We start from the raw sequence: 72,089 nt of genomic DNA on the forward strand, positions 1-72,089 counted from the left end.
ACTTTCTCCACACCAGACAAGATGTTATAGACCACTATCATATCCCTCTTAGTCATCTCTTTTCCAAGCTGAAAAGTCCCCGTCTTTTTAATTTCTCCTCATATGGAAGCTGTTTCATACCCCTAATAATTTTTGTTGCCCTTCTCTATATCCTTTCCAATTCTTTTTGAGATGGGGTGACCAGATCTGCATGCAGTATTCAAGATGTAAGCATACTGTGGATGTATATAGAGGCATGATACTATTTTCTGTCATACTATCTATCCCTTTCCTAATAATTCCTAACATTGTTAGTTTTTTTGACTGCTGCTGCATACTGAACAGATGTCTTGAGAGAACTATCCACAATGACTCCAAGATCTCTTTCTTTAGTGATAACAGCTAATTTAGACCCCATCATTTCATATGTATATTTGGGATTATGTTTTCCGATGTGCATAATTTTGCATTCATCAACATTGAATTTCATCTGACATTTTATTGCCCAGTCACCCAACTTTGTGAGATCCCTTTGTAAGTCTTCGCAGGCTGCTTTGGACTTAATTGTCTTGAATTATTTTGTATAATTTGCAAATTTTGCCACTTCACTGTTTACCCCTTTTTCCAGATCATTTATTAATATGTTGAATAACATTGGTCCAGTACAAACCCCTGGGGGACACCACTATTTGTATAAATGATAACTGACCATTTATTCCTGCCCTTTATTTCCTATCTTTTAAGCAGTTACTGAACCATGAGAGAACCTTCCCTCGTAACCCATGACTGCTTACTTTGCTTAAGAGCCTTCAGTGAGGGACTTTGTAATTAGATTTTCAGGAACCCTTTGACGCTATAGCACCTGGATCTCCTTTGTCCACATTTGTTGACCCGCTCCCTGCTCAAAGAATTTAATAGATTGGTGAGGCATGATTTCCCTTTCCAAAAGCTCTGCGGACTCTTCCAACAAATCATGGTCACCTATGTGTCTGATAATTCTGTTCTTTACTACAGTTTCAACCAATTTGCCTGCTACTGAAGTTAGGTTTACCAGACTGTAATTGCTTGGATCATCTCTGGAGCCTTTTTTAAAATTTGGGGTCATATTAGCTATCCTCTGGTCACCTGACACAGAAACTGATTTAAATGATAGGTTATATACCACAGTTAGTGGTTCTGCAATTTTATATTTGAGTTCCTTCAGAACTCTGGAGTGAATATCATCTGGTCCTGGTGACTTATTACTCTGATTTATCAGGTTTATTATTTATCAGTTTGTTCAAAAACCTCCTCTAATGACATCTCAATCTGGGACAGTTCCTCAGATGTGTTACCTAAAAAAGAATAGGAGTACTTGTGGCACCTTAGAGACTAACAAATTTATTTGAGCATAAGCTTCCGTGAGCTACAGCTCACTTCATCACTCATGAAAGCTTATGCTCAAATAAATTTGTTAGTCTCTAAGGTGCCACAAGTACTCCTTTTCTTTTTGCGAATACAGACTAACACGGCTGCTACTCTGAAACCTAAAAAAGAATGGCTCAGGAGTGGGAAATCTCCCTCACATCCTCTGCAGTAAAGACTGATGGAAATAATTCATTTACCTTCTCCACAATGGCCTTATTTTATCTTCCTTGAGTGCTCCTTTAGCATCTCGATCATCCAGTGGCTCCACGTTACTTAGCAGGCTTCTTGCTTCTGATGTACTTGAAGTTTTTGCTGTTAGTTTTTGAATCTTTTGCAAGTTGCTCTTCAAATTCTTTCTTGGCCTGCCTAAATATACTTTTACACTTGACTTGCCAGAATTTATGCTCCTTTCTATTTTCCTTAGTAGGATTTGCCTTCCAGTTTTTAAAGGATGCCTTTTTGCCTCCAACCACTTATTTTACTTTGTTGTTTAGCCATGGTGGTACTTTTTTGGCCCTCTTACTATGTTTTTTTAATTTGGGGGTATACATTTAATTTGAGTCTCTATTCTGGTTTTTTAAAAGTTTCCATGCAGCTTTCACTTTTGGGACTGTACCTTTTAATTTCCATTTAACTAGCTTCGTCATTTTTGTATAGTTCCACTTTCTGAAGTTAAATGCTACTGTGGTAGGCTTCTTTGATGTCTCTCTCCTCCCCCCAGGGATGTTAAGTTTAGCTATATTCACCTATTGGACCAAATCCTATGCTCTATTTAGGACTAAATCAAGAATCATCTCTCCTCTTGTAGGTTCCAGGACTAGCTGCTCCAAAAAGTAGTCATTTATGCTGTCAAGAAATTTGCTCCATCAGGTGGAGAACAACTAAATGGAAGTACCAAGACAGACTTAAAGGAAAAGTGAGGGTGAATAGCTGAAGTTGAGCTGATGGAGAAAAAAAGTTAGGAAAAAACAAATGACAGTATGATGAATGAATAAAAGGAAATCAGAGCCCTACAAAAAGAGAACAGAACAACTATAAGTTAGAATTAAAATACAGGACATTAAAAACCTGGTCATTTAGGAACAAGCCATGAGATAAACTGAAACGACTAGAAAACAGTAAAGGGGATACAGAGGTAAATACTGTTCTCCAGCCTGCCCTTCTTTGATTTCTTAAAAGGGAAGGAAAAAACTCTCCTCTCCTTTCTAAATACCTCCCTGATCTGCCCAATAAAACCACTCCTGCAGCCTCTTCCCCAATCCCTACCATGACAATCTTGTCAAACTACATGAAGGTAGAAGGGCAGCAGGTAGAGGGATGTCTCGAACAATTGCACCCCCACCATTTTTGGGTCACCAGTCACCACTGGTCTAACAGGACTTTAAACAAGTCAACATATTTGAAGAAAAGCTACCCACACAAGAGGCCTAAGAGGAACAGGTTGGAAACTATGGATGAAGGCTTCTGCTCATATTGAGTCTCAAAACTGTGGCAATTTGTGCTGACTGGTTTGAATTGAGCATTTACTTTAGTGCAGAATGAGGACAGTGTTTGTATTTTCAGGTTTCAGAGTGGTAGCTGTGTTAGTCTGTATCAGGAAAAAGAACGAGGAGTCCTTGTGGCACCGTAGAGACTTTCAACAAATTTATTTGGGCATAAGCTTTTGTGGGCTAAAACCCATCTGATGAAGTGGGTTTTAGCCCACAAAAGCTTATGCCCAAATAAATTTGTTAGTCTCTACGGTGCCACAAGGACTCCTAGGGGTTTTTTTTTGTATTTTCTGTTTCCCTTCTAAAGAAAGAGGTTGCTCTACATTGGAAGGAAGCTATGCTGCTTTCTTGTTCAGCTCATAATTTGGTTAAAATGCTGCCTTTTAAGCAGCAATAAGCATGAATAAATTCATGACTTGTAGCATATTTGAGAGAGAGAGCAGCATCTGTAGTTGTGTGTTATCCATGACAAAACGCATTCAATATTAGATAAAGTTTATTATGTTATCAAAGTCTGACAAAATATGCAGAAATCTATAACTCAGTCATACAAGAGGAAAATATATAAAATGCTGGGTCTCACCAGATGATATTTCATACAAAATACTGTTACGTTTAGAGCAGCAAAGTAACTGCCAAACATTCCCTGAATTTAAGAGGGCCTTGAATACACCTTGCTTCAAGAAATATCTTAATGCCAAACATTCCTTCCTTTGGCTTACAATTCTTTTGCATTTATTGCTTGATATTAAAATCTTCTGTTCTGAGCAGAATCACATAGTGCCGTTGCAGCAGCACTACACTAACAGCTGAAGTCCCTCCAGAATTCTCTTTACATTTTGTTAGAAATAAGAAATACATTTTGGTCCTCTACTACTTTTGGTTTCTGAAAATATCCTGAAAATGAAGATTAGGAGAAAAATAGACATTCACAAATGGTAAGTAATTAGCATAACTCAGAAGGAATTTCAGCAAATTACACATTTCAAACCAGTGAAGCAAAGCACCTGAGGTACTTCACTTTATTTTCCTCTTTCCCCAGCAATAATTATTTCCTCAGACTAGTTTCTCCACAAGAATGTAGAATACTTATGACTGCATACTTTAGCAGTCTTACCACCAACCTGAAGAAGAGCTCTGTGTAAGCTTGAAAGCTTGTCTTTCACTAACGGAAGTTGGTCCAATAAGAGATATTACACGTCACTCATCTTGTCTAATATCCTGGGACCAATATAGCTATAAAAACACTGCAAACAACCCTACTAAAATGATTCTAAATAGACTTGGGTTTGCCCCCTAAAGCAGAGGGTCACGCAATAAAGAAAACAGATTTCTAGTAGAAAAGGGAAATGCACAATTTAACTACTTCCACCTTTTGGGATGTTTAGCCGTGTATTTTAGGTACTCCATTTATTTCATACTGAGGACATCTCTATCCTGGGATTGCACGGTAGACAAAAGAGCAGGGCTCAGGAGGATTTGATGGAAAATGAGAAATCAGACTTGTGATCTGTCTTACAAAGCACCCCAACCAAAGGTAATCATCAGATGTGTGGATACTTTAACTACTGAGTCCTCAGCATTCACACTTTAACACAAGATGTGCAATTCTGCGCAGGAAAGAAACAAGGATTTATGCTGACAAATCACAGCAAGCCTACAAAGTTTAGAGGGCTGTCAACCTCTCTTTACCAGTGTAAGGAAAAGCAGCAGAGCAGACTTATTCAGCACAAGAAGCGACTGTAGGGTCCATCTGTTAATGGAAAGCTAAGTGAGTGTGGACTAAAGGGTCATTGGCACGAAGGTAAAAGTATGAGATGGAATCAGCTGGAAACATACCAGTGCATTTCCCAAAGGGAGAAAATACAGTAAATGTCAAATGCTAAATCAGAACAGAGTAATCTAGTGCAGCTCTTTTGGAAGCATTAATTTTTCTGCTTCTTCAAGTGCACAGAGTAGCAAAGCCAAAAAAACCCTTTTGCTGTAGATTTTTAAGCATTTTCCAGATTAAGCACACAGAGCTGGAAAGCTTCCAATGTAAACCAGTTCTAAAAAAATCCTCCAGACCAGGTAGAGCTTGAGTCCCTTCTACAGCCCTACCAATATTCTTCAGTCTTTGCTTGGAGCCAATACAGATTCCAGTTCCTCCCATCCTGGTGCTAGTTAGCAAGCATGCATTCTACCTGGGTAAGTATAATAGACTTGAAAAAGCTGGACTTTTGAATCGTTACTTTGCATAGTTGTATCTACTGCAGACCAGTCTTACAGTAGTTTGTTCACAATGGAGTTAGACCATATGAAGAGCCTTAGAGTAGAACTGTGGTTCTTGGTACACCAATCTACAGAAGCCTACCAAAAAAAACCAATCTGACTAAAAAGGATTTCATCCTTCTGTTCTCTAAGATTTAAGCAATCAACAATGTGTTACAGATAGCCAGTGGGCAACTCAGATCTGGCAGTGGACTAGCACACACAGATGAGGCAGGAAAGTCTGTTTGGGCCATATAGTTGCAGAGCACTAGATCTTAGGTAACTGATTCCAAGTGACAGACCTTCCATTCTACTGGGGAATACTTGTCCTCCCTCAGAGACAGGGAGTTAGTCTTATTCTCTCTTCTGTACAGAGACACATTTAACCTACCAATGATCCCAGTCAGGATTTCTAGAAATGATTAGCTAATACAAAATATATTAGAATCTTGAGAACTCTAGATCTACCCTGTGCCAGAGTGTTTACATTCTGCAGTGGCAAACACTCATGAGAGAGCGCTGTCAGATCAGCACATCCTAATCTAATATTTCAATGGCAGCAAACAACCCCTATGCACTACAGGATTGATTAAACTTTGCGGTTGTGTAAAAAGTAATCTCCTAACATTAGAAATCAATAGATTCTTAATCCTGTAGGATTTCTGATGAGCATAACTCTTAAGGTAACTTTTTCTGAAGAACCCTGCACCCTGGAAGTGTTCATAGCAGTTTTCTGAAAAATGCAATGACAAGTGGTCTAACATGGTTAAGCTACTGTAGTATAGTTTCATGGAGAGTTGCGTGCTATGCAATTTTCTGGGGCCTAATACACAGTGCCCCTTTTAAATGTTTGTTTCTCAACCCAAATTAAGAGCTCAGTACCCCTACAAGAAAGGTATTTTACTCTATAAATACTCTCTAATTCTAAGCTTTTTCCACTAAACATAATTTTGATCCAATAGGAAAGATGGTCAGTTAGCTGGAAACTGGATCACAGCAGAAGTGTACTTAGCTGAAAGCAAGATACATACAAAGGGTTTTTTCCCCATTGTGGGAACTTTAATTTTTATTTGTTTTGGGTAGGAGGGGTTTGGGTTTTTTGAGATCTACCTACCTACCATTTGAACTAATGGAGATAACTTGTCACTTTGACATGTGAAGGCAGCACCTCACACAAAATTTGCTGATACCAAATTCCTGTGGATTTCAATGTACACACCATGTAGCCATAGCCATTGTACGAGGAGTGACAGCTAGTAACCTTTTTTTTTTTAAATTAGGAGGAAAAAAATCTAAAGCATGAAGCCAGCAGCCTTAGACTCTTGATGCTAAGTCCTCAAGTTACTAAAGGACAACTGGATTCTCTTCAATTTTTCCAAGACATCAAAAAGGAACTTCAAGTAATTAATGCACTTTCCCTCTTCTCCAGCAGTACAAAGGAAGAAAGAGGTAAGTTGGATATGACCAAAGTCCTGCAATATCTTAACTCCATGTCTATTTAGACCACCTGCTTGGACCTTCATATTTACTAGCTTATTTAAGGACAATGATTCAGAACTTTTGTGACCCTTTGGGAAAGTTACTGTACTCAAAAAAATTTTGACAACCTCTCCCTTGCTTTAGTACAGAACGGAGAGTAACCAGCAAGCAATTCTTTCTCTCCCCGCAACTCTCCAAAGCTCACAAGAAACAGCATAGGCTGCACATATTGCACAAAAGGTGTGAAAAATGTTCAAGTGAACTTCTGTATGCACACTGGACATTCGTCTAGCAGCACCAGAATGCACATGACCACGCCTTTAGAACGTGAAACACTATGATGCATTACGAACACTAATCCAAGAGACAAGTGATCATTAAGGACACCAAACAGCTTTCCGAACACGGCCTGAAAAGAGACCAAATAAATAACCCAAGTGTTTTAAAACCAAAGGATCAAAAGGCATTTTCCCCTCACTTAAGGGAAGGCATCACAGGTGATGGAGGAAAAAAAAACCAGTCCACATAGGGTGTCACAAACCAAAAAGTAGTTTTTTCACATAGGAAATAGTTGTAGCATTAGACAGCATCTCAATATGCTCATTTCCTGACAGCTCAAACAATATCACCTCCTGCTTTTGCATGTCCACCCACTTTTGACATTGTAAGGCACTCTCCAAGTTCACTGTACCATCGCCATCGCTGTAATAGATCTTGGGCTCTTTATCAGGAAAGGCCTCATAGTAGAATGAGTCAGGTGTTTCTACACCAGTGCCAAAAAGACAGTGCAAACGCACACCAGGTGGTATCATGTGGTAGACCAAGGGCTCAGTGTCTTGTCTCATGAGCCAGCCATCCTCAAAGTTGATGTCCCTGTAGAACTTTTGGTAATCCCGGAGAGTGTAGTTAACTGTGGGTGTGCTTACAAAGATCTTCTCTGGAGGCCATGTGTAATTGTAGGGTAGCATCCAATTGGTTGAAACTGCAGATCTCTGCTGGTCTCGGATCTTAAGTGAACTGATGACAGGTATCCTGTTGTTGTCACCTACAAAATAGATTTCTGTTACTGATCAGAAGTTTTATTTATTGTACACTGAAATATCAAGAAACATTGCTAAAGACAACCCAGAATGGCATTTTCCTGAGGCTACCCTTCTCAGATATTCCTTTAAGAAGAAAATATTTTCTACTTGGGTTCATTTGGGAGCTTTGGGCCCAAAAGTTCTTCACATCAATCATTAGGCAATCATCCTGGCCATCTGTAAAGCTGTCTTAAAATTTTTTCTCTAAAGGAATTCCAGATGCAGATTTTGCAGTGAGTCACAGAGACACTCTTCCCTTAATGGTTTTGTTGGGAGAACAGGCTGGTGTTACCCTCTGTACATTTGTGCATTCAAGAGATTTCATGAGACTGCAGAACAAGGTGAACACCCAGGTTTTCACAGTTCAGTAACAAGCAATTTTATAGTTGTCATATCGAAGCTGTCTCGGGCAATTTCATTTATGATAGCTACAGTTGCCACACAGGTTGCCACATGGCTTTTGTGAGGGTGGAGAAGGAGGCAGGATCCGCAGTAGTTACTGGTTCATGTGTTATCTTTGTAAAACAAAACAGAACAATCCTACAAATAACCCATACTACCCTCCTTTCATCTGTACCACACTAATGTTCCTCAACGGAGGCACAAGGAAACCACATAATCAATGTGAAAGTAGTGTTTTCTTTGCTCAGGACACAAAGCATAGATCCTAACTTTAATGTCCACCGGCTGGATTGGAATATACTACTTTGGCTTGAATCCTGTCAAATTAAACAGGATCAGGCCAGCTCATTATTTAGTGGTAGACCAAGGAAAATGCACTGATGGTACAGCAAGTGACACTCTCTCCTACAATCAGTCCAGAACCAGCACTCCTGCACAATACTAGCAACTAATCTGCTGCTTGAGTGCAGTCTTTTGCACACAACACATTTTAGATCACCTGTTACTAAAGACCCCATGACTCTTCACAAGCCTGTCTGTGATTATAAAAATTCCCCTGTATTTTCAGCTGGAGAAGTTACTTTTCCCTTACAGTCATCTCCAAGAAGTGAAGTTTTGCTGGCACAGAAAAGGCCACAGATTGATAGAGTTTAAGGCCAGAAGGGACCTTTAGATCATCAAATCTGACCTCATGAATATTATTATAGGCCATTACATTTCACCCAGATACGCCTGTATTAAGCCCAAAAATTTGTGTTTGACTGAAGCATAACTGTCAGAAAGGCATCAAGTCTTGAAGATGCCAAGAGATGAAGAATCCACTACTTTCCTTGGTAGTTTGTTCCAATAGTTAATCATCCTCACTATTAAAAAGGTGCACCTAATTTGCACTTGTCTGGCTTCAGCTTCTTGGCCATTGGTTCCTGTTATGCCTTCTCAACTAGATTAAAGAGCCATTTAGGACCTTGTATTTTCTGTCTGTGAACATACTTATACACTAATCAAGTCACCTCAGTCCTCTTTTTTTTTTTTTGCTAAACTAACAGATTGAGCTCCAAATTTCTCACTGTAAGACATTTTCTCCAGTCCTCAATCACTTATGGCTTTTTTCAACATCCACTTTAAAATGTGGATACCAGAACTGTATGCAGCATTAGAATACCAGTCTCAACAGTGCTGTATTCAGAGGCAATAGCTCCTCCCTACTCCGCTCTTTACTCTGCTCTTTAGATACTCAAGGAGCATATTAGCCCTTTTTTGCCGCTGCATTGCTCTAGGACCACATGCTGTGTTGCTCGTCCACTACAACTCCTAAATTCTTTTTGGAGTCACTGTGCTTTTGTGGTTACGGTCCTCCATTCTGGAGGTACAGACTGTTCTTTTTTCCTAGATGTATAACTTGAATTTGGCTGTATTAATACATGTTTTGTTTGAATGGGCCCAGGTTACAAAGTGATTCTGATTGCTCTGACTGCCCTGTTTTCATTATTATTTACTATTCTACCAATCTATGAGTCATCCACAACTGAAAATGTTTAGTAACATTAGACTTCGTACCTATCCCTGTGGAACGCCACTAGAAACAACCCCATCCAATCACGATTCTCACTGACAGCTACTTTTTGAGATGTCATTCTTAATCCATTTAACATGTGTTTTACTGCTATTTGTATAGAGCCAAGTTTTTAATCAGAAGGTTGTGCAGTATTAAGTTAAACATCATAAAAGTTTAAGTATATTACATCTATGCAGGTTTCAGAGTGGTAGCCATATTAGTCTGTATCAGCAAAAACAAGGCGTCCTTGTGGCACTTTAGAGACTAACAGATTTATTTGGGCATAAGCTTTCGTGGGCTAGAACCCACTTGCAACTGATGAAGTGGGTTCTAGCCCACAAAAGTTTATGCCCAAATAAATCTGTTAGTCTCTAAGGTGCCACAAGGACTCCTCATTGTTTTTACATCTATGCAGTTACTTTTATCAGCCAAATTTGTAATCTTAAAGAATGAAATCTGGTTTGACAAGTCCTATATTCTGTAAAACCATATTGACTGGCATTCATTATATTCCTGTCCTTTAATTCTTTAAAAATTGAATCCCATATCAGCGTTTCCTTTATTTTGCCTAGGATTAATGTCAGGCTAACCATCCTATAGTTACTCAGGACATCCAAGTATCAGAGGGGTAGCTGTGTTAGTCTGGATCTGTAAAAGCGGCAAAGAGTCCTGTGGCACCTTATAGACTAAGATGTATTGGAGCATAAGCTTTTGTGGGTGAATACCCACTTCTTCAGATGCACTTCTTCAGGACATCCAGTTTGCCCTTTTTGAATACTTCCAGAACATTAACACTCTTCCAGTCTTCTGGAATTTCCCCAGTATTGCCTCACGATTCCATGCTGTTAAAATGTAACATCAACTGCCGGAGTCTCCTCAGCTAACTCTCACTTGTCCCAGTTACCTGGACCTACCAATTTAAAAATGTTTCTCTCTAACAGATGTTGTTTATTTACTCATTACTGGCTAATGAGGTGTTAAAGTACTTCCAGTCCATATCTAATGAGGAAGATGATTTTGCTTCCTCCCCTCAATACAGAACAAAATGTCTAATAACACTCCTGCCTTTTTTTGCATCACTACCAGTTTTACCATCTTCACCTATAAACACACCTACACCATTACTAGGATTCCTTTTGTTTCTAGTATACTTTATTATCCTTAGTACTGCCAGCCATGAATTCTCTGCTGATGTCTTTAGCTTCTGCACTTCTTCGGTTGTTTGTTCCAATGGTTAGTCAATCTCACTGTTAAAAATTTCAATTTTCTGCACCTTATAAGTTCTGATTTATTATTTGCACTACCATAGCACCTAGAAGCCCTAGTCCTAGACCAGGACCTCCCAGTGCTATATGCTGTACAAACAGATCAGAAAGATACAAGACAAGAGATAACATATGGGTGAGGGGAGTAACAAGGAAACAGTACTGGTCAGCACGATAAGCAGCTATCTCAGCATACCAGCAGGCTAGCCATTGTATTTATACTGATTGCTATTTATTTTCTGCCTCTCCTCCCCTGTTATATATTTGTTATTTATTTATAATTGCTCCCTTCACTTTGCTGCTGAACCAGGCTGGGCCTTTAGCCAAAGTTATCTTCTTCATGGATTGTGGAATTGTGGCTTTTTAGCCATTTAATAAACTCTTCTTAAAGCGCTCAAAACTTTCATTCACATTTTTCTGTCTAAAATTTTCCTCCTAATTCCTCCTGTTCATAATTTTCCTCAACTTTGGGAAGCACCAAAACACCTGTCCTCTGTTTGTGCATATTGAATGTAATCAAATCACAATCACTGGTCCTTGGGCAACCACAATCTTCCAGGCCAATGATTAATTCATCTTTGTCCATCAATATGAGGTCCAAAATAGAGTTATTTCATCTTGAGTGTACTATGTTGTCTTAGAAAATCTATAATTTTTAGAAACTCTAATGATGTTTTACTATTGGCTAGCTGCGATCCAGGCAAGTTTTGGCTGTATTTTAATGGCATACTAGCAATCCTCACATAATTATTTGAAATTCTTCTGGATGGAAGTTGTTAACTATGAAATATTATTATAGACTCTATATTGTTCCTTATTTGCTGAGAAGAGTTATTCCTGGGAGAATTCTGTGCCACTGTGCATACAAAATTAATGAGATGCGCATATTTTTAATTGTTTTCCACAGAAAAAAGCTTCTGCCGGAAAGTTGCTGCAATTCCACCTTTTGCCAAAGGGTGCTGTGGCAACAGAACAGAGCAGCAGCTCCTGGCCAGTGAGGGAAGAGAAAGACCCTGACTTCTTCACAGCAACTGTTGGGCCAAGTCAGGAGACCGGTGCTATGGGGAGACAGACAGCGTGGGGCTGCTCTGGGGTCAGACAGGGGCTCACAAGGACTAGTGGTGGAGGACAGACTGGGGCAGGGGCTGAACGGGAGTGGAGGCGCAGGGCCACAGACGGGGGAGGGACGTGCAGGGCCAAATTGGGATGGGGGTGGCTGAGTGGAAGCACAGAGACACATGGGAGGCGGGGGGGTGCAGTGCAGGGCCATGTGGGCAGTGGGTTCAGGGACACATGGGGACAGGGGCAGATGTGCCTGACAGTGGGGGCTAGGGCTCAGTCAGGGTCTGCATGGGGGAAGCTCCCTAACAATCCCTCCTCCTCCCGCTCCCCAAAACCTGTTCCATAGTTTTCCCACCCACACCCAACAACCCTCCAAGTTCACAAGCAGGCTCCTTCCCAGCAACTACTTCCCTCTCCCTCAGCTCCTCTGTTATCCCTGACTCCCCACAAGCCTTTGCACTGCTTCTGAGGGGTGCAGGAAATACAGTTCTGTATTGTAGTCTAAATAAATTACTCAGAGCTCTGTATTAATATGCCTAGTAAGGAATCTATTTGTCAAAAAACATTTCCTGAATCTTTTTTGTTGCCTGTATTGTTAGGGGCATGCTTACTGACAGGTATTTTGAAATAAATGATCAAAAATAATTGAAACTGGTATGATTATATTGTGTTATTTTGAAAAATAAAATTTGCAGAATTTGAAAATAGTGTGCCCAGAATTTTTAATTCTTCGTTGCAGAATTCCCCCAGGAGTAAAGAGTATAAGTAAACCAGAAGAAAGTAAACACGATGCTCCTATACATGAACAAGTGCACTTTCTGAACACCTACATAAAAAAATACCACCCCTGCTGTACAAAAAAATTATTAAAAATACACTATCCTGCAAAATGCAGTACATATACCAAGTCAACACCTATACAATGCCTTGAAATACCACCCGAAGTGTGCAGGAAGAATGTGAATCAACTAAAAGGAAAAAAAATAGATATTTTAAGTGTTTTTAAGTTGCAAAAAATATGCTGTATTTTTAAACTCACTAGATGGCACTATTGATTCTCTGGTCCAGTAAGGAAGGCTGTAGCACAATACCTCTGGTGCCCTAATTAAGCATGCCAGCATTTCCATATAATTGTACCTAACAGTCAACATAACCACCACCTGAATCTGATTAAGAAAGGAAACTGGAAGAGAGTAGAGTGGACACCACAAGGTCCTGAAGATACTCCTGTCACTTTGCTGAAGAAAATGTTTTCTATCTTGACTTTAACACTGAAACTGTTCCTTGTAGCTCGTATGAAAGCAATTAATAGACTTGTGCTTAAACACTTTTCCCTTGCTTTATCTTTTCATATGACATAAAAAGTTCAATTGTGCCTCAAATGGCACACCTGCCGCTAAAGCCTCACACACAGATTAATTCCAACATTGCCAGTTACACTCTGCCCACCTAACTTTCCCCTTCACTTCCTGTTGATACTGTTTCCTGCTGCTGTACGCTGTTACAGTGACTACATTCTGTCCCAGTGGTGGCTGTATTTCAGTAGAAATTGAAGTGATTCTTCTGTATGCATATGTACAAACAGCCACTTTGTGAGGAGAGATGCTACATACAATAAATATTGCTCACACAGTAACAGGTAAGAAGCAAAACGCTGTAGGTATGGGGAGATCCTACGTAGTGGTGTTTAATTCTGCTCACATCCTGTGTCACCTGATACACCATGCAAAATTAGTTATCCAGTAACACCTCCTGCTCTGGATATTTAGAGTACACCATATGAAAGTCAGTAGTTTCTGCAGAAGCCTGCAAGCCACAGGATGCCACCTGGGGAAGAGGAATCAATTTTGCAATGCTATGTTGACAAAAACAAACAACTGTAAGCACCCAATAAGGATATATGCATTTTCAGCTTTCTAATTAGTGGCTTTGAGTTGTACATTCCCATCTCAAAACCAAGTACCTTAATTTAAGCACATGAAATGTTTTTCTGAAGCACCCACGCCTGGTAAGCACTTTGGTATATGTCCTGTATTTGGATGCATCCTAATTTTCAGGTAAAAGTGTTTCAGGAACAAAAACTGCAAACAAACCTGTAAGTTAGCAGTGAGCTAAAGAGGAAGCCAAACGTCTTAATAGTTAAGCAGCACTATGCAAAAATTAATTCACCCCTCTGCTACAGGTGATGTTTAGGCATGACCATATGATACTGAAATTACGAAAAGGTACACTGTGTACTGTATGTTCTTTTTAATTGGGAGCAATTACTTGAAGGCTAGTGAAAGAACAGTGTCTGTATTAAACAAAATGAAGATAAATAAATTTAAGTCTTCTTTGATATTCACTTCAGCTACCAAATATAACCTCTCATTACTACCAATATATAATGCCAAACATTTTGAGAGATTCATTTTCTTAAAAACCACTTTAAAATGTTAAGGTGTGTGCGCCTTGCTCACACTTTTGCAGGTGGTCATGCTTCTGCCATCACTCAGGATTCCACATACCTCAAGAACTGCCAAGTCTGCGGTTATCCCTTAGAGTTCATGCGCAAGCCAACTGACATGATACTTATAAAAGAACATTCAGAAGCTTCCAAGTCAGTTTTGCTATATAAAATTGAGAGTAATGGGAGTTTGGAAGGATAACAGCAAGGAACGGAATGTGCTGGACACTCTACCATGCTGGGTTAGGCAGCCATACAGCTGCCCAGGGGGATAGACAAAATAAGCAAGAAGCAGCAGAGGACAGAGGGAGGAAAAAGTACTGAGATTGAGGGGGGCATCTCCAGGCCAGTAAGAACATAGGAACATAAGAACAGCCCTTCTGGGTCAGACCAAAGGTCCATCTAGTCCAGTATCCTGTCTACTGACAGCGGCCAGTACCAGGTGCCCCAGAGGGAATGAACAGAACAGGTAATCATCAAGTGATCCATGCCCTATTGCTCATTCCCAGCTTCTGGCAAACAGAGGCTAGGTACACCATTACTGCCCATCCTGGCTAACAGCCATTGATGGAGCTATCCTCCATGAATTTATCTAGTTCTTTTTTGAACCCTATTATGGTCTTGGCCTTCACATCATCCTCTGGCAAGGAATTCCACAGGTTGACTGTGTGTTGTGTGAAGAAATACTTCCTTTTATTTGTTTTAAACCTGCTGCCTATTAATTTCATTTGGTGACCCCTAGTTCTTGTGTTATGAGAAGCATGAAACAACAATTCCTTATGTACTTTCTCAACACCAGTCATGATTTTATAGACCTCAATCCTATCTCCCCTTAGCTGTCTCTTTTCCAAGCTGAAAAGTCCCAGTCTTATTAATCTCTCCTCATTAAGGTCCCAGCCATTCCTCCTAGACCCATTCCAGCCCCTCTCGGTCCCAGTGTCTGCTCTACCCCTCCCAAGGCATGCAAGAGTTTACACATGGGCAGAGCCTGCACAATATTCCCACTGTGGGGCCAACAGACCCTTCTGCCCCCCTGATTCCATCATCCCAAAAAGGAGGAAATAGGACATCTCGATGCAGGGATATGAAAACTCAACCATACTCTATATAGGAGGGGAATGGAATTTCGAAATCGTGCCTGAAACTGGTGCAGTTATAGCTTATGGGCTGAAAGCTGTTTTTTAATTGAACGTTTATAGCATCTCAAACTCTGACCACTAATGCTATGGTTATCAGTAACCCTTAAACATCCTGTGGTAGCTTCCATTTAAATTCAAGTATTTAAGCAGGTTACCTACCTGAAGCCAGCACATGAAAGGTTTTAGCCACTCCTCCCCATGGAGCACCCAGTGACACATAGTCCTTTATGTACTTGTCTTTCCAATCCTGAGTCTGATGGTTGAGGAAATAGAGAGTGTACATATTACCCATACTGTGGGCAATTAAGACCACAGGACCTCCATTTTGTTCATACATCAACTCAATCATCTTCCGAAGGGCCACAAAATAGTCTCCATTCTCATCTAGAAACATCAAGACAGTTCAGTTAAGTAAAGAGGTTGCTTGCAAATGCCACCTTTCAATATACAGTGTTTTAAAAGCTTAGTTTTTGATGCTGGAAGTAAAGACAGCAGGTTCATACCATTAATTCAAACAGGACATTGCTGGAAGCCAAATTTTCCTCACTTTTCATGTGTTTAGAATAGTTTCTAAAAATGTAGAAGTGAACTCTTTCAAGCTCAGACGACTATTTATACCACTTCTCTCTCAGTAGTATGTATTTATCAAAGGGCAGGATTTTCAAAAAAGTGCTCTACATTGGTCTAACTTCTCCCACTGAAGTCAATGGTAAAACTCACACTGACTTTAATGGGAGTAGAATTACGCCAGCAGTGAGCACTTCTGAAAATCCCACCTGAAGCTGCTTGGAAGATCACTTTTATTCTTATCTTAAAAGACAGTAAGGTAGAAGCCTTAGGAAAATTCCTATTTTTCCTCACTAAGTAAAAACCATGGCTTTTCAGTCCAGCTGTATTTTTGACCTTTTCAAAATTCTATATGCAGCAGTTGCCAACTTGTTTTATTTTGTCAATGGACTTAATAAGATTTAACAAGACTAGTCACTGCTAATTTAGAGATCCTGTTAGTGCCTTCTGAGACAATACCATTCCTGTCTAACATGTAACTAAATATTCATCAAACTGAAGAAAACCTAATAAAATGCATCTCTCTATCATCGTAATCCTTTTAGGCCAGCTGCAGACCAGTCTGTTACCAAACAATCAGGGTCGCTGATTTTCATGAAGTACCACCCTGGATTTCAAAATAAGACCATGTCTCAGTTCTAGATCTTTTAGGATTAAACTCTTCAGGGCAGGGCAACAGCCTGGGATTCTAAAATGTTACATGCATGAATGTGCTGCTTTCTCATTATGTCTTCACATGTAATATGAAGAGTGTATTTTTTATCCCAAACTATAGACAGGAGATAGTAAAGAAAGACTACAGTGTGATAAAGAGTACAGGGTGTCTGACCTTCTTACACAGCTAAAGGAATGTGTAAATGCAGAATACAGGTTTGAACATTATCCCTTAGCCTTGAATTTTAATGACACTACACATGGAGGAGCTGATTTCTCCAGACAAAGCAATTAAGTAACAGAGTTAGACTTTGAAGCAACATTGTGGTTCCCGGGATTATGCCTTCCTAATAGATGACCAAGTTAATTTCAGTGAGGTGCTTTAGAACTTTCCAATATTATTACTTTTGGGGCTTTGTTCCAAGTCCTGGGTAGTTTTATCAAAATTCCTGTGGAGTTTTCCCAGAGTTAGGACCCTAACAGTCACTCTAATCAGGATTAGGGTTGTAAAAGGGATCTCATGAAGAAAAGGGTAATAAATTCAGCCAAATTTGCTGCCTAGGAAGTCAATAAAATGACTAATTCACGTAATGAAGTTTCATTTACTTGGTGCCTTCCGCCAGTCATAGGGAGCTCCTCTTATATCTTTATCCCGCTGGTAGCCCCAGTCTACCAGACTTTGCACCAGTGTGTAAAAGTAAGTGCCTGTGAACAGAAAAAGAAGAACGAAGAGATCAGCATCACAACAGCCTTCTTGGGCGTCCATCAACAGTGAAACTGAAGTTAAACTCCAGTTAGATTACTCTGCCTCCATACAAATAAGGTTATTACTGTAGTCCAAGACACAGTTTAAACAGCTGGCTGCGTTAGGAAAAGTGAAGGATGTTAGATATGTACCAAAGATACAAAGGGGTTTTATTCTTCTGAAAAATTCTCTGAACTGTTGTGAGACAAACCCTACAACAACTTTTTTTCATTTACCTTCCTTTTGTACATGCTGAACTTAATCATCAATATGGTGGCTTACCAATGTGCAGATGATAAACTATTCTCAATTCTAAGAGCTCATGTACACTAGAGTTTTTACAATGAGATTACCACCAATGAACTGTAGGAAGATAACATTTGTACAGACTAGTGTGGGCCCTCCAAATACATTTTTTCCTAGATACAGACGCTTGTGATTTGCTCTAGGATAGGAACTACTGTGAAACTAGTTTTATTTCCATCAAAAGATTAGGAATTTTAATCCACTTGAATTGGCTGAACACAATTGCTTTGATAGCAAACAATGGACAGAGTATTTGCAGACTAGTTATCACAAGTGATAAGATAAACTGCATTTTATTTAACCTGAGGAGTCTCTAGTAAAGGGGATAAGTACAGTTATATCCTAAACAAACACTGCAACAAAAGATGAAACCTGGAGACATAGGGCTGCATATCAGAGCAGAATCTTTCAAAGCCCATTTAACTGGAGGCCTAAAACATCCTAAGGCCATCAGAATTGGGTTTTTTCACTTTTGGATTAGTACCTTCTGTACCAGAAGTCCTATCAGCAGTTTGGGCTGATTTAAATACTGATTTCTAAAGTAACCGGGACTGCAGTTTAAGTGTGTCCTACACTAAAAAGGTCAGAGGGAGATTGTAAATGCACTATTATCCCTTCACGGACTGTTTAAGAATACAAAGCTAATTAAAAAAAATATATAGCCTTTCAGCAGAGAAATGACAATCTCACACAGCAAAATCAATTAGCAGCCAATTGTGTTTTTAAGTACAAGCTGCTCCCATATGCTCTTCTCACCAAGACCTGCATGACAAAGTGCACTATGAATTCTGGTCAAGCAGTAAACCCCATTTGGAAAGAAGGCTACTGGATGTTTAGGTATCATCCTAACACCAAGTGCACACATTACATTTATTTTCCATCACATTCTGTGAAAGAGTTGCTGTATTTTCTAAGAAATCTTTGTATCACAAGTGGCAGTAACAGGCTAATACATCAAATCTAACCCTCCATTACTTCAACTTTTGGGTCAGAGACTTAGGCATCTCCCAATGAGATTGTACTATGAAAATTGTCAGTATGTCAGATGTATTTTTCTCAGGAATTCATAGTCATGAGATGCAGCAGTTGGGGCTAAATTACCCCTCTATTTAGAGTCCATTACTGTATGAATTCTTTGAGGGAAAAGGGAAGAAAAGGAGGCGTGCCAGATCTCCCAAATTCATATAATGGCTATGGAAATCCATTCCCCTGAGGGCTACCTGGCCTGGGGCTGCTGCAGCAAAGAGAAGGTTTTTTTATTATTAAAAGTTTCCTGATTGTCACATGGTTTGTCAAGCCCCTGTTGCAGAGAGTTTTTTTCTATGCACTCTCATTTCCTACAGAAGCCTTTAGGATGACTGATGGAGTTTCATTCTGAGAATTTTAAATTCTGAATAAATTTGAACAGATTGACAAGCACTCAGTTCTGCATCATTTGTTCATCAAACAAAGTTCTCAGGTTAGCCACATGACATGTAACATACACAAGATTTTTTTTTTTTTGTTATTTCTCTGACAGGACAATACACAATACTAATGTTTATAAGCAAAATGAACCCATGTACTATCCTACTTCATACAAATGCTACATAGCTTTCCTCAGACTTCTGTAGGGAACTGTGAATTGAAATTGCAGTCCTCTAAAGTGCTGTATACCAGATGTAATGGAAAAGGTATTAAACATGTGACAATGAACAAAACTAGTACATACCAAGACTTCTTTTACTAGGGTCAAGGAATTCCAAGGAAAATGTTTGTCCAAACCCTGGGACTTTGACATCCACTCCATCTGGAGGCTCTGTGATCTTACTTGTTCGATTGTATATTAACCTGGGGGGAAAGAAAAAACATAATATGAAACGTACCATCTTACTACTTAGCAGTGCTCTTCAGTATTTTTAAAGTGGGGGCCACTTTGGCAAAAAAACCTTCAATGTGAGAGCCACATGGGGTGGGGCTGAGGGGTTCGGAGTGTGGGAGGTGGCCCAGGGTAGGGCAGAGGGTGCAGTTTGGGAGTGAGGTCTCTGGCTGGGGGTGAGGGCTCTAGGGTGGAGCTAGGGATGACGGTTTGGGAAGGGCTCAGGCAGAGGGTTGGGATGCAGGGGTGAGGGCTGCAGGGTGCGGCCAGGGATGAGGGATTTAGGGTGCAGGAGGGAGCTCAGGGCTGGGGGTGCAGGCTCTGGGGTCGGGCCAGAGATGAGGCGTTTGGGGTGCAGGCAGGCTGCCCCAGGGCTGGGGCCAGAGGACTCCCCACTAGGTCTCTCCCTGCCGGCAGGCAGCACGGGAGCTCCAGGGCTGAGGGAGAGGCCCACGGCAGCCCTGCAAGCCCCAACTTGATCCCCTCACCGGTTCCCGCCCACCCCTACCTCTCTCCTCTCCAGGTCCCTGCTGCGTGGCCCTTTAGAGCTGTTTCATGGCTATTTATAGCCTGCTGTGCGGCACAGCTTAGAGGGGACTTCGGGAGCAGCACTCTCAGCCGGGGGCCTTGCAGCCAAGAACACTGACTTAGTAGCTCTCACCTAAGACGGGACTTATGTTTGCTGAATACAATAAAAAGGATTAAGAAGTACTACCTACACGGAGCAGCACAAAGCCAGACACTACTACAAGGGCACTTCAATTCACAAGTGGTAACACACAGTGCAAACAAAGTTTTTTGTACTCTTCTACTTCGTTTCTGAAAATAAGAGTATAGAGCTCTATCTTCAGTCTGTAGAAACTGGGTGTATGGTAAAGCGAGCAGACTTCAGTCCCAGGGAGACAGTATGAAATGCCTTGTATAGTTTGGGGATGTGTCAGTCTGCGTCTGGCAAGAAGCTAGAGAAACTTGTTATGAATGTAAGAAGGTAATGCAATAGTAGACAATAGAGCACTAAAAGGAAACTTCAGCACAGGTCCCCTTAATAGAAGTAAGCTAATCAGGTCTAACTAGGAATAGCTGTCCAGCTGGAAGGAGTATTTGAAAAGCCATAACCAGCAGTAAAGCAAAGGCCTCTTGGGAAACAAAAATTACAAGGACGGACAGACATTAAGTATTTTGTAGCTCCTGTTCAGGTTCCATTTTTTTTACCCCCACAACAACCAGTCTAACTGTTTTACTTGATACTTCAAGTTTGTAAGCCAAACATTTGTTTGTCTCTACAATAAGTGAAATAATTAAGCTATTTTGAGTAATCTGGCAGAGAACAAATGCTCAGAACAATTAACTGTAAAACTGATCTTAGGTAATGCAAACCTAGATTTCAGTTAGATTTCTGTCGGCCCAGGGCACCCAGAAAAGGGAATTGTTGAGAGTATCTGTGCTTCTCTATTAGGCTGTTCTATTTGCTAGATTTCTCTCTGGTCATTCATCAAATAGTAATTAAATAGCTTCCAATAAGCCACTTAAGAGTACACTTACACTACAAATATAACCTTGTTGGATGACCTGGTTATAATATTTGTCCTTTGACATAGTATAAGTGCAGTGCAGATGAGTCCTTAACTGTGTTGGAGAACCAGTCTAAAGTCTGAGACCAAGGAAGCCATTAACATAGTTAGGCGCCCTGTTTACTTTACAAAATAGAACTGGACTTTACCCAAGCTGTCATCAGATCTGCTTCAAAATATTTATTTACAGCATGCGGTGCCTTCTAGGCAACAGCATTAAAAAAAGCCATCTCTAAGGACATGTCTATGCAGGGACACTCAAGAAAGTCAGAGACTATCAGCTCTGGAGTGATTTTAGTCTGCATCCTGCAAGATGGGCAGGTTACCAGACCGAGTTCTAGCCTGTACCTCAAGTCAGGTCAGCTAATCTAGATTAAAAGCACCAAACTTGGTTAGAGCAGTGGCTTTCAAACTGCGGGTCGCAACCTCATACTGGGTTGTGGAATGTAAGGCACTGGGTCACGGCAGCTCTAGTCAGCAACGCCAACCAGGCCATTAAAAGTCCCGTCGGCAGTGCTGCCCAGCTAAGGCAGGCTAGTCCCTACCTGTTCTGGCACCGTGCTGTGCCCCTGAAGCAGTCAGCAGCAGATCCGGCTCCTAGACGGAGGGGGTGGGGGGAAGTGCTGGCCATGGGGCTCCACACGCTGCCCTCGGCCTGAGCCCTGGCTGTGCACTCCCATTAGACGGGAACTGGCCAGTGGGAGCTGGGGGGTGTTTGCCTGTGAACAAGAGCCGCACGAAGCTGCTTGTGCGCCTCAGCCTAGGAGCCAGTCCTGCTGGCCACTTCCAGGGCACAGTGTGGTCCGTGGTGCCAGCACAGGCAGGAAGCTTGCCATAGCACCCCTGCTGCGCTGCTGACGGGGAGCCACCCGAGGTAAGCCCATTTCCCAATCCCCTACCCCAGCCCTGAGCTCCCCCCCAAACCGCTCGTCGCTAGCCCTACCCCAGAGCCTGTACCCCCAGCCCAAAGCTCTGACCACCTCCATGCACCCCAATCCCCTGCCCCAGCCCTGAGCCCCCCCCAAACAGAGAGCCCCCTCCTGCACCCCAAACCCCTCATCATCCCCAGCCCCACCCAACAGCCCTTATCCCTGCACCCTCTGCCCAGCCCTGAGCCCCTCCCACACCTCAAACCTCTCATCCCCAGCTCCATTGGGTAGTGGGCATCAACAATTTTCTTCAACTAGGTCACCAGAAAAAAAGTTTGAAAACCACTGGGTTAGAGGATTGTAATGGGGAGGGAAGGGGGTTAAACACTCATGTAAGAGCTCAGTGAACTCTGTAGTGAAAAGACACCCTCAGATTGTGTACATTAGACTATTTTTTTACCTCCAAGGTACTTAACACATTTGTAAAGACTGCTGTGCACACTCCTCACCTGCAGGAATCATCCTTTGAAGGTAAAAAAAAAAAAAAAAAAAAAGAGTCCAGTGTGGATAAGCCCTAAGGGGGACCATTTTTGTGTCCAAAAGGTGTTTATGTATCCACTACAAGGGAATAGGGCCGTCAAAACATACATTTTACATTCAAAAGGAAAGTATTTAGTGTTGGGCTATTTTTAACTAAAAGGGATATTGTAAAATATTGGATCCTGCCTCCCCCAGTGGGCAGGAAGGGGCAAGATTAGTTTGTTGGAGATACTTTCAGATCCTCATTTAGGGGCTCCAAGTGACTATGGCCAAAAACATCTTTTTCATCTGGCCAATTTCTCCAGTGTAGATGTTAGCCTTTATGACTTCCATACTGGAGTACTGCAATGTACTCTACCTAGGACTATCAAGTGAATATAAATGCCTACCTACTTCATAGCATTAGCCACAGAGAGGAAAACAATTTTCAAATGAATAATAGCTTTCTGTCTATCAATTTCCACATGCAATAGAAGGTGCTGACATCAATCCAGAAATTCCAATATGGTTTGGGTTGTGACTGGCCTATCCCTACATTGCTGCTAAGGCAGTTGCGGTGCTCTAAGATCTCCTAGATTTGAACATTTGGACCTGGAGACTGGACACTCCCTGAAAACCCTTCAGCTCTAGAATTTGCTTCCCCTAGACACAATGTAGACATTCAGGATATGGTGTAAGATGTCTTGTTTTCAGAGGCTTCTGCCTGAAGTGGAGAAGAGGAGTGAGAAAAATTATGCCGAGCTGCTTTAAAGTTCCATTTAAAATATCATAGTAGATTCATTTCATTAGCATAGGAACATTTTTGAAAGTCAAGTGGCAAAAACGTGAGCTTGTAACAATGTTAAAATGCCGTCCCCGACTTCAGCAATCTATCTGCCAACCCAGGGAACCACATTATGGATTTTTGCCAAATCCAGCACCTTTTGAGTTCAGCACATAGACAACAGCTAGAAATGTACTAGCACAGTATTTTTATAGTACTGCACTATACAAGAAATTAACATCTGCCAGCTGGGGATTTTGATTTGCTAAATAGTTTTGTACACCTAGTAGCAATCAGAAGTTTAATGAGGGAAGACACTAATGCCACATACAGATTTTTAAAACTAAAAATATTCTAATGAAGCAGATTTGGTATTTTAATTACTAGTTGTAGGTTTCTTTTTCAAGAACCTTCATTGAAAATTCACGTTGAATTCCTGAGAGCCTATGGGGCAGTAGAGTTATGCCACTTTTTAGAACAAAGGCACTTAAAGAAGACTTTTCTTGATATGCAACCTGAAGATCCCTCAGTTTTATCTCATTATCCTACCTATGGCTTCCCTCCCCTCACATACCACCCAAACAGCTAGTGAAAAATCTTCTTGCTACTCATGAATTTGAAGAAAGATTTTTAGATTGCATATATTTATGTAAGGTGTTTGCACCTGATAGGAAGGGTGCAGGAAAAATCTGAAGAACTCCATACTTCTCTTGATAGGGCTGTGGTCCTACCTGATATTGTCTATCCAGCAGTCAATGATGACAGGCAGAAGCAATTCTAAGTTCAGCCAGAGCGTAAAGTAACTGTCTGTCTTCTTGGAGCAAAGGTAGTGCACCACTGTGGGTTTGTCCAATTTGGCTTCCAACTGGTTACCCAAATCCCCTGGGACTGCAAGAAACATAAAAAAGCAGAAATATACTAATACCAAACTACAAGTCAAAACCTGTTACTGAATTAGTGATTACATATGCTGTTTTCCATGCTACTCTACCACTGTATGACTGCAGTTATATTACTGCATCAGCAAAGATACTTGCTAGATTTTGTAAATGTATGAAAGGCGTTATTATAGGAAGACAAGGCTGGTGCGGAGAAGCTAAATGAATTCTTTGCATCAATTTTGACTGCAGAGGATGTGAGGGAGATTCCCAAACCTGAGCCATTCTTTTTAAGTGACAAATCTGAAGAACTGTCCCAGACTGAGGTGTAAGTAGAGGTTTTCGAATAAATTGATAAATTAAACAGTAAGAAGCCACCAGGACCAGATGGTATTCACCCACGAGTTCTGAAGAAACTCGAATATGAAATTGCAGAACTACTAACTGTGATGTGTAAATCAGACTCCGTACCAGATGACTGGAGGATAGCTAATGCGAGAGTGATTTTTTAAAAAGGCTCCAGAGGCAATCCAGGGAATTACAGGCCAGTAAACCTAACTTCTGTATCAGTCAAATTGGTTGAAACAATAGGAAAGAACAGAATTCTCACACACACAGATGAACACACAACGTTGGGGCTTTTGTAAAGGCAAAGCATGCCTCACCAACCTATTAGAATTCTTGGGGCGGGGGGAGGGGAGCTATCTTAAAACATGAGTATCACATGTTAATTAAAAATTAAATTAAAATTAATCAGATTGTATCAAAGACTTATCAAAAACCTCTGTGTCCCGTACAGAGTAATCCAACAGCTTTTGGAAGACAGAATTTTTTCCTTCAGAATATTACAACACTGACTGGTTGCATAATTCCTTATTTAACATTTTCACCACTACCCACAGAAAAATGAATTTGGATCTATTTTTCTTTTACTTCATTATTGGAGCTTTATTTTCATTACTTTGTATCTGTTGGCATAACAGCCTCATTTCACATAACTTAGTTGGGTTGTAGTTTACTAATGTGCACATATATTCTTGTGTCCTTTGCATCCAGGTTTTAGAACTGATGTTATAGTCTTGACACTGTTATTGTATCTATCCCTAGTCAGCATGCAAATGGTCTGATATTTTTACCTTTTCTGCAATTTATTATTCTCTCCAACACAAAAAACTGACAAATGCAAACGAACGCTGACAGCCATTAGTGCCAAGACTTGCACAGAGAAGACTAAAAACATGTAAGATATCGAGCAACTCAAACAAAAATGCTCTGACAGACTCTCAACTCAGGCAGCATTACACTGTTACTTTCCCACATGTCTTACGCTGCAAGAGAGGTTATTTGCTCTCTTGGAGAATCCAGGCCACCTACCCAGCGATATTTTAAATGTATTGAATTTGCCTTTTTTTGTTTGAGACGTAACAGTACATGTGCTGCACCAATGCAAGTTCCTACTAGACTCAATTCATTCCATTTTACGACACTTGTCAGATTCACCGCTATTCTAATTCTGACTGGCCATATGGCTGTCTAAAGCACTTCAGGTAAAAGAAAAAAATTAATCAGATTTTGGTCTGGAATAGATTACGTCAGACAAATCAAGAACCAATATGGATTAACTTCCACATATACAACAATTTAAAAGACTTCTATAGAGAAAGTTGTGGCAAAGACAATCAAATAATATTCTGACTCCAAAGGCAGTAGTAGGTTTGCTCAACAGTTATCATTAAGCTTTTTGACTCAAAAAACAAACATTCTGGAATTTCCCTTCTACGGTCTTCCCAATCCACTTTCTATTCCCCCTCCTACCATCATTTCACTATTGCATGAGAAAGCCAGGGCCACATGTAAAAATGCATGTGCATTTACTGTGACTGAAACTGAGTGTTCGCAAGTGTAAGTGGGTTTTGCAGATTACCAGCTAGTGGTCTAACAGTCCATTCAGCATGTGTGCAGCTGTACACTTTTCAGCATGTACACCTGGCATCTTGAGGCTTTTAAATGCAGGTCTGCAGAGTTTACAGTTTGATTTTTTCACCACACAAAACTAACTCTAATCAATCAAAACATAGGGCACTACAAATAGTAAAATCCTATTATTCAAAAAACAGTAATTGTGTGCTGCCAATTTTCCTCCAAAGGCTAACAGGTGGTACAACAAACAAACACAATTTTTACACAATATTCTTCCCAAGAAGTCACACCTCTAAAATAATAAAACTGTACAAGATTTTGCACGTATACACATACTTTTTCCTACTTTTGGAAAACACTTGGAAATAATGATTTCCCAATCACTGCAGACGAACAGGGAACCATGTATAGCCAAGTGAAGACAGCCATATTGTCTGTTTAAAACAAACTTATAATAAAAGCAAGGTCATGCACAGCTCCTCTGCAATAAATTGGCATAACTTGCCTGAAGGCTTCTGAAATCAGCCTCTGAACATAAGTTTCCACAAACAGCAGCAAAAATTAGACTGAACAGGATACATCGCTTCCAATCAACAAGGCAGACCCAGAACTTCAATTATAAGAGCAAATAAAAGTTCTGGCACTGTCTCTAGTCAGTAAACAGCTTCATATCTATTTCTTGACTTCTGCATCTTTGGGTTGGACATTTTAAGGAATGAGGCTTTGAAATAGGGAAAACAGCCACGGTTCAGCTATTTGTATTGAACCTTAGGGCATGCTAGTTTATAGCATTACTCTATTTTTCCTTCATCAGTTGAACCTTCTAAGAAGCTCACTCTGCTGAAGTGGTAGACTGGAGCAGCACTCTGAACATGCAAGCCACTTGTTTTACTTGCTTGTAAAGTGCTCAGAGAGACTGATGACCCAGGAGTAACTGCTGAGAGAGAAAAAGAGCTCCTATTTTAAACTGGCCTACTGAGAGCAGACCACCTCAATTGCTGATGCCAGCAATCTCTTACTAGGGTATGGAGAAAGTTAAACTCTCACCTCCTCCTCCTCCCCACCCCGCAGTTCTTTTCTGTGGAAATTTTGGGGTACATATATGGTTTAAAACAGACTCCTAAAGGTCTCTCTTAAAATCACCAGCAATAAAGAACTTCAGTTGGGTATGCAAGAGAGTGAACAATCTATTCCCCTAGCCCAGCGGTTCTCAACCCGTGGCCCGCATGCAGCACAATTAGCACCCAGCTGCAACCCAGCTGTGTGCTGTGTGCTAAAAAAAATTCAAAACTTGCTGCTTTGATCTGAAAGGGGACGGGGCTGGCTGAGGGGGAGACAGGGTCTGGAAACCTGCTGGAGAGCTCCTACCAGCAGGGGGCTGTTGAGTGACGCAGGGGGTCGGGGGCAGTAGAGTGGGTCTCTGGGCAGGTTTGTGGGTAGTTGGACACTGGGAACTAGGGGTTTGTGGGGGTGCTGCAGCACCCTCAGGTTTTAGGCTGCCCGAGTCAGGGTCTGGGTCCTGGCTTTCCAGCTCCACACCCAGGGCTCCGCTCCTTGCCCCACTCTGTGGAGGGGTTCACTTGGCATAGGGGAGGGTGCTGTGGTTCTCAACCTGCAGTCCATGTAACACATTAATAGGTAGAGAACCACTGCCCTAGCCTATTCTGTAAAGAAGGTGTAGGGAGAGGGAAGAAAAGAATTTGGACCTGCTGTCTCAAATGTTTTACTCTGTATTTCTCTATCAACCACCCCATCTCTCATTAGACCTCTGATAAACAACTTCATTTAGCGTGTGTGTGTAAGCACAGTAGCAGGTCAGAATTTATTTTAGGTCATTTAAAAAACTAATGTAGTGAAAAGTGTAGCCATCTTCAGTAGGAGGGCCTTGTAGCACTGCATCACATTCTTGAAAAATTATAAAAGTTCAAAAAGTATTGAAGTTCAAACTCAGAACCCCATAAACTGCTGTTTACGTCTCTGCTTATAGAACTAACTGGCCACAAGTTATTCCAAATAATCTTGTGCCTTTTTTGGCTGCTGCACCAAAGCTCTTAACTAGAAAGAAGCACAAAAACATAACTATATTTAGGTTACAGAGTAGCAGCCGTGTTAGTCTGTATTCGCAAAAAGAAAAGGAGTACTTGTGGCACCTTACTGCTCACGAAAGCTGATGCTCAAATAAATTTGCTAGTCTCTAAGGTGCCACAAGTACTCCTTTTCTTTTTATATTTAGGTTAGTTACTCATGGCTGATCAGTTTCAGTGGCTGGCTTACCAAATGCTTCACAAGATGATACTGTCCTCTTTTCCAGTGTAAAACAAAATAGACAGGTAACTGACACTTATTCTCACCCAGGGAATCATTGTTTCTAAACAATCACACTTCTGCGCAGATTAGGAAGGGTCACAATTCAGAGGATGAAGAAACAAGTTAGACATTTAATTACTAGCTTCATTATGTTAATGTAAGTTTACAGAAGTTTCATTTGTGACTACAAAAGAGAATATACCCCTACTACAAAAACCTAACTAGGGGTGTTAGGAGGAGGTTAGTTCTATTTCCTGAGGATTGTACCAGGCATGTGGCAAGTGAGGTGAGACGCTTGCTGGAAAAAGGGAGCGAAGGAACAGATTAGAATAGAGACATAGTCAAGACAAGTTATTAATTTTTAAAATGCTGGCTGACAACTCATCTGATTATCTCTTCTCTCCCACCTGCCAAATACACGTTCAGCAATTAAATCTATGCTAGATTCTTCTCACAAAAGAAAGAACGAGGAGTACTTGTGGCACCTTAGAGACTAAAATTTATTTGAGCATAAGCTTTCGTGGACTAAAGCCCATTTCATCAGACATCTGATGAAGTGGGCTTTAGCCCACGAAAGCTTAAGCTCAAATAAATTTGTTAGTCTAAGGTGCCACAAGTACTCCTCGTTCTTTCTGCTGATGTATACTAACATGGCTACTACTCTGAAACCTGTCACAAAAGAAACAAGATCTTATAAATTAAGGAAAATTCCTTTACCGAGCTTGAGGAATTCGTATACCCATAACTGTTTCATAAGTAACAGCATTACAGTCCCATGGACAACATCTGTTTATCACATGCTTGTTACCCAATCTCATTTACTTCCTTTGTGGCTGGAGTCTGATTTGGATCAGTGGTTATTACACTGTCAGCTTTACCCTGAAGAAGCTTGGACTGGAATGTAAGTAAATCTTATTACCAAGATTCAGTGTTATAAAGGGAACAAGGAAGAAGTGGGGTAGATGAGGAAAAAAGCTTCATCCTAATCTTCACAAACATGGCTCACAGCAAATTGCTTTGCTTGCACTTAATTTCATGAGTTTAGAAAATTACAGCAAACTGATGCTAAACTTTTCCCACTACCACACATTTATACCATCCTAGCCAAGTGTCCAGACATCTACTTAAAAGCTGTAACAGTATCTGCATAGCAATACAATGCATTGGGCGGCAGCTAAGTTACTATCTAAACTAATGTACAACATACATTTTTTCGGAATGTCTGTGCAGCAAGGGAATATTAATAATTCTGAACAGCAGCATTTTAAACACATCAACTAATCTGTGTAAATCAAAACAGGCCTTGACATCTATGGCAAGCCAATAAAAACCTCTTCCCGGCTTTTTTCTCTGGAAATCATTTTTTGTTAATAGCATCATCATCATTTGCATACTGAAAATGCAGAATGTATTGCTTACAGGGGCATGCATCAGTATCAAGAACAAATACACCCCTATTTAATACATTAGGTATGTTTTACCATTTCTATTCCAATTGACAGCAATGTGTGCATATGCACTGGGAAGTTTCAGGAGCAAACAAGCCTGACAACTGTTTTAAATGGAGTGAAACAATATTCAAACAATTACACTTACTGCAAGCTTTTTTTTAAAAAAAAAAAAACACCCTAATATTTACCCAAGAAACTTCTGCCTCTCGGTTTTTATTGCTTATTAACAGAGATGCAAGGACTTGTAACCCCTTTGCTGCTGCAAAAAGCAGCAATGATTTTTCTGGGCTGTGTGATGAAGTAGAATTCTTAATGTTACTTTCTAACAACTGTGAAACCCACTCCCTTCTTTCAGGAACAAGTTTCAACTTGAATAAAAGTTTTGGGAAAGGGAGTTTTCCCTTGTTAACATGACTTGAATTGATTCAAGGTTTGAAAAAAATCTAACTGCCCATACGCCATTGACAAGTGGAAAGCTTGCTCTGGTAAACGAAGGGGTTTAGAAATCAACTTCAGCAGCATATACATTTTCATTTTAAGAAAAATTTCCAACCCATATGATTAAGACAGTCTAAGTGTGAACTGAGTGTGTCACCCCCATGCATCCTCTGCATTGGCCCCTAGCTAGTGGTTTAACCTTTTGGTTAGTAGGTCTGGTAAATTTTCAGTCACTGTTTTGAAATGCATAAAGGGAGGAGAAAAATGAAGGAGGGGGAAAATGTGCTTTACAGATGACCAGAATCACAGTCTCCTATTTAATTCTCCACTACTTAAGAAGAATCATTAAGCCCTAGAAAATATCACTACATATTAGGAAACATACAAAAGGACACCCCAGTTTTGGCATGTTCACAATACTGTAAACCAAAAGTGGGGAAGGTCAGATACAAAGTTAGGAGCAAATTTAAACTGCTAGTTATCTCACTATAATTCTCTGTGTAGACACTCTTTTCTGCTATGAAATTGCTTTTTGCCAGTTTACTTTATGCCACTTCAGAAGCAGCTTAAAATACACCAGGGGAATAAGAGGGCCTTTCCAGTGTAACTCCCCTATGGGGACACTCTTATTCCAGAATTAGAGTGTCCACCCAGGGAAGTATAACACCAGCAGTTTAACTGGAAAAATGTTCAATGTAGTCCAGTCCTATGTACAGTGAATTACACATGATAGTTGGTAGTTTTTACTTCTGAGATCATTCAACTATACTGCAAGTCTGCACATATGCATCTGAATACGTTCAGTTAAGCACAGTAAAGCCTGGTCTAGGGCAGGATTTAAAGATGTGACATTAACAAGCATTAGCCCAAAAAAAAAGTTTCAAAAGCCTAATATAGACAAGGCACACTGCCTTTAATACATACTAAACTAGTGAAGTTAAAGGCTAGGCTACCCAAAGGCAGTGTGCCTTGTCTGAGGTACATTTAAAGTGTGTTAAGTTTACATTTAAGAACATCACTCCTTAAGCCCTGGTCTACACAAGGCCTAACTCAGAGCAGCCCTGCAAACCAAGTGTTTATAATGACAGGTTTCAGAGTAACAGCCGTGTTAGTCTGTATTCGCAAAAAGAAAAGGAGTACTTGTGGCACCTTAGAGACTAACAATTTATTTGAGCATAAGCTTTCGTGAGCTACAGCTCACGAAAGCTTATGCTCAAATAAATTGTTAGTCTCTAAGGTGCCACAAGTACTCCTTTTCTTTTTGCGAGTGTTTATAGTAATACAGGTGACTTGCATGCAAGGCCATCCTACAAGTAGCCCAGTGCCCAAGCAGTGCTTGCTGCCTGACCAAAGTAGTAAAGAACAAGACACAACGGGAATTCACCAATACACTATTAATTAACCCTGGACCTTCTGAACTAACCCGACACCCAGACAACCTTCCACCCCCCTCCGTACTGACCCCAGGCTTCATCTGCTGCCCTCCACCCCACTGTTCCACTCCGACTGCCCCCCAGCCTCCCACCCCACCCTTCCTCCTCAGCCCCCAGGCTCCTGTACCCAATCCTGTCCCCAAGCTTCCACCCTCCAGCCCCCCCAGCCTCCCACCCCCACTCCCCCCCAGCCTCCTGTACCCAATCCTGTCCCCAAGCTTCCACCCTCCCGCCCCCCCAGCCTCCCACCCCCACTCCCCCCCCAGCCTCCTGTACCCAATCCTGTCCCCAAGCTTCCACCCTCCCGCCCCCCCAGCCTCCCACCCCCACTCCCCCCCCAGCCTCCTGTACCCAATCCTGTCCCCAACTTCCACCCTCCCGCCCCCCCAGCCTCCCACCCCCACTCCCCCCCCCCAGCCTCCTGTACCCAATCCTGTCCCCAACCTTCCACCCTCCCGCCCCCCCAGCCTCCCACACCCAATCCTGTCCCCAGCCTTCCACCCTCCCGCCCCCCACCCTTCCTCCTCAGCCCCCAGCCTCCCTCCCCACGGCCCCCCCAGCCCCCCACCCTTCCTCCTCAGCCCCCAGCCTCCCTCCCCACGACCCCCCCAGCCTCTGTACCCAATCCTGTCCCCAAGCTTCCACCCTCCCGCCGCCCCCACCCCCCCCCCTCCCCGCCCTTACTCAGCACGACGGGCGGCCCCGGGGATCTGGGGGAGGCGCTGCCCCGGCCCTGCTGGCGCGCCCGGGAGCCCGGGAGGCAGCTGCCGTCGGGGGAGAGCAGCAGCAGCAGCAGGAGGGGGAGGAGGAGGAAGGGGGGGGCCCGAGCGCCGGCCCCATCTCCCCAGCTCATGCCGCGAGCCGCAGCCGCCGAGAGCCAGCAGCAGCGACGGGAGGGCAGCTCGAGGACGGGCCCCTCCGCGCAGCCGGTGCCAGAGCCTACTGAGGCGGCGCGCGCCCGACGCGGCCAAGAAAAACCGAACCGCCCAGCCAATCAACGCCCCGAGCCCACCCAGCCAATCAGGCGCCTCTATCCCTTTGCCAGGCGCTACCCACCGACCGCAGAGAGGGTGATTCACGCAGCTCCCCGCAAGAGAGGTCCAATCGCAGGCCGAGCCAAGCGCCAGCCAGCGCCGGGCTGCGAGCGCTGGGCGGGGCCCCAGACCATGGTCCTTTGGCTCCATAGACGGCTCCCTGTATGGGCCTGGTGTTTTATAGACACGTAACAAGAAATGGCCCTTCCCTGAGCTATTTACACTCCAGGGCAGATGACACCCGCAATAAAGATGACCAACAGGGTGGGGAATATTTGGGAGTAGAGGAACCACCCCCACCCTCCTCCCCTGCACTCCCACAGCCACTGCAGTCATGACAGGGCCATTTACATTGTAAACTGCAAAACTCATCCGGTTATTCATTGCTATAGCCACCTCACAAGATCTGTCGAGGTTCAGCAGATGTTGGGGTTCACACAGTGAGACTACAGTGGATATTGAACATGGAAGAACAACAGTTAGGTTCGGAATAGCTCTGAAGGAGGTTCACAAAAAAAAAAAAAAAACCACCACACATGGAAGGAGACTTCATTGGCAAATCCTACCAGGAGGCTTGGTCTGACCTCAAAAACTATTTTCCAGGGTATCTCCCCACCCATAGAAAGAAGAGAGGGTGACAACATCTAACAAATTTAATGGAGGCTGATCCCAAAGGTTCATGGACATAGCCTGCTGAAACCATCACCTCAGTCTTCAGAGTTAACAAACACCAGTAAGACTGACTGTGACATCAGTGTATGTCCTGCAGAACAAGGATGTCAACTCTCTTCAGAGGTATTAATTCACAAACACACACCCATCAGTCTTCTCTAAGGGATAATAGATCAACAGGCCTTTGAGTCTAAAGAACACCGAGTACACAGTGTCTCACCCTTTGTGCTGTGGACAGAGGTCTTCTCAGCCCAGGGAGTGGGTAGTGTGTGTACTTTTCTGGAACCAAAGGACTCATCTGCAGCCCAAATACAATTAAAGGTTTGCGTCCCTAATAAGGCCCAGCTATTTGCCCTTCTCTCACACAGGAAAGGGAAGATATTTTTCCTCCACAACAAGGAAAATCAGTGATTCCTTCCTCCCCTTGCTGGGGTACATATACCTCATCACAATCCCAAATAATATCCATTACTCCGTTTTGTGAGTTCAGGACTATTCAGATTTATGGATCTTCCGTTCCAGTTACACCATGGGATACCAATAGAGTCGGCCCCTTATCTTCCTACTTGTCTCTATATGCAAATCATCCTTTTGGCTTTATATTAACAGGAATGACCACCATATAGTGATTGCAGCTGCCATTACCTCACTAGTAATAGTAAGGAGCTCAGGGTATGTAATGTGACTTTCCTCAGCACCACAGCTGAATCGGTGCTCCATGGCCCTTAGAAGATAAACTCAGGTGTTTTGTAACTGCCCAGTAACAAGTGCTTTTGGTTTCTGTTTTGTTTACATTTAAAGTTGATATTTGATAAAAGGTATCAGAGTAACAGCCGTGTTAGTCTGTATTCGCAAAAAGAAAAGGAGTACTTGTGGCACCTTAGAGACTAACCAATTTATTTGAGCATAAGCTTTCGTGAGCTACAGCTCACTTGGGAAGATGCATTGATGATGCTGACTTCATAAGTTAAAATCATGACTTTATGGTAAAGACTGATCTGCTGTTCAGAATAAAAACAAACATTTTCTTTTTGTTAAAAAAAAAAAAAACACACAAGAGACCAACTCAGTTCTTATTCTCAATTAAGAATGGTTTGACAGCAGGACATCTGCATACTAACTGACCAATACAACATACAACCATGTGACAGACTTAGCTAATCACCCTGCAAGGACAATTTAGGAAATACCAGAACTGACTCCAGCAATTTCAGACACCAGTTAAACACAAAGCAGCACAGTGAACATTATATAAGCCACATGACTCCAGAATAAAGAACGAGGAGTACTTGTGGCATCTTAGAGACTATCAAATTTATTTGAGCATAAGCTTTTGTGGGCTAAAGCCCACTTCATCGGATACATGTAGTGGAAGATATAGATATAGATATACAGAGAACATGAAAAAATCAAAACTAGGTACTCATAAAAAAAACAACCTTCCACATAAACTTCCTCGTGACTGGACTTTACAAAAACTAGACAAGCCATTTACAACACACACTTTGCTTCTCTACAAAGGAAAAAGGACACGAAACTATCTAAACTATTACATGCCACAAGGGGCCACAACAGTGGTTCCCTTAACCCACCCAACAATATTGTTAATCTATCCAGCTATACTCTTAGCCCAGCAGAAGAATCTGTCCTATCTCGGGGCTCTCCTTCTGCCCCGCCACCCCCACGAACATGATACAGTTCTGTGGTGACCTAGAATCCTACTTTTGACATCTCCGACTCAAGGAATATTTCCAACACACCTCTGAACAGCATACTAACACACAGAAACCTTCCTATCAACACTACAAAAAGAAGAAGGGTTCTGCGTGGACTCCTTGTGAAGGTCGAAACAACAGGCTGGACTTCTACATAGAGTGCTTCCGCCGACGTGCACAGGCTGAAATTGTGGAAAAGCAGCATCACGTGCCCCAAAACCTCAGCCGTGCAGAACACAATGCCAACCACAAACATCATAATCAAAATGGCTGACAAAGGAGGTGCTGTCGTCATCATGAATAGGTCGGAAAATGAACGAGAGGCTGCTCAACAGCTCTCCAACATCACATTCTACAGGCCATTACCCTCTGATCCCACTGAGGGGTACCAAAAGAAAATACACCATTTACTCAAGAAACTCCCTGAAAAAGCACAAGAACAAATCTGCACAGACAGACCCCTAGAACCCCGACCAGGGGCATTCTATCTGCTACCCAAGTTCCATAAACCTGGAAATCCTGTACGCCCCATCATCTCAGGCATTGGCACCCTGACAGCAGGATTGTCTGATTATGTAGACTCTCTCCTCAGGTCTTACGCTATCCTATGCTAGACAGCACTCCTAGCTATCTTTGAGACACCACTGACTTCCTGAGGAAACTACAATCCATTGGTGATCTTCCAGAAAACACCATCCTGGCCACTATGGATGTAGAAGCCCTCTACACCAACATTCCACACAAAGATAGACTACAAGCCATCAGGAATAGTATCCCTGATAATGTCACGGCAAACCTGGTGGCTGAACCTTGTGACTTTGTCCTCACCCACAACTATTTCACATTTGGGGACAATGTATACCTTCAAGTCAGCGACACTGCTATGGGTACCTGCATCGTCCCACATTATGCCAACATTTTTATGGCTGACTTAGAACAACACTTCCTCAGCTCTTGTCCCCTAATGCCCCTACTCTACTTGCGCTACATTGATGACATCATCTGGACCCATGGAAAAGAAGCCCGGGAGGAATTCCGCCATGATTTCAACAATTTCCATCACACCATCAGTCTCAGCTTGGACCAGTCCACACAAGAGATCCACTTCCTGGACACTACAGTGCTAATAAGCGATGGTCACATAAACACCATCCTATACGGGAAACCTAATGACTGCTATACTTACCTACATGCCTTCAGCTTTCATCCAGACCACACCACAAGATCCATTGTCTACAGCAAAGCTCTAAGATACAACCGCATTTGCTCCAACCCCTCAGACAGAGACAAACACCTACAAGATCTCTATCAAGCATTCTTACAACTACAATACGCACCTGCTGAAATGAAGAAACAAATTGACAGAGCCAGAAGAGTACCCAGAAGTCACCTACTACAGGACAGGCCCAACAAAGAAAGTAACAGAACTCCACTAGACGTCACCTTCAGCCCCCCAACTAAAACCTCTCCAGAGCATCATCAAGGATCTACAACCTATCCTGAAGGACGATCCCTCACTCTCACAGATCTTGGGAGGCAGGCCAGTCCTCGCTTACAGACAGCCCCCCAACCTGAAGCAAATGCTCACCATCAACCACACACCACACAACAAAAACACTAACCCAAGAACCTACTCTTGCAACAAAGCCCATTGCCAACTCTGTCCACGTATCTATTCAGGGGACACCATCATAGGACCTAATCACATCAGCCATACCATCAGAGGCTCGTTCACCTGCACATCTACCAATGTGATGTATGCCATCATGTGCCAGCAATGCCCCTCTGCCATGTACATTGGCCAAACTGGACAGTCTCTACACAAAAGAATAAATGGACACAAATCAGACATCAAGAATTATAACATTCAAAAACTAGTTGGAGAACACTTCAACCTCCCTGGACACTCAATTACAGACCTAAAAGTCGCAATTATTCAACAACAAAAACTTCAAAAACAGACTCCAACAAGAAAAAGCAGAACTAGAATTAATCTGCAAACTGGACACCATTCAGTTAGGCTTGAATAAAGACTGGGAGTGGATGAGTCATTAATCTAACTAAAAACTATTTCCCCATGCTAATTTTTCCCCTACTGTTACTCATACCTTCTTGTCAGCTGTTTGAAATGGGCCATCCTAATTATCACTGCAAAAGTTTTTTTTTCTCCTGCTGATAATAGCCCACCTTAATCGATTGGTCTCGTTAGAGCTGGTATGGCAACCCCCATTTTTTCCATGTTCTCTGTATGTATATATCTTCCTACTGTATTTTCCCCTACATACATCTTATGAAGTGGGATTTAGCCCATGAAAGCTTATGCTCAAATAAATTTGTTAGACTCTAAGGTGCCACAAGTACTCCTCATTCTTTCTGCTGATACAGACTAACACGGCTACCACTCTGAAACATGACTCCAGAATGTTTCTTTCTGGTTTCTGCATCAAAACCTTATCCTACAGTCTTTGAGGAAATAACTAGAGAAGTGGTGCAGATAGAATCATTGAAGAAGACAACAGATGAATTGTCCCTAATCCTAAACTGACTCTAGAATGTATTTAATAAAATAACACGCATATCTGATCATCCTTCTAATTAAGATATTTCTTTATCCCATTCCAACAAATTAGCACTATAAATATGTTTCTTTAAGCAACTAAAACTAGAATTTCAGAGTTTTCTATTAATTTTCAAGATGAAGGATTTCACTGGAAACTTACAAGGATCCCGGTGGCCACATCTGATGTACTTTGAATTTAAATACTGATCATTTTAAAAATAATCTTACCCACAAAACTAATATTTACTTGAATTTGCATTTTCCTTGATAGGTGAACAGAAATTTTATAGTAGTATCTATATTGTGGAAGCACTTACAGGCCCTGATCAGGGTCCCATTCTGCCAGACACCATACACTCATAATAATATATTTGAAGGTCAAAGTACTGGCTTTGATGATTTTTACTGGACCTGGTCTATTCCTGTAGGCTGTATTCTGAGACTCGGCAGGCATAATTTGACTTTGGGGCTGCATGGAGAACTATGGAAGACTCTCCCATTTTCCCTGTGTTTTTGGTTATAGTAAGATAACGATTTTAAAGCTAATGTGAAACATTACTATCAATTAATGAAAAGATTTAATTAATGGATTTGGTGTGGCCACATAAAGAACATTATTACTTATCATCCATCCTTCCAAAAGAAAGTCTTATTTTACTTAGATCCCAACATAACAAGATTTTAGCAAGCTGCCTTCCAGCAATATTTGATTTTCAGAGAGTAAAATCTATTTGAACTAATATATACTGCCCTGATTGCCAGAACCAATGTTTTACTAATAAAGAGAATGTCAGTGTGTGAAAAATGTCTTAGAAATGTGTTCGATCAAAAGAAAGAAAAAGATCCGTTAAGTGAATACTTTGTCTATCGTTTATTTTTAAAAATCTCCTGTGAGCATTTTGTAGTGACTTGCCTCACTGCATTTCTAGACGCTTGGCTTACAGACAGTAGCTTCTTCAATTGCACTTTAATGATTGCAGGACAAGATGAAATCTCTTTCTGGATCTGATCTCATACATACATACAGTTGTCTAAACTTGATAGCAGCATTTCTCACATGTACCCTTTAGTTTTGGAGAATATTAATCAGAAATCCATGACAACTCTAGTTCCTTAGCACAGTCCACGCCAATATGATAGTTTTTAGTCAATTGAAAAACTAATCTATTGTTGGTTTGTTCTCAGCCCTGACAAACCAGCCCAAAGTCTCATCTCTTAATAAGCTATTTACATACTGTCCATGGTTAGCCTTCCTTCTGCCCCTACCCCAAAAGGTACCACTTTCTAAACCAATCTAATTTTTAGTTTCTGCCATCCTCACAGGGCTATTGCAAAGTTTATTTCACTAGAAGGTGAAACTCAGCCCTATGTAGTGTTACCAGACAGCAAGTGTGAAAAATCAGGATGGAGGTGATGGTGAAAGGGGTGGGAATTTAGGGTCCTATGGCCCCTAATATCAGAATGTCTGGTCACCCTAGACCTGTGCAAAGGGATGGCACAATTTATGCACTGCTTGAGTCTCCCTGTGCACTACCTACATTCTGCTTCTGCCTTCTAGCACATATGGAGATTTAAGCAGTATGTGGACCTTGTGTGGTCTCTCTGCATAGGACAGAGTTTTACCCTCCTTGCAAAGGACTGAGATTCTGGAGTGAAAGGTGCTAGAAAAGTGCAAAATATCATTGTTTTTTTAACAACATTGTCTGAAAGAGCAAGAAATAGGTTATTTGAGAGACCGGATTATAATTTCCACCCTCACTAAGAAGAATTGAAATTAGATTTTTGCAACACTTCTTTCTGAAATCGAAAAAAAAAGTCATAGCTTACATTTACAGTTTTTCTACCAGGGCTCAGAGTCCATGACATTCACATTCGGAGGAGCAAGATTATCTGGCTGACCTTGAGTATCTTTCCAAGAAACAGAGAATATATTTTTCCCTTCAGGGAGCAAAAAATATTTGTGCTTATACATCTCATGTCTACCTCACAAATAAGATACAGGCATCTAGCCCCTCTACTAGAGGAGAGAGATTTTTAGGTCCCTACACTGACCTACTTTAGTAAGAATCCCAGTTAGACAGTCTTTGTAATTTAAATGTTATTCTACACTGAAAAACAACAAAAAGCAAGGTACATTATGTTTCAGTGACTCCAGATCAAATATGTTTATCTAACTACCAACGCTGAAAACTCCACTTTGGATCCGAAAGCCATGCCAGATTATTTTTTTCCTCAACTGTAAACATCAATAAAAAGGCTCTGAAGGCCCAGATAAACCCTCACACACATCTGTGCAACCTGATTGTCATTAGTTGGTTTGCACAGGTGTAAGTAACTGTCTCTAATTAGAAAGCTAAAGTGAATAAGATGACTAACATTTAGTTTTATCACTAAAAAGTCAGCACTTCTGACTGAATATGTGTAGGAAGCAGATTTGTTCTAAGATGAAATTTGCATAAGATGAAATTTTACTATAAAAATATCTAAACATTCTACACATTTCTTTCTTTCCTTGATTCATTGGAGAATCTAATAAAATCCTGCCAGACTTTCAGTGCAAGTCAGTGCCTATATTTGTTGAGTCATGCAGAGAAGCGGAAGCAGATGCTTGTTCTTTAAATCTTCTCATCAAGCTTGATTGAAAAACAAAAACATGTTGAAATCCTCATGGCAAGATCTTTTTGAAGAGGCAATTCTATTATTTGCAGTTAGTAAAGATTTTCAAAAAGCCCCATCTTATAAATTATTACACACACAAACTATGTTAAAAGAACATTGTTAAGGTTGCAAAGTGAAGCACTCAAAAATTAGGAAAGCCAGAATTAAGCTGCCTATGCAACCTCTTTTCCACCCACACTGCCTGCGGTGGATGGGAGCCTGGGGGTACCCTGCCACCCATGGCAGCTTGGAGCTCTGGGGGCTGCCAGAGGTGGCAGGGGTACTTTACAGCTGCCTGCCCTGCGGGCAGCAGGGGACCCTGCAGCTCCCGACAATCACAGGCTGAAGTCACGGAGGTTGCTGGAAGTCACAGATTCCATGACTTCCAGTGACCTCTGTTACTAAATCGTAGCCTTAATTATGATACAGTCGTTACTTACATGATCCATATTTTTCTCATGAACCCTGCCTCATTCAAAGGGCAGGGTGGATTTGCTCTGCAGATGATGATTGAGGGTTGTGAAAGAGGCTGTTCTTTGTAGGACCCCTGCCTCATTTGTTACAGAAGTTGGAAGGTATGTAGTGAATGAGACAAGAAGAGAAAGGATGATCTCATAGTTAAGACAGTTGAATGCTGCACTGGAGAATTGGATTCTATCCTTGCTATTGCCACTGAGTTCCTTTGTGATGCTAAGCAAGTCACTTAAATCAAACTTTTAACATGTGGTCACTAACAGTATGTTCCTGAGGCCTGATTTACAGAAGTGCTGAGCCTTTATGACTACAACTGAAGTCAGTGGATGCTGTTCTTGAATATATAGTACTATATAATGCCAAGTACTCTAGAAAATGAGGTCCTAAGTTCTCAAATTGGAAACACCAACATTAATGAATATTTTTTACTTTAATCTCTCTGTGCCTCAACTTCTCATCTGTAAAATAAGGATAATGCCACACCCTCACAGGGTTTTTGTGAAGATTAATTAATTAATGTTTGTGAAGCACTCATATAGTGTAGCGATGAGCTCTGTAACACAGCCCAATAGGAAATTAATAATTCTGTCTTCAGAACAGAGTTTCAATAGTGTGCAGTAAATAAAGCCCGGAGCTATCCACTGAATGATGGAGAAAACAAAATATTTAATAGTTGCTAATTCAGTGAGCATCATCCATCCTGTACACTGAATGAAGCAGGGTTCATGTGGACAAAACAGTATGTGATCATGTAATTAAAGACTGTATCATAATGCATACACACAAGGGGGTGGAAAGGCAGTTGCACAAGCAACCTTGATTCTGGTTTTCCTAGTTTATGAGGCATGACTGCATTACTTGTTAACCTTAATAATTTTCTTTTAACATAGTTTTGGTGTGTAATTTCCTACATTTTAAAAAGGGGAACCGAAATTTAAAAAAAATTCCAATCACATGGCATCATATTGACACCCACATGTGTTGTCAGCAGGGTTGTAACCTTTAGATCCACCACCCGGATTTCTTCCACTTGGGCTAACAGAGTAATTGATAGCAGTAACAGGATGTCAGCCTCTACGTGGACAAGCACTGCAGGCAGATGAGAACCCCTTTGCCAGTGGGTTTCACAGATATTTGCTGACAATGGAGGAATGGTGAGATTTAGGAATCTTGGGTTCCTTCCTAGGCTCCGGATGGAAATGTGTCTAGTAGGCACAGACTTCTGCCTATTCCTCACATGCTTGACCCCCTTCTGCCCCATCCCTACAAGCTGTTCCAGTTTTGTCTCTACCTCATCCCTGACCCCTTAATCCAATTCCCAAGACCCAATCCCTCCTGACTCCCGGTCTCTCCACATGTCCATACCCCATTCCAAACTCCTTGCCCAGCCAGTCTCAATTCCGCCTCCCAGGTCATCAGCCAAATTATTGCTCCCCTCTTCCTCACTGGCTTCCAGCGCCAGTCTACCTCCTCAGGCTGCTCTTCCAGCTCCGCCTTTTCTTCCATTTCCTCCCTAGCTCCTTGTCCCACTCTCTCTGCCCTGTCGGTCCTAACTCTCCCCCTACACCTCAGCTCCTGGTCAGATCCATCTCTCCTTCCCACTGCCCCCATTCCACCCCCAGTAATTCCTCGTCCAAGTCTCCCCTCAGCCTCATCCAATCTCAGTGTCTTCCTCCCCCATTTTCATCACTGGCTTTAAGTTCTGTTCTCCCCAGCCCCGCTCACAGTCGCAGCCTCCCTGCCACTGTCTGGCTAAGCTCTCCTTGTCCAAGCAGTCCCAGTATCCCTATTTCCAGTCATAGTTTCTCCCCTCCCCACCTCTAATCCCTGTCTCATCAGACTCCTTGTTCCCATCTACTCCTTTCCCTCCCCTGGGCTTTCATTTATTTCCTATGCATTCAAATCAGATGGCTTTCTCCTTCATATGGGCACCACAAAGGGGTAATTGAAAGCAAAGAAGAGAGAGTTCTGCTCTCAGTGATGGTGCCTAGCCCCACCCCAGCCCAGAGCACCTGCAAGCAACCGTTACAAGGGAAGTTGGGCTTTGCACCTGTAGCCCTAGACTGGACCATATTTAGTCATTCTGTGGGGATGGCACACATACACACTCTGGTCAGCACTGGAAGCTACGAGAGGCTGGAGCATGCTCAGCAAGGATGGAATCACCAGAGATTTTAAGCTGTAAAACTCTAGCAAGTCTCCACTAAACATGTGTGAACTGCGATTTTTCAAAGTCTTATAACTTGTCCAGATTTGGATGGCTTTTCATGAGAATGGCAAAAAGTACATCTCTGACCCAAAGGCCACACCCCCACTCCGCCAAATTTCAAAGCAAGGAGGGAGCTAATGCATTTCAAAGAAAAGGTCTCAAGAATTTTTTATCTTGGGCAAAACAATGTATTTTCCCCTAGCCTCTCTCTCAGAAACAGCTGATCCATTTTGGCTGAAATTGTCCAGAAAATACTCAGTCTCAGGAAGCACCCAACATGGAAAATTTCAGCCCAAACTGTTAAACAACTGAAAACAAAGTCTTCTAATGGGAAACCTTAATAAGATAAGTGGTGCTACCAGCCCCATTATAATTCCTGCCTTGCACTCTTTACAATTGTTGCCTGTGAGTGGCCTGATCTGGTCCTAACATAGGGCCTAATGAGGGCAGACTGCTTTAAAGCATGATTCTGTTCTAGAAAAGTGACTATTTAAAAATGGAGCCTTCTGACTCAATAGGCCTGCGCCCTAGGTGTATTAAGAATCATGCAGTGTATGTTTGCTTTGGTGACAAAAATAATTTCTACTGCTTTTGATTCCTGTTAGCACTGTAGATCCATCACAGCTGTAGCATCAGAGAGTAAGCTGGTGTCTGTTGCTTCCTGGGCACCACAATCAACAGAATTCTTTAATAAATTGCAGTTATAAGACCAATCATTTACATCTGATCTAAACCCTGAGCACAGGGTTTACTGAGGGTCTAACTGGACTTCAGAACCTTTATTCTGATGCAGGAAAAAGAAATAAGCCAGCCTGATGCTCAAATCCCAGGCTGACTTTGCAGGGCTATAGGTCACTGAGAGACAGCAATCCTGAAACCACACAAGGCCATTTTTTCAGAGTTACTCTTCAAAGTAGACCCACACTTTAAGTTTGACTTTTTGATCTTTTAAGCCATTAATGCTGTAGGCCCTGGCTATATCTTGAGGTCATCCGCTTGAGCTCAGTTTGACAGGTATTTGTGTACTGACATCATCTACTTTTTACTGATTTCTCCATAAAGAACTGTTTTTAAAATAAATTATTTCTTTTCATCCAGTACAGAAGAATTGTTCACCAAGTGAATTTACTCTATAGTAAGGTTTGACTGAACACTACAATTCTAATCTTTAAAGGCCAAATCCTGAGTTCTTTACTCAGCTTATTTTCATTTCTGACCCTTGCAAAACAGCCAATGAGTCAAGGGCCAAATCCTGCTATCCTGAATTGCAAAACTCTAAGTAAGTCAGTGGAAGTTTTGCCACAGTCAGGAATGAGTAAAATCTGAGTAAGAACTTTGGATTTGGGCCTGTTGGGAGTTTTGCAGGAACAAAGATGGTGAAGTGGGATCCTAAAGAGTTTTTACTGAAATCAGTGTTACAGCCCCTAGCATGATGGGGTTCTGGTATTTGGCTAGGGCTTCTAGATGCTACAGTAATACAAATAACAAATAAAATAATAATAAAATAAAATTAGGAGGAAGCAGAAAAGAAAAAGGAGTAATAGAAAGATGCAAGTGGGAGGGGCAGAGCTGAGTGTAGGGACAATGTGCCAAGTGAGGGCTGCAAGTTTGATCTGTGCTTTTATGTAGAATGAGTGGGGTTGAAGCCCTCAGGGACAGGTTATATCTTGCACAAATTCCCATGACTCTCAGCAGCTCTCTAGAGACACAAAGTGGGTGAGGTAATATATTTTATGGGACCAACTTCTGTTGGTGAGAGAGACATACTTTTGAGTTTACAGAGAGCTCTCCTTCGGGAGATGAGCACATAGCTCTTCTTTAGGTTTGGGAAGGAGGTCATCGTCTTACATTCTCATATATATATTTCACAAGTATCTTGATCCAGGGTGGCACCCCAATTCCGTGTCTCACTTGATTTCAGAATCAAGGAGAATTATTGTGGCATATGGGTTTAACCAGTGTCAAGAATGTCTGGGGAAGTAGGATTTTCAATCCATATATAAAGATAAAATGTATCTATCTAGATAGGTGCAATTGTTTGGTGAAAGAGGAACTGGTATTCTGATAATACAAGTATATCTAGGAGAGCAGAGAATGGTGTCAATGAGTCATTAATGTTTCATCCACTGAACTGTGATGTTTGAGTGTCATTAAGGTTCCATTTCCTCTTTTTTACTGCTAGGTTTTCCAGTGATGAAGCTGAGGGATGGAGAAGGACCGGACCCTGATAATGTTAATTTTGTGAAGACTCTTTTCATTCAGCCTATGGGAAGATAATTTCTGGCCTCCTCTTTAATGGGTAGGAAGGGTGAATGAGAGCAAGAATATTATTAAGGGAGGCGTCTGCTTGATATGGAAAGAATAGTGTTTACCCAAATATGTACTGCAGTATCTCTCATTTTGGAGATGTGTACATCTGTGATAATACTAAGTGGACTAATATATAGTCCATGATATTTTGAAGCCAAACAAACATTAAAATCTGAGTCAGAAAAATGACTATTATTCAAGACTAAATTTAAAGGGCCAGATTTAGAGCTAGCATAAAATGAATTGTCCAGGTCTAAATGTGCACCATCATAATGATGTGCAGCCTGCAAGTGCACATTCATTATATCATGTTCATATATATATATATATATCTTATGTGCAATATCATGCACATTCATTAATATCATGGCTGATATGACTTTACCAGGAATAGTATGTCCTGAATATACATCTAAGTAACTCATCTTTCTGGCTGTGGTTAAAGCATCCTACCATACCATCCTCTTGGGGATGGCAAGACAAGCTGGGTGTTGTCTTCAGACTCAAGAAAGAACCAAGTTTCCTTCCTAGTCAGGGAGACAATTAAGAAATGCTGATGTTATCATGGAAAAATGAGTGCAGTAAACAATCGGAAACCATTAGTTGAGCAACTGCTGGGAGGGAATAACAGCACTTTTGTCAGGTGATGTGTCATGCATATCAGCTAAGAGAACCCTGACAGTAAGCAGTAATTAATCACTGAACAGGGTCAGTCAATGAGATCCTCAACTCCCAGTGAAAGCTCAATAGTGCATAGAATTTTGTCCACAATGGCAAAATGGAGCACAAACAGAAATGTACACTCACTGCCCCAGTGCTCAAGTCTTACAACACAAAGGTGGCTATATCACACAAATCATAATACAGATCCATCCTCAGACTAACACACAACATAGGAAATATTATGGCCTGGCACATTTTCAAACCTGGAAACCTACAATTAAGGTCTGAAATCCATATTTAGACACCTAGATAGAAGTGGCCTCATTTTTCAAAGGTGTTCAGCACCTGCAGCTGTAAATGACTTCAGGAAATGACCATTCTGATAAAATCCATTAAATGCCACTCCAACACATGGGACAACATGCAGCACCCACAGTTCTTTCTGGGATTAACAGCACACTGGATGAAGAACAGTATGAGGAACAACTGTGTTACACTGTCAGGCACATGAGAAATACTGCTTAAGGGGCATTTCTGGGCATGTTTCAGAAAAAGCAGTTGTCAAAAACCGCAATGAGATCATGGAGTTTACAGTTACTGGAAGCTTTTATTTGTTGCATAAACAGCTTGGGATACCTTGTATGCATCCCAACCACTCTGCATCACAAATGTATTACTAGAACGACACTCCATGTGGGGAATGAGTTCTTGGTTTGCTGGAAGCTGTTTGGCCATTTCAAGCATTCTCCTTATGCTATGCCCAAGTTACATAGTCTCCACCTATCCAGCAACCTCTGAAGTCGTACAAAGTGGAGACTGCAATCATGTGGCATATCAACCAGTTCTCTGGACCAAATTCCCTGCTGAAGAAAATGGGCAAACTGAATTCATGTCAATCACACACTGGACAGTAAGAAGCAAGGAAAAAATTAGTGATATGTCCAAAATAAAAGTCCAGGTCAAACAGATGGAACTTTGACGTATGGGTATTGAAGCTGGATTCAAATTTTATGGCTTTTGCCTATCTCTTTAGTGATATTGACTAAAACCTGGATCAGAGCACCTTGAACTTGGGGATAGTTTATATCTGAACTTTATAACTTAACTCCATTAATGGAAAAAATATATGATTTAAGACAGATAAAGGGCAAAATGCACCCCTAGACCAATTAGTGCTACCAGAGTGAAGCATGGTCAGATAACACTAAGGGAAGTAAAACTGATAGAGCTAGCATACTGAGTTTTAACACTGTGTTTAAATACCACATAGCTATGTTAACACATTGTGGCTCGAATTACAGGAAATTGGCAGTCATAAGGAAACAAAACTGTCACACATCATTGACAAAGTGTGGGGAAAGGGCTGAATCAGAAGCTTGGGAGAAGACACTGATCACTCTTATCGAAATCACATAAGGAAAAGAGCATTTCACGATCAAGCCTGCCTCTTGCACAATACCAAATGGTGGCACTCAAAGCTGAGCAAAGCTGCAGCGTACAAGTGCTGCTATGATTTAAAGAGCAGGACACGAGGGGGACCCAGCGATATACACAGAGCTGAGAGGACAGTAAGGTCAGTTACGTCACATGGAAGCTTCTGTGGTCATGCAACATCCCGGGTAAATGCAGGAAGAATGACACAGCAGGTTCTCTGGTCTAGGGTGTGAAACGACCCTGTGCTTGTTTCTTCAATGCTCAAGCATGTTGGTGACAGTAATTTAAATATATATGGCCAAATTGTCCTCAGTTACATTGCCACAGGATTGCACCTATTGAAATTAATGGAGAAGCTGGCCCATCAGATGCAGCCAGGCATGCCTATCAATAGAAGGGGAGTACTATCTAGTTAGCACAGCAAGGAATTACAAGAAGGACTCCTGGATTCTGTTCTTGGTTCTAGAGTAGCAGCCGTGTTAGTCTGTATTCGCAAAAGAAAAGGAGTACTTGTGGCACCTTAGAGACTACAAATTTATTTAAGCATAAGAATGCATCCGATGAAGTGAGCTGTAGCTCACGAAAGCTTATGTTCAAATAAATTTGTTAGTCTCTAAGGTTGCCACAAGTACTCCTGTTCTTGGTTCTGCCACTGACTTGGCTGTGTGATCTTGGGCAAATCACTTAAATGCTCTGTCCTTCAGGTCCTTCTCATGTATAATGGAGATGATAGTTACCTGCTTCATAGAGATGTTTTCGGGCTTAGTTTAAAGCTCTTTGAGAGCCTTGGTGAAATAGGCCACAATGAAAATAGCAATCAAACTGTAAGTCAGTCATAGGAAAAGTCAGTCAAGTACAGGAGCTGCAGTTCTGTCCTGTATGCACCCACACTTTAAAGGATTTATTAGCAAGGGAATGAATGCCAGGTGCAGGTGAGGCAACACACCTTGCAAACATGCAGTATGTCACGTATGTGCATGATGAGAGGAAGGGCTGCCACACAGTGCTTTTGTTCATTCAATAAATAAAACAACAATACCTAGCACTTACATGGCATATTATATTTTATAGCACTGCATGAACCCTTAATTAATCCATACAGTAACCCACTGAGTCTGATACAAAAGAGGATTATCTTCCTGTTACAGATGGTGAAACTGAAACACAAGAGGTCAGGGGTTTGCCCAAGGCCACCTTAAAACACTACAGCTGTGCTGCTGTAGTGCTTCAGTGTAGACCCTACCGATGCTGATGGGAGGGGTTCTCCCATCAGCATTGGCAATCCACCTCCTCAGAGGCAGTACCTAGGTTGACAGAAGAATTCTTCCATCAACCTAACACTGTCTGCACCAGTGGTTAGGTTGGCATAGCTATATCTCTCCTGGGTGTAGACAGTTCACACTCCTCAAAACATAGCCATGCCAATGTAAGTTCCCAGTGTAGACGAGCCCTGAGTCAGGAAACTGAGCTGCAGTGAGAACTCAGGAGTTCACGGCTCCCATATTCAATCCAATAGACAATGCTGCCTTTCTATCAGCAAAGGTACTATGATCATCAGTGCTTGAAGTGAAGGAAGGAGTATTGGTGTGACCACACACTCCCAGGCCACAATCAACCCACAGATTCTTCCTTTCCTGCCACCCCACAACCTCACACATCAGTTCAGTCCCTTCTCGCTGTCCTGGCTCCATCACCCTGCTATCTGAGCACCCCATTTGTCTCTTGAGCCCAGGTCAGTCTCATCCACAACTACCCACACCCAGCAGCAGACTGAGACCAGCAGCACGGGATCTTCAGCGATGCCAGTGTAGTCTACTGTCCAAGGCGAGCACTCAGGATGGACTTCTGGGTATAGGATCTTCTGTCAATCAGGCCAGCCTCCTTCTCCACTGGCCATACTAGGTTGTGGGCTCCGCAGTGAAATAGTCCCCTGTTAGCCCAGCCAACCATCTCTATGCTGCTGCCAGAGCTGGATTTTTTATCTGCCCAGATGGCCTCTCTGCCTCACTACTGCTCATGCTCAAGTACCCCTTGATTTTCCGTGATTGGAACCCTCGGGTGAACCATGTTTAATAAATGTGTTCTAGGATGGTTCACAGGGCAGTCACCATCTCGAGCCATCACAAACACACAGTCTCTGGACAGACAACCTAAACTCCCCACAGATTTCCAACACAGATTCAGCAACCACCTCCCATCCATCAAACTCTCTCTCTCTCTCTCTCTCTCTCTCTCTCTCTCTAACACTCCCACACTAGCATCAACTTCCTGGACGCAACAATCAGCTTCAGCAATGGAACCCTATGGAGAACTGTATAAAAGAAACCCACAGATCACCACACTTACCTCCACAGTTCCAGTAATGACCCCAGATTCACCAAGAAATCTGTTATCTACAGCCAGGCACTCAGACATCACAGAATCTGCACCAAGGAGAAAGTTCAGGGTACACAATAAAGCAGGGTGGCTTGCCCTTAGGCTGGAGCGTCTAAACCAGCCCTGATTACATGATGCATCCCACCTGAGGGGAATCAGTTGGTCTCAGGGTAAAAAGGCAGCAGGAAGCTTCAAGAGAATGGATGCGGAGAGAGTAACTGAGACTGCAAGAAGCAGGAGAAAGCTCTCCAGGAAGTGAAGACTGGGAGAAATCCAGAGGTGGGGGAAAGACTGACAGTAGACCCTGAAGGAGGAGGGGGGCTTTGCCCAGCTGACACTGGGGTGAAGACTGTATACATTTGTGTTTTGTTTTGAAAGACTTTGTGTTGGACTGCTGGGAGAGAGACACTGTACTAGTGTTGAGGCCTGGAGGTCCCATGTGTACCTGAGGACTAAATAAATGGGATCCCCTCTGGGGATTGTTTGAATAACTGTGTGAACTGTGAGTTCTTAAAGGGCCCCTGAACAGAAGGGATGGGCCAAGAGACAGGGTGCCATAGAGTGACCTATGTCCACGAGGAGAGGGATAGCTCATGGGGGGAAGGATAGCTCAGTGGTTTGAGCATTGGCCTGCTAAACCCAGGGTTGTGAGTTCAATCCTTGAAGGGGCCATTTAGGGATCTGGGCCAAAAATTGGGGATTGGCCCTGCTTTGAGCAGGGGTTGGACTAGATGACCTCCTGAGGGTCCCTTCCAACCCTGATATTCTATGATTCAAACAGGAAGTAAATAGCCACACCATTACATACACTTTAACACGCTTAAAACTGCCTTCACCGAACTAGGATACTCCATCAGAGAAGTAGATAGCAATCGTGGAATGGGACACCCAAATACCCATAGCATCGTGGAAATGGGACACCCAAATACCCCGAGACAACCTGCTTCAGTACAGAAGAACCACCCCCACTGACCACACAGCCCTAGTTGTCAATTACCACCCCACACTGGAATCCATATTCAGTATCAGCCAACAGCTACAACCCCTAGTTGATGGGATGGAACCACATCTTGAAGGAAATCTTTCCTGACCTCTTCTTCTGGTCTTCAAACAACCTCCCCTCCCACAGCCTTGCCAAGCTCATTGTCAGAAGCAAGCTTCCCCGCAGGTCAGGACTCACCAACTCAAAATGGCACCAGTCTCTGCCAGAACAACAGATGCAAAACCTGCAACATATCTCTCCTGCTTACAATGATCAATACCCACAACACACCTTTCCAGATCCATGGGTCTTACACATGCCTATCACAACATGTGGTGTACCTCATCCAGTATGCACTAAATGCCCTAACGACAACTACCTAGGTGAAACCAAACAAACCTATGCTTTTGCATGAACTCACAGAAAAATAAAGACAAAAATACCCTATCATCCACGGTTAAAACACTTTTCCCAAGTGATCACTCAATATCTGACCTCTCAGTCCTCATCCTCAAAGGAAACCTGCACAACACTTTCAAAAGATGAGCATAGGAACTTAGATTCATAACTCTGCTAGACGCTAAAATCATGGTTTCAACAAAGACTGCTTTTATGGCTCATTACTACAATTTGTAACCTACTAATCCTCCTTTGTCCTATAACTGCAGAGGTGTTAATTTCCCACTTCATTTTCAATGGTTTCTTGCACCTTGTGTTAACCCCCTACACTTAATCTGTGCCACCCTTTATTTAGCTGTGACACTATAGCAAGCTTTTCCAGACCTAAAAAGAGCTCTGTGAAGCTAGAAAGCTTGTCTCTTTCATCAACAGAAGTTAGTTCAGTAAAAGATATTACCTCACTCACCTTGTCTCTCTCATATCCTGGGACCAACATGGCTACAACACTGCAAATCACATACACAGGCATTTTCACACACTGAGGGCAGGTCTACACTTAAAAAGTGGCACCTGCACTGTAGTGCTTTAGCAAAGATGCTGCTATGCCAACAGGAGAACTTTTCCTGTCAGCATAGTTAATCCACCTCTGTGAGAGGCGGTAGCTATATCAACAGGAGAAGCTCTCCCATTGACATAGTGCTGTTTACACAAGGGGTTAAGTCGGTATAACTGCATTGCTCAGGGGTGTGAATTTTTCACAGTCCTGGGTGATGTAGTTATACCGATGTAAGTTTGTAGGTGTAGACCTGGCCAGAGTCTATAGCGTATAAATAAAGGAGTGCTTGGCAAGGTGCTGATACAAGTCTATCCATTGTATACGAGCTCCTACATATGGCTACAGTCCATGAATATCCCCACAAAAACAATTACAATAATAATGTGAGTTGCCAAATAAGCCATCTACATGCCCACTTCCCAAATCAAGCTCAGAAAGCAATACACTTGTTACAATACACTAGATTTGGGACAGAGCTACAAAGTTTGTATCTGGACTTGTAGCAGTGCGAGACTCACCACCATGGCGTCTCCTGCTGGCTGTTCTGGAATTAGCTCAAGTCCTTCCGCAGGGTGCCCTCTTCCAGTGGTGTCTTGCTCCCCATTACTCCAGCTTTGCTGTCTCCATCATTCTGTGACCCACATGGCTCCCCGGACCACAGCGTCCTCTTCTGGGCACAGGCCTCTGGCTGTGCCCTGCCCTGCTGTCTTCCCCACTTTCAGGGGAGCTGGCAGTCTATAGTCCAGCTACTCGCCTCGGTGGCCTTCTGCAGTCACCAGTCTAGTCCCTTGCTCCAGGCGCAAACTGCAGTCTGTGTTGGCCACTTCCCTCAGGTCAAGTGCGGGCAGCCCTAGCACCTTATCTGCCCTTTCTCCAGGGCCTCAGTCTGGCAGCGGTCAGCCAGAAGCTCCCTTTGCTCTGCTACCCTGCCCAGTAATGCTCTAGCTATAGTGTTCCTAGGCAGCTAGTTCTTCTCCCTAGAAGGCGAGGGAAGGACTTCCTTCCTTCCTTGTCCCCACCTATTCCTCTGGTCTTATCCCCCTTTATAACCTCTATGGCCTCCAATCCTTTCACTTATCATTGCCTTCATCTCCTTGGACACTCAGCTTCCTGCCTTCTATCACCAGCCCCTGTTCCTGGAACAATCTCTGTGTTCTCATTCACTAAGCACGTTGGCCCAGATCCACAAAGGTATTTAGGCTTCTAACATCCATTAATTTCAGTGGAAGCTAGAAGCCTAAATACCTGTGAGGATTCGGCCCTTCTGCCTCCTTCTTCAAATCTTTCCTTCAATCTCACCTTAACAGTAATTGCTTCCTCTCTTCTATTCCTCATTAGTAACTAGTGCCAGCTCCTCCCTGTCTATGTCCTGTGTATTTTTGGCTTATGAGGACTGTAAACCCCTCACAGCAGAGAATGAGTCTAATCTCTGTTCCATAAGGACATGTGTAAAGTTATGTCACTAACTAAAAATAGTTTTTAAAATAAATACTCTCAGTATTGACAAGGTATTTTTAATGGCATACACAGTGCCAGTGAGTACACTTACTGTTTCATTAATAATAGATCATGAATGCTGTATCAATAGTAACAGGCACTGTTACAGAAGCATAGCAAATGATCAGTGCATTCATGCAGACATACATTGTCCATACATTAGCTAAACATGCATCCCAGCTACAGCTGTAACCATGATAACATACAGAATTACACAAGCAATCCCCATGAGCCTTTGCTTCAAAGTAAGAAGCCCGAATAGCCCACACCAAACAAGTTTACCTGGACAAGATTATCCTTGACACATTCCTTGGTCAAGTGGAACAATTCACATGCCTTGCACATACTAATAGTGAAGTGACTGAGGTTCTAAATGGTGTTCTGTAGTTGTCTAGGGTTAATTCATCTACTGTAGGTGTTACATAGCATGAGACAATCCCTGTATCTCTCACAAAATAGGGACAATCCTGCCATTTATAGTAGCATAATTAGCCAATACTCTGGCAATAGCCCACAGCAGAAGGAGTTCATGTCACCTGTCATAAAAATATACTTCACAATTGCTGACCTGTGTACTGGGGTAATTCAGTAAAATCCTTAGGCCCACTCAGTTCCACCCATTGCGGATGCACCAGTGTAAGTGAGAGCAGAACTGGCCACTTATCTTTCACACAAAGTCCAAACACACGAATTGCTGGAAACAGAGCCATGTACCCACCGGATGCAAATTGTACTCATTCACATGAATGGGTTGAATAGGTCAGGATATTGATCTGAGAAACAACAGACATGAGCAGATTCGATGGGCTGAAAGTGAACATTTTATCCAAAACTGTCTCAGCTCTGATGGTTCAGCTCTATGGAAACCCAGATTGGAAACCCTGGTGATTCCATCCACTAGCTTTTGTGATTGCCCTGATATAAGTGACAGCAGAAATTAACAGAATATTACTGGTCATATACTAAATGTAGAGCAAAGTGAAAGCTAAAATAACATGGGAGTAACCAAACCAGAAAAGAATGTTATCTCCATGACAGAGATAATGATGAAAGTCGTGTCCATATAATGGCTATGTTCAGGTTCGGAGTATAATGAGCGGATACGATGATGAGCATGGATCAACCCTCATTTGGTGGGATTTAATGTTCAGTGAGTTTATGGTTCCAGTTCATATGGTCCAATGGAAAAAGTCTCTCAGTCCCTTTCCCATAGTTGATGCACGATGTCGTACCAGCTCACACCTCCTGGTACTGTCGGTGGCCGGTGATGTGTTCAATGTAGATGTCCCTGGACCATCGGATGTTACATTACTATGTAAATGAATCTTTTTTTGTGGGCCTCAGCCTTCCAGTCTTGTGCACTATCTATAGAAAAGCCTTTCAGAAAATACGCTAGTAACTCTGCTTAAGCCAGTAATCTCAGCTGCAGGTGCTAGTGACATAAGTGACTGAAGGAAGCAACAGCTAACAATGGCTGATTCAGCAGCGCCCCCAGGTGCTGGGATTTTTTATAGCACAGTGCATGCATATGTTTCATTTGTGTAAAAAAAAAAAAAAGAAAAAAGAAAGTGGTTATTGTCTACTACCATAATGCAATATGCAACACATTCGTGGCTTCCCCTGCTCCCCACAGGAATTGTAGCAAGACCAGCATTGCTAAACACTGCCAGTCATGATGCTGCTGTAGTGATGATTAGGACTTTGAGACAAGGGCAGTACAGTAATACGATATGTACATGAAAGTTAGTCTTTTGTAAGGGGAAAACAGAGAGCGTGGAGGCAATGGGCTTAGGTAAGCAGGCCAGCAGCAAGGAAAGTAGAAAGCAAATCAATTAGTTCTGTCACCATGTGTCCCCAATAATGTTAGTAATCTTTCTTTTCCTGTTCATGAAAGGGCCTGGGTAAAATCAAACACTTAGTGTATAGTTAGGTCAATGGCTATTATGGTCTCAGATACGCAGATTACTTAGAGTGCCCAACTATATGGAAGAGAATTTAGGAGAGTCACAAAGAGGAACCACCACAGTCTTTCTGTAACACCATAGGCTCTCCCATGGGAGAGATCCTCCTGTAGCCTGGCGGGGAACTTTACACTTGTGAATGGTGCAAACCTGCCCTAATTCAGAGAAAGATCTAGCCCATAACTTGCTTTGATCTGGCTATCAGTGCAAGTTACCCAGCTTTGGCACCACCATTTATATCACCATTGAATTTAGCTCCATAAATCTGCATAGGGCTGCTCTAGTAGTTCCCACAAAACATCATCTTGGTTTGGTTCTTTAAGAACCCAAGACTTTGGCCCAGCAGCTTCCTGCCTCCTTACACTAGCATGCAGACAAGTTTATTGGGATTAGTTCCAGGCTTCTCATCTGATGCATGATGTTTTCTGTTTGTTATTTTAGGTTCACAAATCAGACATTAGAAAGGCCCAATGGATCAAAAACACCATCTCTTTGAAAGGGAAGGATACAAGTTGGGAAGGGGGTAAAATCGTTTAAAATTCTCTCCGACGATCCAGGGAAGGACAGTTTTATCATTGGTTTCACACTGTGCCTCTCACAAAGATGACTGTAAAGGCTATGTGTCAATGAGCTTCATTTGCAGCAGAAACCAAGGACTTTGTTGTAACTTTTAGCCCTGGTCTACACTAGGAGTTGAGGTCGAATTTAGCAGCATTAAATTGATTTAACCCTGCACCCGTCCACATGATGAAGCCCTTTTATTTTACTTAAAGGGCTCTTAAATCTATTTCCTTACTCCACCCCCGACAAGGGAATTAGCACTGAAATTGGCCTTGCCGGGTCAAATTTGAGGTACTGTGGACAAAATTAGATGGTATTGGCCTCCGGGAGCTATCCCAGAGTGCTCCATTGTGACCACTGTGGACAGCACTCTCAACTCAGATGCACTGGCCAGGTAGACAGGAAAAGGCCCGCCAACTTTCGAATTTCAATTTCCTGTTTGGCCAGCGTGGCAAGCTGCAGGTGAGTGCAGAGCTCATCCGCAGAGGTGACCATGCAGAGTTCATCAGCAGAGGTAACTATGATGAAGTCCCAGAATCACAAAAGAGCTCCAGCATGGACCGAATGGGAGGTATGGGATCTGATTGCTGTATGGGGAGAATCCGTGCTATCAGAACTACGTTCCAGTTTTCGAAATGCTAAAACATTTGTCAAAATCTCCCAGGATATGAAGGAGAGAGGCGATAACAGGGACCTGAAGCAGTGCCATGTGAAACTTAAGGAGCTGAGGCAAGCCTACCAGAAAACCAGAGAGGCAAATGGCTGCTCCGGGTCAGAGCCCCAAACATGCCGCTTCTATGATGAGCTGCATGCCATTTTAGGGGGTTCAGCCACCACTACCCCAGCCATGTTGTTTGACTCCTTCAATGGAGATGGAGGCAACACGGAAGCAGGTTTTGGGGATGAGGATGATGATGATGATGAGGTTGTAGATAGATCACAGCAAGCAAGTGGAGAAACCGGTTTTCCCGACAGCCAGGAACTGTTTCTCACCCTGGACCTGGAGTTAGTACCCCCCGAACCCCCCGCAAGGCTGCCTTCCGGACCCGCCAGGTGGAGAAGGGACCTCTGGTGAGTGTACCTTTTAAAATAGTATACATGATTTAAAAGCAAGCATGTTTAATGATTAATTTGCCCTGGCATTCGCGGCTCTCCTGGATGTACTCCCAAAGCCTTTGCAAGCCTTATTCCATTCACCATGGTAGGACACTTTACCACTCCAGGCCAGTAGCACATACTTGGAAATCATTGTCGAACAAAGCATTGCAGTGTATGTTTGCTGGCATTCAAACAACATCTGTTCTTTATCTCTCTGTGTTATCCTCAGGAGAGTGATATCATTCATGGTCACCTGGTTGAAATAGGGTGCTTTTCTTAAGGGGACATTCAGAGGTGCCTGTTCCTGCTGGGCTGTTTGCCTGTGGCTGAACAGAAATGTTCTACGCTGTTAGCCACGGGGAGAGGGGGCAAAATGTGACCTTAGAACGAAAGCACATGTGCTATGTATGTAATGTTAACAGCAAGGTTTACTGTGAAAGAGTGTACCCATTGTTCTATAAAATGTGTCTTTTTAAATACCGCTGTCCCCTTTTTTTTCTCCACCAGCTGCATGTGTTTCAAGGATCACAGGATCTTCTCCTTCCCAGAGACTAGTGAAGATTAGAAGGCGAAAAAAAACGCACTCGCGATGAAATGTTCTCTGAGCTCATGCTGTCCTCCCACACTGACAGAGCACAGATGAATGCGTGGAGGCAGACAATGTCAGAGTGCAGGAAAGCACAAAATGACCGGGAGGAGAGGTGGCGGGCTGAAGAGAGTAAGTGGTGGGCTGAAGAGAGTAAGTGGCGGGCTGAAGAGAGGGCTGAAGCTGAAATGTGGCGGCAGCATGATGAGAGGAGGCAGGATTCAATGGTGAGGCTGCTGGAGGATCAAACTAATATGCTCCAGCATATACCTGAGCTGCAGGAAAGGCAGCTGGAGCACAGACTGCCGCTACAGCCCCTGTGTAACCAACCGCCCTCCTCCCCAAGTTCCATAGCCTCCTCACCCAGACTCCCAAGAATGCGGTGGGGGGGTCTACGGCCACCCAGCCACTCCACCCCAGAGGTTTGCCCAAGCAACAGAAGGCTGGCATTCAATAAATTTTAAAGTTTTAAACTTTTAAAGTGCTGTGTGGCCTTGTCCTTCCCTCCTCCACCACCCCTCCTGGTGCTTCTCTCCTCCACCACCCCTCCTGGGCTACCTTGGTAGTTATCCCCCTATTTGTGTGATCAATTAATAAAGAATGCATGAATGTGAAGCAACAATGACTTTATTGCCTCTGCAAGCGGTGATCCAAGGGAGGAGGGGAGGGTGGTTAGCTTACAGGGAAATAGAGTGAACCAAGGGGTGGGGAGTTTCATCAAGGAAAAACAAACAGAAATTTCACACCGTAGCCTGGCCAGTCATGAAACTGGTTTTCAAAGCTTCTCTGATGCACACCACACCCTCCTGTGCTCTTCTAACTGCTCTGGTGTCTGGCTGCGCATAACCAGCAGCCAAGGCGATTTGCCTCAACCTCCCACCCTACCATAAATGTCTCCCTCTTACTCTCACAGATATTGTAGAGCACACAGCAAGCAGTAATAACAGTGGGAATATTGGTTTCGCTGAGGTCTAAGCGAGTCAGTAAACTGCGCCAGCGTGCTTTTAAACATCCAAATGCACATTCTACCACCATTCTGCACTTGCTCAGCCTGTAACTGAACAGCTCCTGACTACTGTCCAGGCTGCGTGTGTATGGCTTCATGAGCCATGGCATTAAGGCGTAGGCTGGGTCCCCAAGGATAACTATAAGCATTTCAACATCCCCAATGGTTATTTTCTGGTCTGGGAATAAAGTCCCTTCCTGCAGCTTTTGAAACAGACCAGAGTTCCTGAAGATGCGAGCGTCATGTACCTTTCCCGGCCATCCCACGATGATGTTGGTGAAACGTCCCTTATGATCCACCAGTGCTTGCAGCACTATTGTAAAGTACCCCTTGCGGTTTATGTACTCGGCGGCTTGGTGCTCCGGTGCCAAGATAGGGATATGGGTTCCGTCTATGGCCCCACCACAGTTAGGGAATCCCAATGCAGCAAAGCCATCCACTATGACCTGCACATTTACCAGAGGCACTACCCTTGATATCAGCAGCTCCGTGATAGCGTTGGCTACTTGCATCACAGCAGCCCCCACAGTAGATTTGCTCACTCTAAATTGATTCCCGACTGACTGGTAGCTGTCTGGTGTTGCAAGCTTCCACAGGGCTATTGCCACTCGCTTCTCAACTGTGAGGGCTGCTCTCATCTTGGTATTTATGTGCTTCAGGGCAGGGGAAAGCAAGTCACAAAGTTCCATGAAAGTGCCCTTATGCATGTGAAAGTTTCTCAGCCACTGGGAATCATCCCAGACCTGCAACACTATGTGGTCCTACCAGTCTGTGCTTGTTTCCCGGGCCCAGAATCGGCGTTCCACCGCATGAACCTGCCCCATTAGCACCATGATGCCCACATTGCCAGAGCCCGTGCTTTGAGAGAAGTCTGTGTCCATGTCCTCATCACTCTCGTCACCACGCTGACAGCGCCTACTCGCCCAGTTTTGCGTTGCCAGGTTCTGGTGCTGCATATACTGCTGGATAATGCGCGTGGTGTTTAATGTGCTCCTAATTGCACAAAGTGATCTGAGCGGGCTCCATGCTTGCCATGGTATGGCGTCTGCACAGAAAAAAGGCGCGGAATGATTGTCTGCCATTGCTCTGACGGAGGGAGGGAGGGAGGGGCGACTGACGACATGGCTTCAAGGGAATTAAAATCAAGAAAGGGCAGGACTGAATCTCCATTAAAGTTTTCAAGGTGCCCCTGACAGACCTCACAAAAACGATTGTCGGCCATTGATTTCATGGAGGGAGGGAGGGAGGGAGGAGGAAATGAATACAAAACAAATCTGGTCTATTTCTTGTTTTGATCCACTCCATCTATCTTTTACATCTTTGGCTGGCAGCAGACGGTGCAGTAGGACTGCAAGCCATCCTCATCTCCTGCCTGCTCACCATAAGATGGTACAATAGGACTGCCTGCAGGACTAAAGAGAATGACCTGGTCGAGTCACTCCTAATTTAGTCCTGCACCCATGTCTGCCCAGGCGCTCCTGACCGACCTTACCGAGGTGGCCAGGAGCACCTTGGACATGATGACGATGGTTTTCAGGCCCATTGCACCATGTGCTGCCACAAGGCAATGGGTTGCTGCTGCTGTGTAGCAATGCAGTACCGCGTCTGCCAGCACCCAGGAGACATACGGTGACAGTGAGCTGAGCGGGCTCCATGCTTGCCATGGTATGGCGTCTGCACAGGTAACTCAGGAAAAAAGGCGCGAAACGATTGTCTGCCGTTGTTTCATGGAGGGAGGCAGGGAGGGCCTGACGACATGTACCCAGAATCACCCGCGACAATGTTTTTTGCCCCATCAGGCATTGGGATCTCAACCCAGAATTCCAATGGGCAGCAGAGACTGCGGGAACTGTGGGATAGCTACCCAAGTGCAACACTCTGGAAATCTATGCTAGCCTCAGTACTATGGAAGCACTCTGCCGAGTTAATGCACTTAATGCACTTGGGGCATTTTGTGTGGGGACACACACAATTGACTATATAAAAAAAATTTCTAAAAAACCGACTTCTATAAATTCAACCTAATTTCGTAGTGTAGACATACCCTTAGTGAAATTCAGATTCTCAAAATCATTCACATTTCCAGCTTTTGCATATTTACTTATCAGTTAAACTAATCTAATGACCTAATCACATGATTCACTCATGGTGTTGATATCAATTATACGCTTACAGTTATAACTTACAGTTGTAGAACAGCCAACAGAGTGAAGCACATGCCAGTAAAGAGGAAAAGTAACAAATTGAAGGACGAAATTCACTTCAGCAACTCTACTCAGTCTTTTGGCCTTACCAGTCCCACTTAACAATTTTCGTTAAAGGGAGGATTTATAGGAATATGAAGTTCTAGTTTGGAAGCAGAGGGGTAATATCACTTAATCGTCCACTTGCCCTCGAAGACTGGTTGTTCTCATTTTAGGGATTTCCTCTGGAGGTGATCTGAAGTTGTTATTGTCTCTTTAAACATAACACTAAAATAATCCGTAGGAAAAAAGTTTATCCTGAACCTCTTCTTCTTTCTGACTGGGGTCAGAATCGGAAAGCGGGGCCTTCTTCCCAAGAAAAATATTGGGATTTATGCTGAGTATGGGAAACAGATTTCACTTTGCACCTTCTAGAATACCTCCTAATCCAGAGGTGGGCAAACTACGGCCCGCAGGCCACATCCGGCCCGTGGGACTGTCCTGCCCGGCCCCTGAGTTCCTGGCTGGGGAGGCTCACCCCTGGCCCCTCCCCTGCTGTCCCCTCTCCCCCGCAGCCTCACCTCACTGTGCTGCCAGCGCTCTGGCCCGCCACTCCTGCCGGGGAGCGCGGCAGCGTGGCTGGCTCTGGCATGGCAAGGGGGCGGGGAGCGGGGGTTCTTGGGGGGAGTCAGGGAACAGGGAGCAGGGGGGGTTGAATGGGTTGGAGGTTCAGGGGGGCAGTCAGGGGATGGGGAACAGGGGGCGGTTGGATAGGGGACAGGGAGAGGGGGGTGTTGGATGGGGTCCCGGGGGGGGGTGGTTAGGGGCAGGGGGTCCCAGGAGGGGGCAATCAGGGGACAAGGAGCAGGGGGGGTTGTATGGGTTGGGGATTCTGAGGGGGGCAGTGAGGAGGTGGATAGGTGGCGGGGGCCAGGCTGTTTGGGGAGGCACAGCCTTCCCTACCCGGCCCTCCATATAGTTTTGTAATCCCGATGTGGCTCTCGGGCCAGAAAGTTTGCTCACCCCTGTCCTAATGAGACTCTTCAGAAGATGAAGGGAACTGGTGGGGGAGGGAGGCTTTTTTTATTTTTAGTGCCCTTTCTTTCCCTTTCTTTTCTTTGCCACCAGGGCCTTCTTGGACTTACTCCTCTTTTCATCCATCTCAAAAACTGATGATAGGGAGGAAGGAAACAGATCCTAAGCATGTTTGTAATTTCTCTTGGGGGCAATTAGTGGGGTCTGAACATCTGTGAGATTTCTTTTTCATATGCCTCCTTTGATTCCCCTCCTCAGATGGGAGAGAAGTTCCAGACAGAGAGCCCCGTGGAAAGGGGAGAACCTTGTAGTTACTCTTTTGAGCAGCTGTCATGCCCTGAGAAATAGGAGGTTCAAGCTGTAGGGAGGAGCTGGCCCGGGCTCCCCGGTCTGGAGGGGGTTTGCTAGGATTCCAAGTTTCCCCACCCTAGGGGCATCAGGCTCCAACCCTGGAGATTCAAATGGAGTCCTTGGCTGGTTTGCTGCACCAAGAGACAGAACTAGGGTGATGCTGTTGGCAGGGAGGAGCCCTAAGCCAACAACAGGCTGGTGGGGAGGCGAGGGATGATGTAGAATGGAGGGAGGGTTTGAGCTGAGGGCCCCTTACCCAGCTCTTCTTGCTCTGTCTACTCTGGATCTCTGTCAGTAGTGCCCTGCTGCAGCAGAAGTCATGGGGGGAAGGGCTGGGCTGCTCTGCAGCTGACAGCTGGGGCTGTGAGCTCAGGCTCCAGCAAGCTTGGTGGGAAACATCTCTGGCTCTTTGCTGTTGTTCTCCCACCTGTGCTCCCCCACAGGGAGAGGTAAAGGGAAAACCCTGGCCTGGGCTGGGCCTCCACTAAGTTGCCACTGTGGCTTCCTGGGAGGTCTCCTGCTTGGGCCCCAGGAAACCCTGCCCCGCATCAGCACTTGAAAGGAGCCTGGGTCTCTGCAGAACAGGCTCAGATTTTTATCCAGACACTAAGTCGTCAGGAAGGTGCAGAACGTACAGTGTCTTGTCTTTCCCTTTCTACTTAGTCTTATCTGCCATGCTGCACTCCAGGTGAGTGAGCAGGATGCACGAAGTGTCTCAACAACTATGGAAAGGGAATCTCCTCTCTCAACAAAGGCAGAACCGAAGAGCCTGGAGATGTTTAGCCAATTGATAAGTTTTCTAAAACTTGCTCTGCTGCAGGGAGAAGCTGTTCTGCCTGCCTGCACCTGCAGGGGCAGGCAAAAACACTGATGGGTTTCTCAGAAGTGGAGCCATACCTCCTCTTCCATCGATTTACAGCTCTGGTCTGACTTCAAGGCTGCATAGATTAGAGACCCAAAGTCATAGATCTATTGGCCCTATTATGAATAAGAAAATCTGGTTTTGTATCGATTAAAGAAGTTTGCATGATATGATCCACAAGGACTCATACCCAATGCCCTGCATTGACAATATGCTGGAGGCATTAGCAGAATTTGAATGTTTTTCTCCACTGAATGAATGGAGCACGTGCTGGCAAGTCCAGGTGGAAGAGTCAGCCTCATGTGAAGACCACCTTTACTGATGGACAGGGCTTGTGGCAGTTTAGTGTGATGCTGTTGCATCTGAGCTGTTAATGCAACAGGTGTTTGAAACTTGACACTTTTCAGGAGACTTGTGTACTTGGACAACATCCTGATCTGTGCAGGAACTCTTGAACTAGCAAGGGGAAGGCTGAAGAATGCCAGAATCCCAGGGTGCCCACCAACTACAGGAGTTCATGGGGCTTGTCTCTTGTTGCCAGGTGTTTGTGTGGAGTTTTGCTGGGATAGCTGCTCCCAGGTATAGAAGAGATCACCATTCAGGCGGACAGCCAAGTTAAGCCAGGCATTCCAAGACCTGGAGAAGCTTTGATTACTGTGCCAGTGTTGGCATATCCCCTGACAAGTTGCCCATTTGGGTTGGATACTAACGCTGGCTAGATTGGAACAGGAGCCGTGCTCCCCCACCCCCAAGTTCACAATAGACAAAGGCAAGTTGTGGCCTATTAGAGTAAGACCCTCAAGAAACTGAAATGGAAACCTTGTGAGACCCATAGGTAGCTCCAAGCAGTAATAAACGCTATTGAGCGATCACCCCTTCTTTACAAGTTCATCTCACATTTATTTATTTACTTTGGATTTATATACACATCACAGAAGAAAGGTGCACCTCTCCCAAATTACAAAGATGGCCTGTCAAACATCTGAGAAAGTCTAAATTACCACAACCATTTTCTAGTGAAGATGCACTAAATCAACTGCAGACCACTCTCCCGTCGACTCCTGTACTCCACCAGATCAAGAAGAGTAGGGGGAGTCGACGGGAGAGCATCTCCCGTTGACATCATGGAGTGTGGACCTCGCGGTAAGTAGATCTAAGCTACATCGATTTGAGTTACGCTATTCACGTAACTCAAGTTGCATAGCTTAGATTGAATTTCCCCTGTAGTGTAGACAAAGCCTCAGTATCTCTCAGAAGGGTGTGTGACACCCACATGAATGTGCCACGACTTAACTTTGCTTGGCTGTCTTACACCACATACCACAGAGACCAGAAAGGATACCTGTAGCCCTTCGCAAGAGAGCTCACCTCTACCCATGCAGCCCTTTGTGGCCAGGGATGCCTCTACACTGCCTTGCTCTTTCTTATCGCTCTTCCAGGCTCTTTTACACAGACTCCACAGACCTTTGCTCATTCAATCACAAACCCCTCCTTGGGGTCTGGGTTTAGTCCAGGATTGCCAACTTTCTAATCGCACAAAACTGAACACCTTAGCTCCTTCCCTTCCCCGAGGCCCTGCCCCACTCCTTTCCCGAGGCCCCAACCCCACTCACTACATTCCCCTTCCTCAGTGGCTCGCTGTCCCCCACCCTCACTCACTTTCACTGGGCTGGGGGAGGGGATTGGGTTGCAGGAGGAGGGTGAGGGCTCTAACTGGGGGTGTGGGCTCCAGGGTGGGATCAGAAATGAGGGGTTCAGTGTGCAGGAAGGGGATCTGGGATGGGGCAGGGAGTTGGGGTGCAGGACAGGGTGAGGGCTCTGGCTGAGGGTGTGGGCTCTGGGCTGGGGCTGGGGATGCGGGGTTTGGGGTGCAAGAGATGGCTCCAGGCTCGGGGGGTGGGGCTGAGGGATTCAGAGTGTGGGAGGGGGCTGCGGGTTGAGGCGGGGGTTGGGGTGTGGGAGGGGGCTCTGGGTTGGGGGGGGGCTCAGGGCTGGGGCAGGGGGTTGGGGCTCGGGGTTGGGGTGCGGGCTCACCTCGAGCAGCTCCTGGTGAGCAGCACAGTGGGGCTAAGGCAGGCTCCCTGCCTGTCCTGGCTCCGCACTGCACCCCAGAAGTGGCCAGCAGGTCTGGCTCCTAGGCAGGGAGGCCAGGAGGCTCCAAGTTCTGCTCTCATCCACAGGCACTGCCTCCCCAGCTCCCATTGGCAGCAGTTCCCAGCCAATGGGAGTGTGGAGCCGGTGTTCGGGGTGGGGACAGCAAGCGGAGCCCCATGCTCCCGCCCCCCGCCTAGGAGCTGGACCTGCTGGCCACTTCCAGAGTGCAGCGTGGTGCCAAGACAGGTAGGGAATAGCCTGCCTTAGACCCGCAGCACCGCCGACCGAACTTTTAGTTTTAACAGCCCGGTCAGCACCCTGTTCGACTGAGCGTTCTGGTCGAAAACCAGACACCTGGCAACCCTAGTTTATTCATAGATTCATAGATATTAAGGTCAGAAGGGACCATTATGATCATCTAGTCTGACCTCCTGCACAATGCAGGCCACAGAATCTCACCCACCCACTCCTGCAATAAACCTCTCACCTATGTCTGAGCTATTGAAGTCCTCAAATCATAGTTTAAAAACTTCAAGGAGCAGAGAATCCTTCAGCAAGTGACCCGTGCCCCAGGCTACAGAGGAAGGTGAAAAACCTCCAGGGCCTCTTCCAATCTGCCCTGGAGGAAAATTCCTTCCCGACCTCAAATATGGCAATCAGCTGAACCCTGAGCATATGGGCAAGATTCACCAGCCAGGTACCCAGGAAAGAATTCTCTGTAGTAATTCAGATCCCACCCCATCTAACATCCCATAACAGGCCATTGGGCCTATTTACCATAAATATTTAAAGATCAATTAATTGCCAAAATCATATTATTCAGATAAGCAAAAGTAAAACTCAAAGTGCCAAAAAACTATCCTAGTGCATGGCTCTTACCTCAGAGCCTGGGCAATCAAAAAAGTTCCTTCTCTGACTCTTTTTTATCAGTTCTTATGAGGTGACCCACTCTGGGGTTCAGCTTGCATCTGCCCTGTTCAGAACTGACTCCCCTGCAGACTTCCCAGGATCAACTCCCCCCTTCCCTTTAGGGCTGCTTCAGGTTTTTTTATATTAAGAGTCAACTGCTAAGGTACCAACCCCTTCCATGTACCAGGTGTCCAGGGTCATCCCTAGCCATTTTGGTGCCCTATGCAGCCCCCCGTGGGGGGGCTCTGTGGGGCTCCGGGCCTTTGTGGGGGGGGGGGTGGCTGTGGGACAGGGTGGCAACCGCCCCCTAGCCCCAGCCCGCTCCGCTCTGCTCCCCTGGCTCCCAGCCTTGGGGGGTCAGGGGGGAACCACCCCCCAGCACGTACCAGCGGCGTGGCTGGGAGCCAGGGGAGCGGAGCAGGCTGGGGCCAGGTCGCTCCACTTATGACATGGTGAGTGCAGGCCTGACTCCTGCAGCAGTCCTCAGGGGAGTGGGGACAGGGCAGGGGCGGAGCAGGGGCGGGGGCTTGGGGAAGCGGTGGGGGTGGGGCGAAGCAGGGGCGGGGGGCATGGGGAAGAGGCGGAGGAGGGATTGAAGCAGCATGCAGCAGCGCAGGGCCCCAGGAAATGTGGTGCCCCAAATTTCCTGGTGCCCTACGCAGCTGTGTACTTTGCGTATGGGTTAGGACGGGCCCTGCAGGTGTCTCTGGTTGGCTCACGTAGAAAACCTGCTCAAGGCTTCAAGACTCCTTCAGGGCAGCTCCCATGCTCCCTCTCATTCCTTTGCTCTCTCATACCTTGCTGTTGGATTAATACCAGCCGGTACCTTTGTTTGTATTCATGACTCCCACATAATTGCTTTCAGTATCTCAAATTATGTCAATGAAAAATAAGTAGGCCAAATGTGTCAGTACCTAGATCTACAGATATTTAGATATGTCTGGTTAGACAGCTGAGAAATGCGGCATGTAGGTGATAAATATGGAATCTATGATGCTGATTATGATCACAGGGTACACAGCACAAAAAGTACCTGGAATTAATTGTAGTAGAATAAGCGCATCACTTTGACCATGATAGCTCATTCACCTGTTCATGATGTATTTATCTATACTGAGTTGTATCTTAAGCGTTCTGTATATTTTTAAGTACATTTGGAACAAAAGAAATCCAAGCACTGGTTCAGGCTCATTAATAGTTGGAGCTGATAAAATTGTTAATAATGACACTGAAATAATTATTTCTGTTCTGTATTTAGAAGGAAGAACGATGATGTACACATTTCACCTGAGAATGATGAAACACTTTCCAATCCATTAGTAACCAAGGAAGGTGTTACACAACACCTAAGACATTTTTAAATCAGCAGGTCCAGACGACTTGCATCCAACAGACGTAAAAGAGATCCATGGCCCACAGATGTTAACTATCAGGGTGAAATAAGGAAACTGTGAACACTGCCTGGTGACCTTGTTAGTGAGTGACTCCTCCTACATACACACCAGAAACAATGAGCTGCTTCCTGGCATTAGGGTTTGTGCCAACACCACATCCCACAAGGGGAAGAACAGTGGTTCCATTCATTTTCTCACCCAGATCATATTCTGCTCTTTCGTTTCTCTTATGGTGTTGGTGGATGGGGGCGCTGTACATTCTGGATGCTGAGACTTGGTGAACTCACATCAATGGTGACTGCAGTGAATTTTCAGCCTTACTTTAGCTTCTTACCTTGAGTTGACCTGAATATCTCCCGATGGCTTCTGGGGGCTTCCAGCTTCTTTTTAAGTCCCTGGATCAGCTTGTGTTTCAAGCTTTCACCCTGGGCTCCAGGACAACCTGTAAATTAAATGTCACCTCTTGGTAGCAACACAACAGGCCAATGGAGATTTGCTAATGGAGCATTTAGGGTTGATCACTTCAAACTGCCCAGGAAGTTCAAAATGATTGCAGCTGGCTGGAAACCACACCAGGGAGACACCATATTAAATCTATTCCAGGTGCTATGTCACCCCTCATCCTAGTTACTCCCCTGAGCCACCCAAAACAAATCTCCAGCCTTGAGTTCTAGACTCTTCTACACCCAGTGCTGGATAGAATGAGTCAGTCACCTCCTCAGCCAAGCTGGTGTCAGCAGAACCATCCAGGAGCCTCTGCAGCAGGTCAATCTTCCCTCTGGCGAGCAGGCTGCAATCCAGCACCCTGTGGAAAAGAAATTACAGGGTGAGGCTGGCGCCTTCCACACAAGGGATTTCAGTGCACAACTCCAGAGACATTAAGTAAAGTTTAACCTTGAAAAGGGCTTTCTTGTGAGCCTCCCACTAAGATCTCAGACCCTTTGGTGATTGCCCTGGACAGTTCCTCCATCTCCTCAATCTGCTCCCTTAGGGGTTTGGTGGTTAATTTCTCTGCAAAAGAGAGAAAAAGATCAGTTGAGTCTCCATGGATGATCATCCCCCTAGTGTCAGTTCCACATATTTCTGGTCAGATAGTACCAAGCCAAAGCAAAGTTATCTCCCAGGGAAGTGAATGAGTTACCAGTGCATGGGAATGGAGGGCTTGAGTAGGCAGCAGGGTTGTGACAATCATCCCCTCTCCCAACTCCTCTTTTCCTCATGTGAGAGAAGGGGTCTGGGATCCCCTCTGCCAAGGGAAGGGAGGAAATAGCTGTGGCAGGGCCACCTTCCTGCCCCTGCCTGCCCACACACTGCTGGCAGGCGCGGATGGTGGCACAAGCAACAGCCTCTCATCTCGACTAGTGCTGCAGTGACGGATAAAAAGCCCTCTCCCACTTGCAGCACCAGAGGTTGGGGCAGCAGCAACTTCCTTCCTGGCAACCTCTCCTCTCTCCATCCAGGAGTAGCAGCTGAGCTCCCTCCTGCCCCAGTTCCCCAGCAAACAGACAGGTTCGGTATCAGGGGTCCCTCCCTCCCCAAGTCTAGAGAAGAATCAGGGTCCCATCCCCCACCAGGAGTGGAGGCGTGAGGGCTCCCTTTCCCCCGGCAATGACATCATCACATAGGCATATGACTCTGTGGGATGGGGTCCAAATATGGGCCTTTTGGGTCTAGTACTTGAGCCAGGCCTGCCTAGAAGTGAGGGGAGCTTAGAGCACACTGGCTGATTTGAGATGTGTTTGAGGGTGTTAGTGAATCGGCCACTCAGCTGATGGGATCCCAGCTGTACTTCATCACCTGCATTCATGACCAGATGGAGAATGTCTGCCTGGAGAATCAGGATCCTGGCCTCACTGTCCTTTCCGGGCCTGCTGGGCCTCAGCAAGGAGGTGGAAACACGGTGAGAAGAAAAGTGTCGGATATGAAACCAAAAGATAAAGCAGGAACCTGCTCCAAAATCACCAGCAGCTGAAATCTCACTCCCTGAGCTGTAAAGCAGATTGTGTCCATGCATCCTTGAGTGATAACTCTGATACTGCGCTTCTATCCATTCACTCTGTCTGTCTCTCTACAGCTTTTCTAGTCCATCCATATATTCATCCATCTATGGATTATCTATCCACATGTCTGTCACAATTCTAAGGCATGGATCAGTCTATCCATACACATCTCACTCTTCACCGTAGTATCAGGGACCCACTCCATTGCACACTCTGAGCCCAGGGCTGTACTATGAACACTTTTGATCTACTTTTCAGGAAGCGGGTGCCAACCTTTCCAGTATAGGGCAACTTCCTAGAAATTGCTGTGCTCAGCAATGCTACCTCCCTCTATGGTTCTATGGAACTATTTTGATTTCAGTGGGAAAGAAAACGAATAGATTCTCCAATCTCTTTCTCTCTCCTGTCTGCAGTACCTGCTACCCTGGACATAGGGTTTATCATCAGCTGTGGAAGATAATGTTTGAGGCATCCTCTTATAAAAACTTCAAGATAAAGAACTATGTTAAAATGGAGTTAAGGTTGAGAGGCAGTATCAGTAGTTTAAGGGTAAAAACATTGCAGGGATATTATAATTATCCCAAACCAGGAAATTTAGAGTTACAGTTACACTTAAAATAAATCCGTTCATGTTCACTCATGGAAATGCACAGTTGTGGCTCCCAGACAACCTTAACTCTGCCCTTTACTGACACCATACAATACAGCTATGATGAAGGCATTTAAGTATTTAGGCTCTCAGATTAGATCAAACAGATTTTTAAAGGTAGGAATTTTTTCCCCCATGGTGCTGTTGGGCAGAGATAAGGTCATTTAACTCATCAGCTCTGGAGACACAATGTCTCTGTGCTTTAAGGGTTCCTCCAGCTGTTCTGTTGAGATCGGTTTCCTGGCAGTGCTGCCTTGATATGTGTGGAGCTGGCAGCAGTGTCTTGGGGAGTCTTTCAAGCACTGATACCCAAACTAAGTATGGGGCCATGGAACCTGTGAAGAACCAGAGATTCCCTCATGCCACAGACTCATTACAACCAGTAGAATTAGTGCATACAAATTAGCTATAGCAGAAGGGTGTTGATTGGCTGAGTAACCTTTGTCATCATTATTTAAGAAAGATTCAGAACGGTTGGTTGGACCCTGCCTGTGGTCTACATATAATCATAAATGGACAAAGCAGTCGTTAATATCTTAACTGGTTTGCAACATAATGTCTGCAAATATGGCCTATGCACAAAATGTCAATTAATTTTAACTGTAGAAAATTTGAAGGTCTGTCTTATTCCTGGCTCAGTCTGGGTCATTGGAGCCTGCTACCCATTTCTAGGGAGCTAGCAGGCCTCCCACTATAACAGTGGCTACTGGGCTGCTCGCCAACACATGCCTATGCCCCATGGCCTCATTTGCCCTCCTGCCCTACCCTGTAACATCAACATCACCCTCCCCCATCAACTCTCTTAGTCTTTGCAGACTCTCACCCCTCTCCTCACATGAGGGAGGGACTTGAACCGGGCATGATGCTGGCAGACTGCCCTGCAACTTGAGGCAGATGCCCCTCGGTCCTGACCTGCAGACTCCCCTGAGTTCCCAGGCCCCTGTTCTCTCTTGGGAAGAGACTGACATCTGTGTGATGGTTCTGTGACAGGCAGCAGTGGAGACACAGGGCACTACTGGCCAGAGAGTAGCAAACTGAAGCCAACCACCAGTTTAGGGTTCCACCCTGCATTGGGCTGCCTGTGAGTCATACTGTTTGCTTTGAAGAGCCTAGCGTTCAACCAGAGATTTCTCCTCTGCCACCTGGAGCTCCCCTTTATCTGTTCCATTTTCCTCTGTTGTAGCTGGGTCCTTTCCTGAAGGACTTTCTATATTGTCTGGCATGAAAGGACTACCCAGGCTTGGAGTAAAGCTTGAGGTCTCTTCAGTATTGCTTGTGGGAAACTAAGATCTTTCTTAAAAAGAAAAGGAGTACTTGTGGCACCTTAGAGACTAACCAATTTATTTGAGCATAAGCTTTCGTGAGCTACAGCATCCGATGCATCCGATGAAGTGAGCTGTAGCTCACGAAAGCTTATGCTCAAATAAATTGGTTAGTCTCTAAGGTGCCACAAGTACTCCTTTTCTTTTTGCGAATACAGACTAACATGGCTGTTACTCTGAAACCTAAGATCTTTCTTGATTTTTTTAGACCAATCTGCAATCACTTTATCCATGGGTATGCCAAATAACATGAGAATGCTTGTGTCCTTTACAAGAGCGGACGGGGCTACATCAGCCTTTGGAAAGGAGACCAGCATCCGGCCAAATGATTAAAAGAAAATACTGTACGCGCATTCTCATTAGAGGTGATGGATTCTTCTCCTTCATTTATTCCATGCACAAATTTACTTGGGTTTGTAGAACTGGATCTGAGCAGCAGCATTAGGGAGTAAACTTGAAACTAGTTTTAGATTTCAGAGAGAAATGGTAAACACCTTCTGCTTTCTTGTTTGTGTCTATATAAAATACCCTCCCAATTTCAGTTCCCCAATCCCATCAACTGTTTTTGTAGTTGCAGTTGCTTTTTTTATTTTCTTCTTCCTTCAGTCTTAGGATATGTCTACACAGCAAAAACTCTGCATACACTACCCTACCTTCTCTTGAATCCAGCTGGCATGGGTAAC

At 43.8% G+C, this 72,089-nt stretch overlaps 1 protein-coding gene across 1 annotated transcript; it reads right to left on the minus strand.

Moving 5' to 3' along the window:
- Positions 1-3,354: 3,354 nt before the first annotated feature.
- Positions 3,355-32,795, minus strand: PLA2G15 (phospholipase A2 group XV). Its single transcript, XM_037877511.2, has 6 exons — positions 32,541-32,795; positions 24,161-24,317; positions 19,540-19,658; positions 17,384-17,482; positions 15,716-15,940; positions 3,355-7,650 (listed from the first exon to the last, which is right to left on the minus strand). The coding sequence occupies exons 1-6, from the start codon at positions 32,707-32,709 to the stop codon at positions 7,139-7,141; spliced, it is 1,281 nt and encodes a 426-aa protein (XP_037733439.1). The 5' UTR covers positions 32,710-32,795; the 3' UTR covers positions 3,355-7,138.
- Positions 32,796-72,089: the final 39,294 nt, after the last annotated feature.

Source organism: Chelonia mydas, chromosome 12, assembly GCF_015237465.2.
Source record: "Chelonia mydas isolate rCheMyd1 chromosome 12, rCheMyd1.pri.v2, whole genome shotgun sequence".
Taxonomy (NCBI): Eukaryota; Metazoa; Chordata; order Testudines; family Cheloniidae; genus Chelonia; species Chelonia mydas.

Excerpts from the sequence above, each read along its gene's own strand:
- PLA2G15 (XM_037877511.2), bottom strand. The coding sequence starts at position 32,709 with ATGAGCTGGGGAGATGGGGCCGGCGCTCGGGCCCCCCCCTTCCTCCTC. Across the intron at positions 17,483-19,539 it reads CCCTAGTAAAAGAAGTCTTG|GCACTTACTTTTACACACTG; the intron begins GTATGTACTAGT and ends TTCTGTTCACAG. Across the intron at positions 15,941-17,383 it reads TGACTGGCGGAAGGCACCAA|ATGAGAATGGAGACTATTTT; the intron begins GTAAATGAAACT and ends TGATGTTTCTAG.